We start from the raw sequence: 72,089 nt of genomic DNA, 5'->3' as shown, positions 1-72,089 counted from the left end.
CAGGGAATGTTTATGTCAGTGGGACAGAAAAGAGAGAGACAAGCTTGCTTGAGCATCTGTCGCCTCGACAGACCTGGTTTTCACCTGAGGACGGCTGCTTGCGTTGTGGCCGAAACGTCGTGAGAATTGTTTTATTTTTATTATTTTATTACTTCCCTTCTACGTGACTTTATCGGAAGAACCAAGAACAAGAGAAACATGAATGTCCAGTGATTTTGCAAGAATCCGTTGATTTCCAAGACTTGAAATACACTGGTCACACTTTTTCTGGCATAATTCCAACGGTTTTAATGTAATTTTGGGGTGCTGATTCCAAATCTGGCATCAGTTTTTGTCTATCACATCAGGTTTTTGAGATATCAAATATTACATTTTCAATAAAAACTGCAGAAGAAAAATATTAAATAAATGTGGATATCTACATACAATATTATAAACACACTATCCTAAAAATACAGCACCATATTTTAACACTAAAGCAGTCACTGACTCGCAACAACTTGCAATCATAAGTGACAGAGTTAATTTCGGGTAAAATCAATGAAAATGGGGTATGCCGATAGCATAAAAATGATAGAGCAAATCTGAGATCAGATTTTGAATCAGCACCCTGAAATTAGTCTAAAACAGCTGCAAAAGTCCAGGCCAGAAAAAAAAGTTTTTTTTGTTGACCAGTGTTATTCTCAGTCTTAACAAAAAAACTCAATTGCATTCATCGAAAACACTATCCTTAAACATGTATCCCTTTTATTGTTTGTGTTCTGGACGAGCGTGTCGAGTATGTGTTCGTAGGCTGAACTTTCACAACGTATGTATCCAACCGTGCTAATCGGAGGTGCTGAGGCAACATTGGCAATGCAGGATAACAAACAAAATGTGTTCTTCCCAGTCGGACGCTTTGCTCTGGTTGAATTTATTCACTTGGTTGCACATTACGTTTTTGTACGCGCCCGGCCAGGTCTTCACGTTGTCTTTTTGTCTGTTCGTAATACAGGGCAAGTAGACAGCATCATCTCCACTCATGCAATGTTGCTGGCTCGCCCTCGGGTTCAAATTTACAAAACAAACCGGTGCCACAGACTGCACGGAGAGAGCTGATGTTACATCACACCGCCTAAAAACATTTAACGCTGCACTTGCCAAGACGGCCCGTTTTTATACCTGGCGATCATCAAAATCAGCGCCTCCCCCCTCTCCCTCCCCGCTCTGTGCCACCGCCAATATGCCGCAGTCCCCGTGCCACAGTCGCAGCCCCTGCAGGCGGCATCCGACGTCTCCTCGCAGCGCCGTCCCGACTTCCGTGAGGCCCCTCAGTCCCTCGGCCGAGCCGGTGAACCCTGACCTCGGACTAGCGGAAGGCTGGGCGAGCGGCGTGGCAGGGGCTCTTTAAATTTTAGCTCGGCGCTCTCTCGCCGCCTTCTACCCTCCGAGTGGTGTCACGCGGGAGAGAGCGGGCGCGCGCAAACCCGAAATCCGAGCGGTTGGCGCGGGGGGGGGACGTGCGGGAGCTTGGCGAGCGCACCTGCTGACGACGAACGACCGCGTCGACATGCGGCGACCCCGCGCGGACTCTCTCTCTCTCTCTCCGTTCCAACGACCGTCTCCTACGCCAGAAAACGCCCGAGCATCGGCACGGGTCGCCGCGCCACGCCGTGTCGTGCCGCCGAGTGACTTGCCGATAGCCGGCCGGACCGACCGGAGCGCCTGTCTCGGCAGAACCTGGATTTTCACGTGTAGGAGGTGAAGGCGCTCGCTCGCTCGGAGACAGAGCGAGGGGGGAGGGCGGTCGGCCAGCCAGCCGGACGGACGGATCGCTTGAAGGGTCTGGGCGGCGCGATGGAGTTCCCTGGATCGGCGGGGAGGAGGGAGGAGAGGGGGCCGCAGACCCCCGCAGGAGAGCCGGGAGCCCACGTTAGCAGCATGGCCCTGGCGAGGTACGGACGTGGATGCGAGCTCACACATTGGGAGGGTTGCTGAACAGTCCCGATCGCTGGTCTTGTGTCGGTGTTTGATAATTAAACGAACCCTGTTGGGTTACTTCAGTAAATCTGATATACTCTATCACTAGCATATGTACTTGGGTGCAGTGCAGTGTATTACTATTTTGGCAGCTGGCAAGACTGTATGGGCAATATATTAATGACAGACTTGTAACTTGGGAATTATTATTTTGATGCTGAATTTAACTTCGCTGAAACTCAGCACCAGGGAGCCTGAACTGGCATGCCATGACCATAAAGGGGCCGCGGTGATATATGGCGGCTCCAAACTGCCACCACGATGCAGCGCAGATTCTATTGCAGCCGCCGTGGTTGAGACAAGGGGGATCACCGAGAGCGCCGCTTTGATCCCGGCGCTTCGCCGCTCACATCTGCTAAACTGCGGCTTTCGCGAGCGGGGCTCCAGTGTTACCTGCGAACCAGTCGCCCTCCCGGCGAGAGCTCCCATAAATCTGGCGGCCGTGGCAGTCGACGTTGCCCTCTGGCACTGTGTGCAGCCGCCGGCTCTCGGGAGGCGGGGTGGGGTGGGGGGGAACGGGTCTGGGCGGAGCGGGCGCGGGGCATGAGCAGCGCGATCGCTGAGTGAAGGGAGGCACGCGGTGGCCTCCAGGCGCGCCGTGGAACTGGGTCGGCCTGAGGTCTAGCAGGGATAGGGCGAGGAGGTTGAGGGCGAGGAGGGCTAGCAGGGTGAGGAGGTTGAGGAGGGCGAGAGGGGCTAGCAGGGTGAGGAGGGGGAGAAGGGCAAGGAGGGCGAGGAGGGCTAGCAGGACGAGGGGGGAGCAGGACGAGGGGGGTAACCAATGGAAATGTGGCTTCAGAGTTTATATTCCCAGTGGGAAAGGCTTCCCGAGTAAATGTGCAGGGTGGCTGTAAAGTTAGTTTACCGAGCTAGATATTGTATTTGTATATTTGCAAGAATTGTGACCACCAACGTGGATTAGTGACAATGTCAAGCCACACTTTTATTAAATGGATACAAATTTGGCTGAAGGGAGTTTTGTTTTACCTTTTTTCTTCGTTGCTGCGTAGACATGAGTTTGGCATCCACCACTGGTTTAGCACAAACGTCGCCTGCTCTTCAGTCATGCGTCTCTCCATCTTTACCCTAAATGAAAGCGTGCGTGCTTCGCGAATACAATTGCCAGACGAGTTACACGTTATGTCGCGTTATAAACCGGACCTCTGGGTTTCACCCTGTGTTGGGCCAGAGTCACTTCTTGACAAACATTGCGCGGAATTTTTCACGAAAGCCTCCACCGACATCTCGGCCACGGGGAACCATAACGTGGGCAAATCGCCAAGCCGAGGCGTTCCTTGGCCTCTTCCTCGGGAAAGCTACCGATCGGCTGAAACAACGAGACCGTTTCCTTTCTCCTTGGGGGAGTCATCATCGCCCGATTGTTATTTTATATTAAACCGTTATTGAATGTATACGGCCGTCCCCGTAGCTCCGCGATGAGTTAATCTGACCGCCCGATGGGTCCGTGATGAATTGTCCTGGCCCTCTGTGGACATTAGCAGTCGGGTGATGCAATCTTGCTCTCGGAAAGCTGTAGTCTCCACGACGATAACTCGTGGCTTAATCTTGCTCTGTGAGAGAGTTATTGACCCTCGCCGAACATTTTTTTGGTGGAATTCCACCAAGGTCTCGGTGTCGGGTGGACACGACGCTTGTAAAAGGAGACGCCTGCCAGGTCCTCACTGCACACTTGACCTGGTCACAGGTCACAGAGATGGCAGGGAGGCGGCACAGTGGTATCACCCAAGTGCCCCCCGGTTCGATTCCTGACTCGGGTTCCCTCCTGTGCGGAGTTTGTATGTTCTCACCCTGTTCTGCATGGGTTTCCTCCGGGTTTACTGGTGTCCTCTCAAATCTCGTAAAACATTCATTTCGACTGGTGTTGAACAATGCTGAAACATTACCTTCAAATTACTCGGCTGGGATTATACCAGCACCAGGACCCTCCTGCAAGAGTCTTGAGACTCAGCGAGGCCTTTCTGGGTGTATCGAGCAATTACAAAATAAGCCGTGGTGGAGCGCATTTAATCGCTCCGTCTCCACGATGCACGTCCTTTCGGGCCACACACATGTACACCAATTAGCTTCGCCACAGAGACACATTAGCTTAGCCATATATATATAAGTATGTGTGTATATGATCACGAAAAATGTCACCTCATGCAGCCTCAACAGCAATTACAATGTTGGGGATCGCGCACGCAACGAGCGTCTCATCGATGCGGCTCCGAGGCCGAGCGAGGTGGCGCATCCAGCTGTCCCCCATCAAACTTGCCGGGCGCAGCCGCGGGCGCCGTAAATCTGCCAGGCAATGCCTCGGGTTACCACGGCTACGTCTTGCGGCCGGCGCTGTGGAGTAGCAGCAGCGGGGCCCTGGGGCCCCACACCGGGTGGGCCCCACGCCGTGTGGGTGGTCACGCAGCGGGGCCCTATGGCCACGCAGCGTGGCGGCGGCAAGGCGCTACCGAGGCTACCTGGGGAGGAGGGGGGGACGCGTATCCAAACGCGAGCAGCGCGCCCGTGCCTCACCCTGCCTCCCCCGGCCCAGGCCCAGGGCCGTCCATTTGTAAACCCCATTACAGCAGCATCGCGATTCGCAAAGCAACGCCGCTTGATAAGTTTGTTGAGTCTCGGTGTGCGGTCTTACTCGTCTTCTTCTGGCCGCTCGGAGGTCGCCCACCCAAGTCTCCCTCCCTCCAGGCCTCTCTCATTCCTCCGCGTCTCCCTCCTCCTCCACTGCTCACTGTGTGCAACGACTCCCTCTCCCCTCCTTCTTGTGACCCAGCCACTCTCAGTGCCCCTCGACGGCGTTACCCTTCCACAGTATCCCATCGTGGCCCTTACGCTCCTTCCAACGAATGTGGCGGTGTTGCACGCTGCCTGCGATGCGGCTTGAGGGGCTTCCACGTCGGCTGCCCTCTCGCGATTTCCATCGGCAAGGCTGGCGTGCCCTACCCCCCTCGTCACGTACCCACCCCCCTCGGCACGTGCCCCCCAGCCCCGGGCACGTGCCCCCCTCACCATGAGCCCCCCAGACTCGTGTCGACTCTTGTCAAAAACATATCTTCATCAAAGAGTTCGACACATTCTTCAACAACACTGCTACAGATCAACAACAACAATTGTGTGTGTGTGTGTATATAAATTAGGCGACGTTTCGGGCAGTGGGCCTTCATAGCAAACAGACGGGCCAGGGATACTGAGTGAATCGCAGTTGGAAGAAATTAAGTCTGCTTAACCACACGCACCTGTGGTGAACATTAAACAAAAAAATGCTCTGATAATGATATAATTATGTGTGCATTGTCTTTGAAGCTGATTGGCCTGCACCAGAGACAGCCTGTTTCTGGCAAAACATAAGACATTTTAAAAATACTTTTTTTAAACACGCTTTAATGAAATGTACCGTACGAGGAATGGAAGAACTCCACGACTCCAGGAAGTGGCCCGAAGCTTGCCACAACGTAAGGGGCCGTGGACAATTAGACCCTAGCCGAAACATAACATACAAAAAATGTTTACAAATATATAATTAAAAATTTGTATGATACAATATAGTATTGTAATCAGTATGACATAAGTATACCAAGTTTGCAGTCTATACCACATTGGGAAGTGGGTTAAAATTTTGTTACAAGATTTGAGGATACAACAACAACAGATTGAGTTAATAAAAAGCGTGTAATAATAAAAACAAATAAAAATGCATCTCTTTGGTGCTTGCACATCTTAACACCAGTTTCATTGCCAGAAAGGGTAAAATCACAGTATCATTCCTTCACATTGGCAAAAAAAGGTCCCATGATACCAGTGACGAGTATTTGAACCGGTCCTGGGCCTTCCCTAGGTCGACTCAGCCTCAAAATGTGTACCTGGTGCGGTGTGTGTCAACATCGCCACTAGGGAGACAAAGGCGGCCGGGCGTGGTGCTCACCGCCCACCCCCCCCCCCCCCGTGTGCCGTGCCGGCCTTCACATGTAGGCCTCGGCAAGGTAAGGTATATTTTACCGGGTAAAAGGGTAAAGGTAAAGGGTAAAGGTGTCGACATGCCAAGGGGTAAGGTAAAAGGTAGGGTGAAGGTAGCTCGGAAGAATTACCCGGTAGGGTAAAGGTAGCGCGAAGTATTACCCGGTAAATACGGTACCTTGTTTACCACTAAAAGCTCCGTGGCGCAGTCCGTGGCCTCCATTTAATAAGTAATCTTTTTTTTTTTACTTGATTAAAACACGATTTTATTAAATGTACTAGTAAGGGCAGAACTCCACGACTCCAGGAAGTGGCCCCAAAGCTTTCCACAACGTAAGGTAGTGTGGCCAATTACAGCCAACGTCAGTTGAGCGTGGACAATTAGACCCAAGCCGAAACATAACACGTAAAAGAGGATGTTTAAAAATATATTTATTTTTTATGATAGAATATGGTATTGTCATCAATATATGACATAAGTATACAGTACCAAGTTTGCAGTCGATACCACATTAGGAAGTGGGTAAAAATGTAGTTACAAGATTTGAGGATACAACAACAACGACGACAACGACAACAATGACAACAACGGCAACAACAACAAGCGTGTAAAATTGGAATCATCGAGAGCATTCTATATGCATGAAGCGCTCTACCTAGCATTTACCGTTATAAACCTTTTTCATGTGTAGTACCCCAGTAATTACCCTGTAATCGGGCAATTTGTATGGGGTAAAGGTAAAAGGTAGGGTAAAAGGTAGGTTCGTTGCTTTTTACCTTTTACCTTACCTGATAAAGGGTAAAAGGTAGGGTAGAGTGATTGTATTGTGGTAAGGTAAAAGGTAGGGTAAAGATTGGCTCGTTGTTTTTACCTTTTAACTTTTACCTTACCTTGCTGAGGCCTATTCACATGTACCACTTAGGCCTCGGCAAGGTAAGGTACCTTACCTTTTACCTTACCACAATACAATCACTCTACCCTACCTTTTACCCTTCAGCAGGTAAGGTAAAAGGTAAAAAGCAATGAGCCTACCTTTTACCCTACCTTTTACACTTACCCCAAACAAATTACCCGATTACAGGGTAATTACTAGGGAACTACACATCAGCAAGGTTTATAACGGTAAATGCTAGGTAGAGCGATTTATTCATATAGAATACTCTCGATGATTCCAATTATACACGCTTTCTATTAACTCACTGTCTGTTTTTGTTGTCGTCGTATCCTCAAATCTTGTAACTAAATTTTTACCCACTTCCCAATGTGGTATCGACTGCAAACTTCGTATACTTATATCATACTGATGACAATACTATTTTCTATCATTAAACAAATATATATTTCTTAACATTCTTTTGTATATGTTATGTTTCGGCTTGGGTCTAATTGTCCACGCTCAACTGACATTGGCTGTAAATCACCACGGCCCCTTACGTTACTGCAAGCTTCGGGGCCACTTCCTGGAGTCGTGGAGTTCTGCCATTACTAGTACATTTAATAAATGCGTGTTTTTTTAAAAGTTTTTTTTATATTACTTATTAAATGGAGGCCACGGACTGCGCCACGGAGCTTTTAGCGGTAAACAAGGTACCGTATTTACCGGGTAATTCTTCCGAGCTACCTTTACCCTACCCTTTACCTTACCCCTTGGCATGTCGACACCTTTACCCTTTACCGTTACCCTTTTACCCGGTAAAAAGGTTAAATTACCTTACCTTGCCGAGGCCTAGTACTACTCGCTAACAGCACTTGCCCCAAAGCAGCCTGTTAAGAAGGCTACACGGGGACCTTTGTCTTGTGTGGCCGCCACACGCGAAGGGCCCTCGCTGCTGCTGCTGCTGCGGCGGCGATTCGCGCCGCTCCGTGCCGCCCTCCCCGGGCGAGCGCCGCCGTCTTTGTCGTTAGAGCCGCGGCCGTGACGTCACGGAGTAGACCTCGCTGCCGAGGTCACAGCCGGCGGCTCCGCACTCACACAACACACACACTGACACACACACTGACACACAACACACACACAACACACACACTGACACACACACTGACACACAACACACACAGACACACAACACACACACAACACACACACTGACACACACACTGACACACAACACACACAGACACACAACACACACACAACACACACACTGACACACAACACACACACAACACACACACTGACACACACACAATACACACAGACACACAACACACACTGACACACAACACACACACAACACAACAACAACCGCCATTCGCCACTAAGTGGCGGTGACGTCACCACGACGCTTGTGCCAGGCCATGTGCACCCTGAGGCCACGTGAAGTGTCGAACGCCCGCTGGCAGGAGGTCACGGGGCAGACCCAGGTGCCACGGGTCGACTGACCGAGATGACCGAGATGACTGAGATGACTGGCTGATGCACCACCTGTGCCCCCTACTGTGCCAACTTGCTGTGCTTTAGCCACCCGGCGCTCCGCTCGTTGTTGTGAGCGTCGCTCCTCCGCCCTCCGTTGTTGTTGGAGGGCGACTGCCTCCAACTGCCCAGTAGCGTCCTTCACGAGCCTCCTCCACTGAGGCCGATCTTGACACCGCTGGTACCAGTCATCGGCAAGTCCACTCAGCTCCACGTCCTCCTGTACCACATCACTCCATCTCTTCTCTAGCCCGTGCCGCGCCCGTTTAGCCCCCTCGATCCGGCCGAACAGAAGCTGTTTAGGCATGCGGTGGCTGGGCATGCGGGCTACATGACCCAGCCAACGCAGCCTTGCCTGCCGGAGGAGCTCACTGATGGGACTTTGCCCAGATCTTTCAAGGACTTGTGAGCTCCTCACACAATCCAGCCTGGTTAAACCCAGGATGGATCGTAGGCAGGCCAGCCTAAATGTTTCCAACCGGCGAAGATGCTCCACTAGGGGGGTCCACGTTTCGCAAGCGTAGAGAAGGGAGGGAATGACCGTGGCCGAGAAGACCTGAAGCTTCGTGCGGAGCGACAGACCAGGTAGCTTCCACACAGCGTTACGCAACCGATGAAAAGATATTGCCGCTCGACTGATTCGGAGTGAGACCTCTGCTGATAAACTGGAGCCGGTCATGAGCACACTGCCCAGGTATGGGAAACTCTCTACTCTCTCCACAACTGCCCCATCACCGATTGGGAGTTGTGGGGGTGGAGTGCCCGATGGTACAAAATACCCAGGCAGGTGCTTAGTTTTGGTGGGGCTGATGGTAAGGCCCCACCTCTTAGTGGCACACTCCAGTCTCAGCAGCAGCGTCTCCAACTCCTCTTCTGAATGAGCAGCTATTACCAAATCATCGGCATACATAACGTGGTTGACCAATAGGGAGCCATCCCTTGATCGCACCCGGGCGTCGATCAGCCTCCCATTATATCTGTACCAAATGGTAATTCCCCCGGTACAGCTATTGAAGGCTTCACGAACTACGCAGTCGAAATAGATGTTAAATACACAACACACACACTGACACACACACAACACACACACTGACACACAACACACACAGATACACACAACATACACAGACACACACAACACACACAACACACACACTGACACACAACACAGACACACACAACACACACAGACACACACACAACACACACAGACACACAACACACAGACAGACACACACACAACACACACACTGACACACAACGTGAAACAGTTGCCTAACACAACACACTACATGAATGCCTTACGAACACCGCGGCGACTCGACACGTGGATGACACGTGATCTCTGTATTGTGGCCTCAGTCACCTTGGTTGTGTGTTGGTGGCTTGGGGGGAGTGGGATGGGGGGGGGGCACGGGGACCAAGGGTTTTAATTGGGGGGCCGCCGTGCCAACAAATATGAGAATCGCCGAGTCAAAGTTATCCTTCGGTGTGTATGTGTGTTGTGTCTGTGTCAGTGTGTTTGTGTGTCTGCCCGCATGTGTATTTTGTCTTTGCGTGTTGGGAGCGGTGGTGTAGCGGTTTGTGCAAGGAACCCAGCGACACCAGTTCGATTCCCGCTGATGGCCTCAACTGGGCCCTCCCCGAGGTCCCCGGGGTCAACTCAGACGAGCTCCTGGTGCGATGTGTAAACATGGACACTTGCCCCAATAGGCTGTTGAGGCTACGTGGTGGATCTGTGTCTGAGGGCAGGTCCGCTGAGGAGGTACAGCGATGAAATCGGTGAATGTCCAATTGGCGGGTGGATTGTCGTCACATATCGGGGTCATGAGAGATGGTGACAGCTTGCTTGTTGAGGAGGCCTTCATCCAGCAGTGGAATTATCATGGCTAATGTTAGTGAATGAGTCACAGTGGTTTACAGCGCTAACCGACCTCGTATGGTACTCAGACGTGGGCAGTGTAGGGGATATCCACATTCCTATAGCCGGGGTAGAGTCTCTCCTTAATATATCCACAGTAAGGGATAATGGTGGATGCCTCCACTGTGAGGTTTACACCATCAGAATCCCCACGCAGTGTTTCGACAATAGCTGTGCGTTCTGCAGCTATCCCAGGCCTCCTTTGCACTGAAGATATGAGTCGGGTATTTTCTGCATGCCAGAGGTGACACCGTACACTCCAATTATACCACACAATGGAAGCACACAATGGAACCACATCTCAAGACCCTGTACATGACAGCCGATGCTTTCCGAGCAAAACACTTGGCAAGACCCTCCTCGAAAACAAAAAGTTACGAGACTCAGTAAGGGTCCCCGGGTAAACAATCCTAATCATAATAAAACATTCCATGAAAAAATACACAGGAATGCCAAAATCACCCTGCAGCTCAACAGGATTGAGGCTGCTTAAGGATGAGATGGGAGCCTGCTTGAGGATAACCAGGTGGTGTAGGCTTGTGCTGCAAGGTGGCCAGGAGATGGCAGTAGAGTCATAGATTCTTGAATCTATCTGTGTGGAGCTTTGACCGTCACCCGCTGTATTGATGGTGGGTTTTCTCAGGGAGCCCTGGTTTCTTCCCACACTTCAAGCACCCATTTCTTTCGAATTGGCCAAACATCCCAATTCCGCGGGACTCTCCTGACCGCCAGTCCTCAAAATCAGTGAGTATTACACTGGTCAACACACTTTTTCTGGCATAAGGTATTCCAACCGTTTTAATGTAATTTTGGGGTGCTGATTCCAAATCTGGCATCAGTTTTTGTCTATCACATCAGGTTTTTAAGATATCAAATATTGCATTTTCAATTAAAACTGCAGAAGAAAAATATTAAATAAATGTGGATATCTACATAAAATGATATTATAAACACTATCCTAAAAATACAGCACCATATTTTAACACTAAAGCAATCACTGACTCGCAACAACTTGCAATCAAGTGACAGTTAATTTCGGGTAAAATCAATGAAAATGGGGTGTGCCGATAGCATAAAAATGATAGAGCAAATCTGAGATCAGATTTGGAATCAGCACCCTGAAATTAGTCTAAAACAGCTGCAAAAGTCCAGGCCAGGCCAATTTTTTTTGTTGACCAGTGTTATAAGACCCACATCTATCCTCTATACTGTATTATAAAACAATCGTTGGGGATGCGTTTTATAATCCGGTATGTGCGTGTGCGTGCACGCGTGAGACCAGGATTTCCGTAACTTTATTGACACCGGGCACAAGTTTGGGGGGGGGGGGGGTGCGTCTAACTTTCCGGAGCGTCTTACAATCGAGAGAACACGGTCAATCACAGACTATGCCAATGGGCTGTGTACCCCATGCGGCAGGCTGATTCTGTTTCCCCCGCTTTATGTTATTATATTTACACAAGCTTGCTGGTCGTGAGCCACGGGCGCCGATGCCTTCCAAGCCTATAATTGTTTGATTCGCGGGACCCGTGACTCGGGTCTGCTCGCAGCTGTTGCATTCGCGACCCCCCGCGAGGCTCGTTAAGACGGACCCTGGACTCGAGTGGAGTAGGGGGCGGTGGGGGTGGATGGGGGGGGGGCACACCCAGGAGCCAGCTGCCTCGCTAGCCCCCCCTCTCCGATTTCACGTGTGTGCACTCTCATATTGGCGCTTTCATCTCGGCAGTCAAGAGCTGTAATAGCCTCGTTCAGGGCTCGCTTTTGTTCTTAATTAATTCCCCCCTGCAGGTGATAACGTTGGGTCTCTCGACCCAAGGCTGGATGATTACGGACCGGGCCAGTGGGGCCAGTGCCCCGGGGCCGCGGACTTCCAGGGGGCCTCCAAGCCTCAGGCCGCACGCGGTGCGTGGCCCAAGACTTCCTAAGGAAGTTCAACGCCAGGGCCCTGGGTGCTTAGAGCGTGAGCTCACCACTAGGGCCCACCAGACCCCTCAGTGCTTACAATGTGAGGGCCCCCCAGACCCCTTGGTGCTTAGAGCGTGAGCTCACCACTAGGGCCCCCCAGACCCCTCAGTGCTTACAATGTGAGGTCCCCCCAGACCCCTTGGTGCTTAGAGCGTGAGCTCACCACTAGGGCCCCCCAGACCCCTCAGTGCTTACAATGTGAGGGCCCCCCAGACCCCTTGGTGCTTAGAGCGTGATCTGACCACTAGGGCCCACCAGACCCCTCAGTGCTTACAATGTGAGGGCCCCCAGACCCCTTGGTGCTTAGAGCGTGATCTGACCACTAGGGCCCCTGGGCTCCTCGGCACCTACAGTGTGAGGGTCCCTGGGCCCCTCCGCACTTAAAGCGTGAGCCGACCACTAGGGCCCCGCAGCGCTTACAATGTGAGGTCCCTCGGTGCTTGAAGCGTGAGCTCAGCACTAGGGCCCCCAGGCCCCTCGGTGCATACATCGAACGTAACACCTGTGGGCCCCTTGGTACACACAGTGCATGCTTAAAACGAGAGCCTCTAGGAGAGTCCAGTGCTTCTGTACAACTGAGCCACTGGTTGGCACGCTACAATATGCTGTGACATTATGCAATATTCACCAACAATTCAGTTCATTCTGCATAACATGATAGTTTGAAGGGCGTCATTATGGCAAGCCGTTCGTTATTTGACTTACCGTAACTGGCTATCCCTTTATTTTAGCTAGCTGCCATTTTTGCCAGCTAGCTGCCCATACAACCAAATTAGCTGCACTAAAAATCCAGCAAGTGAGACGGAGGGCTCGTCGTTTGTTGAGTGCTTAGCCGTTGACAAATCATTTATTAAAAATACACCATGCTTTTGTGAAACATTAAAAAAATATGGCAAAATATTTTTTTATACTAACGTAAGAGACCAATCCATACTTAAAGATTAAGGACAACCCCATTCATTTTTTTCCATAGACAGTCTGTTTTTAGATCCACGGAAGTTGATAATGCTAACGTTGACATGCAAATTGTCGACAGCTCTTATGAGGTATTTTTTTTCTCCTCCCCATCGATTGGGTGTGGCCTATGTGCATAGTCTCCACCAAGTAATTTCACTGACTTATCATAAATCTTTGTTGGTTATTCAGTCAATGAAAAAAAAGTTACATTTTGAATTTAAAGCAACATAATTCTCTCTGTGCCAGGCAGGTATATAAGACATTTCTTGGTAGGAGAAGCCACAGACATATGCCTGTTTTATTGTTTGGTATGCCACAGAAATATATTCAGAGACTTTTTTCATCTTTTTTTAAAAACAACAGCCTTTTTAAAGGCTATTTTCTAACATCCTTTTTAAAGGGTTAGGGTTATTTTCTTTTACGTGCTTTTCTATTGTTTTTTTTTATCTACTCAAATCTACCTTTAGGTACAAGTAGACTATAAAATACTACCACTTGATTGTATTTTCCAACAACAGTATTTGAAGGGTGTTGTCATTATCAATATAGATGTAGTGACATCACAGATGTCACTGTGTCATGCCGGCCCGGGAGGGGCACGGCGTGCTATGTTGCGACATCGCGGGCACCACGTGGGTGTCGGTGCAGGACCGGCCCTAGAGGGGCTCGGTGAGCGCTGATCGACAGTGCTGGAGGGCACCATGCTCTGCGTGCAGTGCCGACCCCTACAGGATATTGTGTGAGAGTGCCGGCCATAGGAATGGGGTTACTAAGGGCCATGATGCTCTGGTTGACCCCGAAGGACACGTGACCGGTTAAGTCTACACAGGGCCCCCAGGTGGGGACTAGGGGTGGTCACGTGTCAGGGCCGAGATCCTGCTCGAGGGATCTTGAACGTGGTCGTGGCTAAGGGCGGAGCCTGCCACACCACGGAGGATAGAAGCCGGGTCCCCCAGAGGGACCGGCTGCTGTGGTTATCCTGAAGAATCTACGTTCTATAGTAACCAACACGTGGACCTGGACCCAAGCTGGGGTCCTGTCCGTTGTAGCTACTCCCAGTGTAGCTAGTGTAGTTAGCCTAGTGATCCACCACCATAGGTTGTTAACTGGTGAAGGGGCAGTTACCCCTTTGTGTTGGTATTAATAAATGTGTTGCCTCCAAAGATTACGTCTGCGACTCAGTTGAACTCACTACATATATTAATTCAATAATTATTTAATAAGTATTGGGATATGCTATGAATATATTCATATAAATAACATACTGGTTCTGAAATATGGACCACAAACGTTGGAATAGTGGTTCTTCCAAAAGGAAAGCCAAAAAAGAAAAGGAGGCAAGAGAGGCAGTTTTGCTTCAAAGTGTTCCACTCATTGCCAACTTCTTTCAAAACCCCTCTGATAATAATGATGACAGCAGCACTATTGTCAGCTTTGAGGAAGGAGCTAGCACGAGTTCAGTTTCCAGTAATATTGTCACTCCCCCAGAGCCATCCTTTGAAGGCGAACCCTAAACAGCTAATGGTATACAAAACATAATTTCTGCCTCAGGAGCAGTTGCGCAGCTCACAAGAACCAATTCAGCAACCAAGCCATTCCTGGTGCTAGGAGGTCACTGAACCTGCATTATGGCAAAGCACTTCCAGTGACATTGTTAAGTCAGTGCTCATTGAAAGAGGAGCAGTCCCCTTCCAAACCCGCAGTGAAAAGTACCCAGCTTCAGTCCGAGACAGTGCGCTTGGTGGACAGACTAGAAGTTTCAACAATTAACTTCTGAACTGTATATTGCCAAATGGGCAGATGGTTTCTAGACAGTGGCTACTGTACTCACCCTCAGCATGTTGTGTGTACTGTTTTGTATGCAAACTGTTCTCCAGCGAGCTCGGTGGCTTTAGTCGGGTTTAGTGTCTGGAAGCCCTCTGAAGGAATAGGGGAACACGAAGAAAGTGCAGAACACAGATCACGCTCGTTTGCCTTGCACCAGCGGACAAAGGGCAGTGCTGTAGATGCAGATCTCATGCAGCACCTTGATAGGGAATGTAAATACTGGAGGAACAGTTTGAAAAGAGTTGTAGCAGTGATTAAGTTCTTGGTTAACGAGGGCTTGCGTTTAGGGGAGATGATGAACGGTTTGGGTCAACCCATAACGCTAATTTCCTTGGCATCCTAGAATTGCGATCACAATTTGACCCATTCTTAGCTGATAGAGTATGTGCCTTGCGCAGCGCATTCACTTAACTTAGTTGGTGTTAACACCTTAGACGGCAGTTGCCCAGAGGCTGACGAGTTTCTTTTAACATGTTTCAGTCACTGTACACATTTTTCTCTTCATCCACACACAGATGGGGGAAAGTCTTTTGGAAGACAAACGTCAGACTGACATTAGAATCGCTGTCCAGTACTGGGTGGAGTGCTCGGGCAGAGTCAACCAAGGCATCGTGGAGTAATTACACCCACATTAGAGAGGCCTTCGGTGGTATGTGCAATGATGATAATGAGTTAAGAGATACTCGAATTGAGGCCGCTGGACTATGTGCTAAATTGGACACCTTAGAGATGGTGTTCATGGCACATTTCTGGGATGTCATACTTGACCGATTCCACGCGACAAGCATGCACCTACAGACAAGTGACATTGACATCTCTGTAGCAGTGCAGCTTTTGTCTTCGTTTAGGGATTTTGTGGCGGGACAGCGAGACCAGTTTGAGGCTTTTGAAAGGGCAGCCTTAAACGTGACAGGTGTCTCTCAGTCATGTAAGCACAATCTTCAGCAGAAGAAGAAACGCAAAACATTTGCAGATGTCTGACTCTGAGGGTGAGAAGTGCCCAATAAAATTGCTTGAGAAGTTGCAGGCACTTAATCTGCAGTCAGTGTTTCCCAATGTTTTCGTGGCACTTCAGATTGTTCTAACTTTGCATGTGACAGACTGCCAGGGTGAGCGGACATTTTCCCTTTTAGGCAGCATAAAAAATGAGCTGCGGAGTAGCATGGCCAAACACGTCTCAGCTCATTGTCACTTATGTCAATAGAGTCAGACCTTGTCAGACAGCTAGATGTTGACGATCTAGTCGATGATTTTGCGAGGAGGAAGGCAAGAAAGACACAAATATAGGAAAGCGGGGGGGGGGGGGGCTTGCATAAGACATGTTCCAATGTGCCCAGGGGCCTCACGGGACCATGATCCGGCCCTGTCTCGCCCCTTTGATGGTTGTGAAGCGTGCAGTCTCTGATTTTTCTCGGTGTGGTTATCTGTCCTGTTGATAGCCGTGTGGAAATTCCACGTTCATATAATGGGGGTGAGTATGTCCATATGGCGGCCACTGTTCACCATCCACAAAGCGGTACGTAGCTTATTGACTCCGGCTGGGGTGGGTGGGTGGTGGGGATAGTCGAAGTTGATCGCGAATTGAAGTTCGAATTCGCCGCTTGATTGATCAATTCCGAGACGTACGGACGATCGTGAGCAAAGTAAATTCTCATGACGTTCGAGAAGGGCCAGAGAGCCGAATGGTGCCACAAGCAGAGTCTACGTCTAAATGTATATAGAAAAACAACTTTTACATTTAGAGCTAGAGCTCTGTTTTCTTTCACTTTGATTCAGGAAAAGTCAGTGTAAAGTTCTGCTTTACCCTAATGTTAATTGTAGCAAGTAATTCGCCTCCCACGGAGTGTGACGGAATAAGTGCCATAGAATAGCTTGGTGTTGACATGAGAGATGTGTGCCAGAAATTTGGGGCACTACTTGAGGATATATTGGTACAAGGCAGAGGAAAGGGAAACAAATGACGAACTGTGCAGTGGACAACCTACGGGCTATCTGCCCCATGGACCGTGATGATGATGGAGTGTGACACTGAAGCCGATAGCTCGTCGCCGATTTCCGCAGTGTGCGTGTGTGTCCGTATATCTGGGCAGCACAGATGGTGCATCTACCAGTCATCTCAGTCCGTCAACCCACGGCACTTGGGTCTGCCCCGTGGCTTCCTGCCAGCGAGCCTTCGACGCTTTACGTGGCCCCAAAGTGCACCTAGGCTGCCACAATCGCCGTGGTGACATCGCCACAGCTTAGTGGCGAACGGCGATCATTGTACACTCTATCTGGTGTTGTCCGTTCGCACGTGTGGGGATGTTATCAGGTGACCAGCACGATACGCGTGCGGGAGGAGGCGGCGGGGTGTGGGGGGGGGGACCACGTGGCTTCAAGCGAAGGACGCTCGCTCGATCTCGCGCGGAGAGGGCATCTTGACGCTTGAGACCTCGCCTCCAGCAATGCCGCGATGTGATGCGGGTTTTAGCGAACGCTAATTATTGATTCTTCGAAGACGTTAATGAACGAGGGCTCCCCCAGCGCGTCGTCGTTGTAACGGCGCTCGGAGGGCTCTGAGTGACGGCGCCGTCACCGGGGCCGTTGTCACGCGCGGCCGATTAAAACGCGCGCCGCGATGACCCGAATCAATTAGCGTCTTTATTTTTATTTAACTTCCCCCCCACCCCCGCCGTGCTGACCGGCTAATTAAGCTTGATTTTATTTTATTTTTTGGTCGTTTAAATAACGCGGGCCAATTAAGCCGATAAAGAATATCATACTCTTATACAGTAATCATCATAATGATAGCGTGACAACGACGCGGACACGGCACTGACCGCGTGCGTGGAGCTCGCCGAAGCACGGCTGCGTTGGCGACACTGCAAGGGCGCGAGGAGCCCATGACCTCGTGCGCAAGAGCGCAATCCATCACGCCGTGCCACCAATGTCATTGTCAAAACACTCATTTAAATACAATTTATTGAGGTGGCTGAGTGGGTGCGGGTGCGGGTCATCACAGCAATGTCTATCTCAAGGGGGTTCATAATGGCCGTGTCTCTTTGTTCCTATGTGGGGTTCATAATGACCGTGTATCTGTCTCCCGGAGGGTTACTAATGGCATTGTCTGTTTGTCTCAGGGGGGGGGGGGTTCACAATGGCCACGCCTCTTGTTCTAGGATTCACAGTGGCCGTGTCTCTTTGTTTATGGGAGATTAGAATGGCCGCCTCTGTCTCGGGGAATTCATAATGGCCATGCCAGAGCACCGAGCCGGCACCGTTAAGATCCTGGGTTTTAATCTGCGGTTCAGCCGTCTGTGATTTCGATGGGTTGTTTTCAAGTGTGGCGGGTTGATGGTCTCAGCCAGACATTTACGACTTCACAAATACATCCGTCATCCCATGTGTTTGTTTACTTACTGCGGCATTTGTCAACACGGGGGGTGACGGAATGTTCGGGTTGATTGGCAAGTGATGGGCAACTCTGTATCAGGGCGGGTGAGAAGGTTCAACGCGAGTGACCTCAGACGTAGTTCTGTGAAGTACTCTTCCGGGGGCCGTTCACTAACACGTGGTGATGTCATATGGAAATTATATTTCCATGTTTTTTTATTGTTTTTTCCTTTGACATAAGCACAGTTGGAATAAATAAATAACGACAAGAACTACGTATTGATCTGCCAAACATCCAAACATCCCTACGCGCCCCCCCCCCCTCCCGTAAGTAACGGAGTCTTGAGATCCAGCTGCATTCGATAACAGACGACATAGAGTAAAACGCTGTAGTCTGCGCTCTTTAACAGAGGAGGAACAGCAAAACGACTCCCTCTAGTAGCCCTCGCTCTCATCGTGGCGAGCAGAGCTTGACATTGGCACTTAGCTCCAGAACATATTTCTGCCATCATACGCATGTTGAGGCGCAGAGCTGAAATCAGTCAATTGGGTCCAAAACCCCAGAGTTGGCAGAATAGTGGCCCAGGTGAGGGTGGCCCAGGTGAGGGTGGGTGAGGTGAGGGTGGGTGAGGTGAGTGTGGCCCAAGTGAGGGTGGCCCGGTGAGGGTGGGTGAGGTGAGGGTGGGTGAGGTGAGTGTGGCCCGGGTGAGCGTGGCCCAGGTGAGGGTGGGTGAGGTGCGGGTGGCCCAGGTGAGGGAGGGTGAGGTGAGGGTGGCCCAGGTGACAGTGGCCCAGGTGAGGGTGGCCCAGGTGAGGGTGGCCCGGGTGAGGGTGGCCCAGGTGAGGGTGGCCCAGGTGAGGGTGGCCCAGGTGAGGGTGGCCCAGGTGAGGGTGGCCCGGGTGAGGGTGGCCCAGGTGAGGGTGGCCCAGGTGAGGGTGGCCCAGGTGAGGGTGGCCCAGGTGAGGGTGGGTGAGGTGAGGGTGGCCCAGGTGAGGGTGGCCCAGGTGAGGGTGGGTGAGGTGAGGGTGGCCTAGGTGACAGTGGCCCAGGTGAGGGTGGGTTAGGTGAGGGTGGCCCAGGTGAAGGTGGCCCGGGTGAGGGTGGCCCAGGTGAGGGTGGCCGAGGTGAGGGTGGCCCAGGTGAGGGTGGCCCGGGTGAGAGTGACCTAGGTGAGGGTGGCCCAGGTGAGGGTGGCCCAGGTGAGGGTGGGTGAGGTGAGGGTGGCCCAGGTGAGGGTGGCCCAGGTGAGGGTGGGTGAGGTGAGGGTGGCCCAGGTGACAGTGGCCCAGGTGAGCGTGGCCCAGGTGAGTGTGGCCTAGGTGAGGGTGGGTGAGGTGAGGTGAGTGTGGCCCAAGTGAGAGTGGCCCAGGTGAGCGTGGCCCGGGTGAGCGTGGCCCAGGTGAGGGTGGCCCAGGTGAGCGTGGCCCAGGTGAGAGTGGCCCAGGTGAGGGTGGCCCAGGTGAGGGTGGCCCAGGTGACAGTGGCCCAGATGAGGGTGGCCCAGGTGAGGGTGGGTGAGGTGAGGGTGGGTGAGGTGAGTGTGGCCCAAGTGAGAGTGGCCCAGGTGAGCGTGGCCTGGGTGAGCGTGGCCCAGGTGAGGGTGGCCCAGGTGAGCGTGGCTCAGGTGAGGGTGGGTGAGGTGAGGGTGGCCCAGGTGACAGTGGCCCAGGTGAGGGTGGCCCAGGTGAGTGTGGCCCGGGTGAGGGTGGCCCAGGTGAGCGTGGCCCAGGTGAGGGTGGCCCGGGTGAGGGTGGCCCAGGTGAGGGTGGGTGAGGTGAGGGTGGCCTAGGTGACAGTGGCCCATGTGAGGGTGGGTGAGGTGAGGGTGGCCCTGGTGAGGGTGGCCCAGGTGACAGTGGTCCAGGTGAGGGTGGCCCAGGTGAGGGTGGCCCGGGTGAGGGTGGCCCAGGTGAGCGTGGCCCAGGTGAGGGTGGCCCAGGTGAGGGTGGCCCGGGTGAGGGTGGCCCAGGTGGGGGTGGCCCGGGTGAGGTTGGCCCAGGTGAGGGTGGCCTGGGTGAGAGTGACCTAGGTGAGGGTGGTCCAGGTGAGGGTGGCCGAGGTGAGGGTGGCCCAGGTGAGGGTGGCCGAGGTGAGGGTGGCCCAGGTGAGGGTGGCCCGGGTGAGAGTGACCTAGGTGAGGGTGGCCCAGGTGAGGGTGGCCGAGGTGAGGGTGGCCCAGGTGAGGGTGGCCCGGGTGAGAGTGACCTAGGTGAGGGTGGCCCAGGTGAGGGTGGTCCAGCTGAGGGTGGGTGAGGTGAGGGTGGCCCAGGTGAGGGTGGCCCAGGTGACAGTGGCCCAGGTGAGGGTGGCCCAGGTGAGGGTGGCCCAGGTGAGGGTGGGTGAGGTGAGGGTGGCCCAGGTGAGGGTGGCCCAGGTGAGCGTGGCCCAGGTGAGGGTGGGTGAGGTGAGGGTGGCCCAGGTGAGGGTGGCCCAGGTGAGCGTGGCCCAGGTGACAGTGGCCCAGGTGAGGGTGGCCCAGGTGAGGGTGGCCCAGGTGAGGGTGGGTGAGGTGAGGGTGGCCCAGGTGAGGGTGGCGCAGGTGAGCGTGGCCCAGGTGACAGTGGCCCAGGTGAGGGTGGCCCAGGTGAGCGTGGCCCAGGTGACAGTGGCCCAGGTGAGGGTGGCCCAGGTGAGGGTGGCCCAGGTGAGGGTGGCCCAGGTGAGGGTGGCCCGGGTCAGGGTGGCCCAGGTGACAGTGGCCCAGGTGAGGGTGGCCCAGGTGAGCGTGGCCCAGGTGAGGGTGGCCCGGGTGAGGGTGGCCCAGGTGAGGGTGGCCTAGGTGAGGGTGGCCCGGGTGACAGTGGTCCAGGTGAGGGTGGCCCGGGTGACAGTGGCCCAGGTGAAGGTGGCTCAGGTGAGGGTGGCCCAGGTGAGGGTGGGTGAGGTGAGGGTCGGTGAGGTGAGGCGTTCCGTCGCCTGTAAGCGCATTGAGGTTGGTGTTCCATTGCGGGGCCTGGGACGTGGCTTGGTCGCATTACGACCATGTGTGTGTCGTGTGACCGCCTCACCGTGTGTGTGTGTGACCACCTCACTCGATTTCTTGGACGGGGTCTCGCCCTGCCGCGATTACGTGACGCACTAAAATAACTGCGCCGCAGTCTGAATGCGGATGATGGCTGCCGTCAGCGGCGACCTGTCTCACGCGGTCCTGGAGCCTCCTCCTCCCTCCGCCGCCTCCCCCAACCTTCACCAACCCGCATTGACCAGCATGGTGAAGTATGCTCAAACACGCTCCCCAGCAGACACGGGGTGGGGATGCCTTCACTCGTGTTGTCCTTCCCCCCCCGCACTCCCCGATTGGCACGGTTCACTACGTGCAGGGCGTTAAAAGTTCAACACGCACACATAGAGCAGTGGGGGGAGGTGTTTTCTGTAGAAATCAGTACTGGGGAGACAAAGGCGACCGTGCCGGCAGCTTCACTTCCTCCCTCGTGCTCCCGTGAGAGCCGCCGTCGTAGACTCTCGCCAACAGCCCTTGCCCCAGCAGTCTGTGTGAGGCTACACGGCGGCGGGGATGTGGGAACTTTGTCTTCTTTATGTCAGTGTGCAGCTATGAATCACGGTGCCTTGCACTGTGATCGAGAGCCGCACGGGCGCGTTGTGTGCGGAGCGCTGCTTTGTTAGAACGGCAAAAGCATAGCAGGGGCCGAGGTGGCAACTCCACAACGCCACTGCCGGCGCCTGCCACACAACAAAGACACCGTCGTGTAAAGCCGCTTGGTACCAAGAAGAAGGAGGCGAGACGTATTCCATCTCGGCAGCCGCGTCCTGCAGCGCTCCAGACGGCCCCTGTTTGTACGAATGGCACGTTCATTCGCGCGCCACCCTTTCATGCAGACTCTATTCCCGTGCCAAGTGCTACAGTGAGGGAAAAAAGTATTTGATCCCCTGCTGATTTTGTACGTTTGCCCACTGGCAAAGAAATGATCAGTCTATAATTTGAATGGTAGGTTTATTTGAACAGTGAGAGACAGAATAACAACAACAAAATCCAGAAAAACGCATGTCAAAAATGTTATAAATTGATTTGCATTTTAATGAGGGAAATAAGTATTTGACCCCCTCTCAATCAGAAAGATTTCTGGCTCCCAGGAGCACACACTTAATGAGAGTGCTCCTAATCTCAGCGTGTTACCTGTATAAAAGACACCTGTTCACAGAAGTAATCAATCAATCAGATTCCAAACTCTCCACCATGGCCAAGACCAAAGAGCTCTCCAAGGATGTCAGGGACAAGATTGTAGACCTACACAAGGCTGGAATGGGCTACAAGACCATCGCCAAGCAGCTTGGTGAGAAGGTGACAACAGTTGGTGCGATTATTCGCAAATGGAAGAAACACAAAATAACTGTTAATCTCCCTCGGCCTGGGGCTCCATGCAATATCTCACCTCGTGGAGTTGCAATGATCATGAGAACGGTGAGGAATCAGCCCAGAACTACACGGGAGGATCTTGTCAATGATCTCAAGGCAGCTGGGACCATAGTCACCAAGAAAACAGTTGGAAACACACTACGCCGTGAAGGACTGAAATCCTGCAGTGCCCGCAAGGTCCCCCTGCTCAAGAAAGCATATATACATGCCCGTCTGAAGTTTGCCAATAAACATCTGAATGATTCAGAGGACAACTGGGTGAAAGTGTTGTGGTCAGATGAGACCAAAATGGAGCTCTTTGGCATCAACTCAACTCGCCGTGTTTGGAGGAGGAGGAATGCTGCCTATGACCCCAAGAACACCATCCCCACCGTCAAACATGGAGGTGGAAACATTATGCTTTGGGGGTGTTTTTCTGCTAAGGGGACAGGACAACTTCACCGCATCAAAGGGACGATGGACCGGGCCATGTACCATCAAATCTTAGGTGAGAACCTCCTTCCCTCAGCCAGGGCATTGAAAATGGGTCGTGGATGGGTATTCCAGCACGACAATGACCCAAAACACACGGCCAAGGCAACAAAGGAGTGGCTCAAGAAGAAGCATATTAAGGTCCTGGAGTGGCCTAGCCAGTCTCCAGACCTTAATCTCATAGAAAATCTGTGGAGGAAGCTGAAGGTTCGAGTTGCCAAACGTCAGCCTCGAAACCTTAATGACTTGGAGAAAATCTGCAAAGAGAAGTGGGACAAAATCCCTCCTGAGATGTGTGCAAAGCTGGTGGCCAACTACAAGAAACGTCTGACCTCTGTGATTGCCAACAAGGGTTTTGCCACAAGTACTAAGTCATGTTTTGCAGAGGGGTCAAATATTTATTTCCCTCATTAAAATGCAAATCAATTTCTAACATTTTTGACATGCGTTTTTCTGGATTTTGTTGTTGTTATTCTGTATCTCACTGTTCAAATAAACCTACCATTAAAATTATTGACTGATCATTTATTTGTCAGTGGGCAGACGTACAAAATCAGCAGGGGATCAAATACTTTTTTCCCTCACTGTACCTGGTATGGTCCACAGAAGTGGCGCATGACTTCAACGCGACCACTTTGCAGACTCGGTGAACGGATAGCGCTGGGTGCTTGCCCCCCCCCCCATCATTGGACGAGATGGGAGGAAACGCGAGTGTTTTGCTACAGAAGGCAACTCGGGGTTTGGCAATGGCACGCGTGAAGGATGATGCAGCTCCTGTGCTATTCGTCTCTGTCACGACAGCGTGTGTGTGTGTACGTGCATAACACCCAGCAGATCGACACAACCTCACCCCAGTTATGTAAGCATCATCGATGGGGAGACAAATGCGGCCGGGGCGGCCGAGCGTGGCGTTCGCCACACCTACACACCACCCTTAAACCCCCCTCCCCCACGTGCTCGCTGCCAACTTTAATAGGTGCTCGCTAACAACACTTGCGCCAACTCTCCATGTGGGTGGGCCTAGGATTATTTTACTTTTTTGTGTGGTGCGAGTGAGCGTGAGCCTATGTCTGTATACTCGTGCGTGTGAGTGTGTTTGTGGGTGAGTGTCTGTGTTCGTCGCGCGTGTGAATATTAGTGGGACTGCGCGCGTGTGTGTTTGAGTGCGTGGATGGGTAAGTGCCTGTGAGTGTATGAGTGTGTCCGAGTGTGCGGGTGGATGGGTGGGTGCGCGTGTTGGGGAGTTGAGTGGCTGGGGACGATGTGTTACATGTGCGGTGTGAAATGCCACGCGCTCGAGTCTTGCGAATCTCTTTCACCCCCTGTCACGAACACGTGTCACGCGCAATGGCTCAATTCGCACTCTCGGCGAAATGTCTTTTCCCCTCGGTTTTTTTAAAAGAAAGCGGCGTGACATGTTTCCCCCGATGTGGGTGAAAGGGGACCCCGAGTAGAAATCAGTGGCACGCAAGGAGGCAGCGCATTTACAGAAACAAAGATGCAAATGAAACACAGCAAGGATTTGGTGTCAGCGTCAACGAGAGCGCTCGCTCCGGTGGCTGGTTCGCTGGTTGGGCAGTCGGCGAGGTGGTGAGGGCTCGCACTAGTGGCTGTGTCATTGGATGGTTAGGTGTAGAGCTGGTGCCAGTGGCTGGTTTTGCTATTCGGTGTATGTTAGGGACAGTGCTTGGTTGGCTATCTGGTGAAGATTTTGATCAGTGAGAGGATTTGTATTGGCCGTGAGAGGATTTGTATTGGCCGCTGGTTAGTTGGTTAGGGGTGGGGCTGTTACTCGTGGCAGGTTGGCTATTTGGCTAGGGTTCGGCTCGTTTTGTCATGGCTAGTTTATTTGGGATAGGGTTAGTGGCTGGTGGCTAGTTGGTTCGGGATCGTGGCTGTTGGCTGGTGGGTTAGGGTATGGCCTAGTGGCTAGTGATAGTGACTAGTGGGCTAGGGCTCTGGTAGTGATAGTGGTTGGTGGGCTAGGGCTCTGGTAGTGATAGTGGTTGGTGGGCTAGGGCTCTAGTAGTGATAGTGGTGGGTGGCTAGTGGGGTAGGGCTCTGGTAGTGATAGTGGCTAGTGGGCTAAGGCTCTGGTAGTGATAGTGGTTGGTGGGCTAGGGCTCTGGTAGTGATAGTGGTTGGTGGGCTAGGGCTCTAGTAGTGATAGTGGTGGGTGGCTAGTGGGGTAGGGCTCTGGTAGTGATAGTGGCTAGTGGGCTAAGGCTCTGGTAGTGATAGTGGTTGGTGGGCTAGGGCTCTGGCGAGTGATAGTGGTTGGTGACTGGTGGGCTAGGGCTCTGGTAGTGATAGTGGTTAGTGGGCTAGGGCTCTGGTAGTGATAGTGGTTGGTGGGCTAGGGTTCTGGTAGTGATAGTGGTTGGTGACTGGTGGGCTAGGGCTCTGGTAGTGATAGTGGTTGGTGACTGGTGGGCTAGGGCTCTGGCGAGTGATAGTGGTTGGTGACTGGTGGGCTAGGGCTCTGGTAGTGATAGTGGTTAGTGGGCTAGGACTCTGGGAGTGATAGTGGTTGGTGGGCTAGGGCTCTGGTAGTGATAGTGGTTAGTGGCTAGTGGGCTAGGGCTCTGGTCAGGGGCGGTTTCTTCATTAGGGCGATTGGGCGACGCACCACCAATGTCATTCAACCACAGAGTCACGCTAGCCGTCACTGTCAGCCTCTGGATATAGTCCAATCAGCGTCATGTCACGTTCTGTGGAGTACCGCCTCTTTTTGGGCGATTTCACTCCGGCTGAGAATCGCCCCGAGTGGTCCCATAGACTTACATTCAAAGATGTTTTTTTTCTAACGGGGGGCGCTGCAATGCATTCTCTATGGCTTCCGGGAGGGCTCGCACTAACGTGCTTACGTCATCATACGTAAGCACGTTTCATCCAACAATATAATTTGTCGCCACCTAGTGGAATCTTTAATAAAAGAAACTTGAGTGGATTGTATTAATAGTGAGTAGAGAAACAAACAAGATGAATTGTAAGAGTCACTTTATTTTTCATTAATTTTAAAGAAGTGAAGTTGCCTTTACATGCTTAAGCTGTTAATTTATCCATTGCATGGGTGGACCTTATCCTTATCAATCATCCAGACATTTGCCCCCCCTGAGAGATTTTGCAGGAGCCGCCACTGGCTCTGGTAGTGATAGTGGTTGGTGGCTGGTGGGCTAGGGCTCTGGTAGTGATAGTGGTTCGTGACTGGTGGGCTAGGGCTCTGGTAGTGATAGTGGTTGGTGACTGGTGGGCTAGGGCTCTGGTAGTGATAGTGGTTAGTGGGCTAGGGCTCTGGTAGTGATAGTGGTTGGTGGGCTAGGGCTCTGGTAGTGATAGTGGTTGGTGGCTAGTGGGCTAGGGCTCTGGTAGTGATAGTGGTTGGTGGGCTAGGGCTCTGGCGAGTGATAGTGGTTGGTGGGCTAGGGCTCTGGTAGTGATAGTGGTTAGTGGGCTAGGGCTCTGGTAGTGATAGTGGTTGGTGGGCTAGGGTTCTGGTAGTGATAGTGGTTAGTGGGCTAGGGCTCTGGTAGTGATAGTGGTTGGTGGCTGGTGGGCTAGAGCTCTGGCGAGTGATAGTGGTTGGTGGCTGGTGGGCTAGGGCTCTGGTAGTGATAGTGGTTGGTGGGCTAGGGCTCTGGTAGTGATAGTGATTGGTGGGCTAGGGCTCTGGTAGTGATAGTGGTTGGTGGGCTAGGGCTCTGGCGAGTGATAGTGGTTGGTGACTGGTGGGCTAGGGCTCTGGTAGTGATAGTGGTTGGTGACTGGTGGCCTAGGGCTCTGGTAGTGATAGTGGTTGGTGACTGGTGGGCTAGGGCTCTGGTAGTGATAGTGGTTGGTGACTGGTGGGCTAGGGCTCTGGTAGTGATAGTGGTTGGTGGGCTAGGGCTCTGGTAGTGATAGTGGTTGGTGGCTGGTGGGCTAGGGCTCTGGTAGTGATAGTGGTTGGTGGCTAGTGGCTAGGGCTCTGGTAGTGATAGTGGTTGGTGGCTGGTGGGCTAGGGCTCTGGTAGTGATAGTGGTGGTGGGCTAGGGCTCTGGTAGTGATAGTGGTTGGTGGGCTAGGGCTCTGGTAGTGATAGTGGTTAGTGACTAGTGGGCTAGGGCTCTGGTAGTGATAGTGGTTGGTGGCTGGTGGGCTAGGGCTCTGGTAGTGATAGTGATTGGTGGGCTAGGGCTCTGGTTGTGATAGTGGTTGGGGGCTAGTGGGCTAGGGCACTGGTAGTGATAGTGATTGGTGGGCTAGGGCTCTGGTAGTGATAGTGGTTGGTGGCTGGTGGGCTAGGGCTCTGGTAGTGATAGTGATTGGTGGGCTAGGGCTCTGGTAGTGATAGTGGTTGGGGGCTGGTGGGCTAGGGCTCTGGTAGTGATAGTGGTTGGGGGCTAGTGGGCTAGGGCTCTGGTAGTGATAGTGGTTGGTGGGCTAGGGCTCTGGTAGTGATAGTGGTTGGTGACTGGTGGGCTAGGGCTCTGGTAGTGATAGTGGTTGGTGACTGGTGGGCTAGGGCTCTGGCGAGTGATAGTGGTTGGTGACTGGTGGGCTAGGGCTCTGGTAGTGATAGTGGTTGGTGATTGGTGGGCTAGGGCTCTGGGTAGTGAGAGTGGACGAGGGTTCGGGCTGGTGTTTGGCTGGGCTCGTCGGTGCTGATGATTGGCTGCTCGCTCTCAGGCCCCAGCAGCAGCGCCCCCTGCCTTGGGGCTGCGGGAGGGGCACTGGCCGCGCTCGTCACTAGAGGGCAGCGCGGAGCCACGAGAGGGCAGCGTGGAGCCACGACAGGGCAGCGTGGAGCCCTGCGGGAGACTGCCGCATGATGCTGACTTCATTTCGTACTGAACACGGGACGATGAGGATGTTTACAGATGGAGTCATTGGTTCATATCAGATTATAAAGGTTCGCGAACCGGGTATGAAAAAGCCACGCTATAATACGGTGTCATATTTCAGTTTAACCCGTAGGCTTTCGCTACCAATATCCATAATATAGTTTTTTTTGGGTTAGATTGCGTAAATATAAATGTACCGTTAAACCCGCCACCACCCGACACAGCCAATTAGTAAGGTTTGTCACGCAAACAGAACGTGCATGTGCACGTTCTGTTTACGTGTCGGGTTTAACGACATTATTTATATTTACGCGATCTAACTCAAAAACCCGATATTATGGGTGTATTTCACCTGTTCGTGTGATCACCCCCCCTCCCAGCCACTAGAGGCCGCTACATTCACCACAATGTAAAACAAATACTCGACTGTCGTCGATTATACTTAATCGATGCGTCATCACAACGCAACAAAGGACAGTCAGCGTCCTCTCTCTGAACAGGAAGATCCCACGCGGTGCGCAAGCCATTCAATCTACTCACCAGTCGACTAACAACATTCACTCCGCATTGGACATCAATATAATTGCGTCAAAGCATGAATTAAATTAAATGTAATATCTCTTAACGCCAGCCCCCTGATATCTCTGCCACATCGCGACTGTATATGAAGTACTGCATTGCAGCGGAACGGGATTTAGTGTTGTCCTTGCCCCGCATCCCTCCGATAAGCACGGTTGGCTACGTACGGCGCGGAAGAAGTTCAGCATGCAGTGCAGGTGCGTGGAACTTGCCAACTTTCGTCGCTTTTTATGGTGGTAGATGCGTTCCAAAAAATGGGCCGCACGCGCAAAGCGAGACCGCACGGAACGAGTGCGTGCCTAACTTGTACTGGGGCGCATACGACTGCAGAGGCACGCACATGCCCACCTAAGCCTCATACGAGCGAATTCGCACCGGGTGCTGTGCGTATCGAATGTTGGCTACAAATAGGTTAGCCCCATATACGGGAAGTCGCACAAACCGAACTCAAACCTGTCAACCCCTCATCAGTGCCCCTACCTTGTTGCAGACAAATTCAGACCTTATTGGTCACCCCGTGCCCCTTATCAATCTCAACGTGCATCCTGCAAAGTCCCATCATCGCGAGGGAGAAACTCAAATAGACGGGTCTGTGTTGTTGCCCGTATTGAAACTGCTGTATGCCTCTGGACTTAAAAACTCAATTTCCCTGTACAAGAATACGGGGTAAACCGTATGGGTTGGCAGCTATCCGAACCCGCATGAAGCGAGGCACACGTGTCATTATTTTAAACGCTAAGTTTTATTGAACAGCCTCCTTGACGCGCCTTATTATGGCACCGCCTGAAGAGAGCAGACAGCTCCATGAACTGCCGGATGAAGCTCGCTATCCCCACGCTGTGTCCATCACGGAGGTCGCTTGACCATACTTCACGCTGCTGCGGTGCGGGTTGGTGGAAGTTCGCCTGGGAGGGCTCAGGACCGGTTCGGATGTCACTCGCCACTTCACGTCAGCCGTGGCCGGGAATCGAACTCGGGTCGCCGTGATTAGGGCAGGGCGGTAAACCAAGTTTCCAGTTGAGTCCACTGCGCCACTCTGCTCCCCAATAGTTAGTAGTAAGACCTCTCTGTGACTTCATGCGTATACTCTCACGACCAATATGAACCTCTGGTGCATATGAACCTCTGATTCATACGAACTTCTTGATTCATATGAACCTCGATTTAAAGCTTTCGTGACTGCAGGGATTCATCTTCTTGGTTCTTTCGGTAAAGTCACGTAGAAGGGAAGTAATACAATAATAAAAATAAAACATAATAAAATGAAATAATTCTCACGACGTTTCGGCTACAACGCAAGCAGCCGTCTTCAGGTTGATTGCGTTGTAGCCGAAACGTCGTGAGAATTATTTCATTTTATTATGTTTTATTTTTATTATTTTATTACTTCCCTTCTACGTGACTTTACCGAAAGAACCAAGAAGATCATATGAACCTCTGATTCATACGAACTTCTTGATTCATATGAACCTCTGATTCATACGAACTTCTTGATTCATATGAACCTCGGATGCATATGAACCAGACGAGCAGTAGCTGTCGTCTCGATTTGTATGAATGTTGGAGCGAACATCGGAGCAGCGTCCCTTGCCGTGTGAACACTGCGCCACCGTGTCAACTCTGCCTCTACCCCAGCAGGGGTTCCCATTGCCCTCTCTGCTCGAGGGCTCAGCTGAGATATATTTACATGTTGCTGGTAACCCGTCTGTGTACGTACACAACGGTACACGCCGATGGCGTTGATGTTTACGTCGGTCAAACCTAGCTCGCACAATGGACCACGTGTCTGGCGTTCTGTCTTGAGTAGAATGGGAACGGGATGGTGACACGACGTTGGCAAGTGGCGTTGTGAAGTAGGCCCATTGCCCGAAACGTCGCCAATGTTTTTTTTACATACATAAATATATGGTGTTCTCTTTTAGGCCACGGTGTTATCGACGAATGTGCTGAGATTTTGAGAAGAATGAGTTGGAGTGACTGGTGGGACAAAACAATCGATTAAACGTGCCTGTTGGTGGCGTTGCGTTTCGATTTAAAAATCGATGATTCTTGTTATTTTATTTGTATCGGCTGCTTGGAGTCGTCTCTCGTTTGCGTCGCCCCGCTCGTCAACAGCACCACGTGGCATTAGCACCTCATTGCTCACGCCGTAAATCATCGATTATCACCCACTATTGATCACCCCGCATCGCAATATATCTGTAAAGGGTGTTTAACCAATCGATGCATCGGTAACATGCTCTGCATGGATGAAACGATTCACTCTCATCGACGGTTCGATGGATTCCCAAGATTCTGGGTCGGGATTCGGTTCAATATTTGATGGGGTTTTTTTTTTACACAGAGTGCATATAGCGTACAACGGATGTAGCGGTCACTGTGGTTAGAGGGGGTCACGTGAACCTCTATGTTTCGCATACATCTCAAGGCGCTGTGTAGACTCTGGGCCCATGTGTTCTAGGGGGGGTGGGGGGTGGTGAGGGTGGAGTTAGTCAGCCACGGCCGGAGGTAGAGACGAAAACAAGAGCTTCATAGCTCATCGGATTCCTCCAGTCTCAATCAAGATTTTGAAGGTCTTGAGCCTCGACTGGAACAGGGGCAGCAGTCCATCGATCTCTATGTGAGCCTATGGGCCTCTGTGTGAGTCTGGGTCCTCTATGTAAGTCCATTGGTCTCTGGGCGATTCTGTGGGTCGCTTTGTGAGTATTTGGGTGTCTGAGTCGATACAATACGATGCAATGTTGATTTATCTGGCGCGAACTCAGGGCGCTGTACAGACCACAGCGGTCATGTTCATTTCATAGGGAAGAGGCAAAGTCGATCGTAGGCAAGAGCAGATGGCTGGATTTGCGCAGGGAGTCGACAGCACGGAGGGCTGGTGGGGAGGGATGCCAGACTATGCGGGACAGACGCACAGACGTAGCGATACAGAGACACACACTCACAACATGGGACCTTTTGACTTAAAACTTTCGTGACTGCAGGAATTCAAATAAAAAAAAACACCCATGTGGGTTTTTTGCTTTTCTTTTTTCTTTTCTATCTACGTGACTTTACCCAAAGAACCAAGAATATGAACATGGGACCTCTATATACACACACTTACGTAGATTACACATATACAAAACAAGACAAAGATCCCCCGTATAGCCTTAACAGACTGTACGGGCAAGTACTGTTAGAGAACACCTATGAAGGCCGGCACGGCACACGACGGGATGGGTGGCCAACACCACGCCCGGCCGCCTTTGTCTCCCTAGTCGCGATGTTTACACATCGCACCAGGTACTAATTTGAGGCTGAGTCGACCTAGGCGAGGTCCAGGACCGGTTCAGATAATCGTCACTGGTGTTGGCCGTGAGCAGGAATCGAACCCGGGTGGCCGGGTTCGTAGCGCAGCGCGCTAACCACTACACTACCGCTCCCCATATACATACACCTACACACGTAGATTACACATATACATGCACATAGATCCCACGCACTGACACAATGACCAAGATCTCCCCGTATAGGAGTGGTGTAGTGACGACATTGTCAGCTCAGAGGGTGCGGCAATTGGTCAGGTGGGGCCCCAATATTTGATTTGTCTCGCACGGTGGCACCTCGGCTATTATATAGCGTGGTTCCTCTTGACTAATCACGTCATTTGACGTTGCAGGGGCGCTCCGTCTTCGCAAAATATAGCCACTAAAGCTCTGTAGTAGTACCTCTTTGCAATATAATTTACGTGTATCTTGTGAAATGAATATCCCGGAAACGGAGTGCTATGTCCAATGTTCTTTTCACCAAGTTACTGCTGCCATTCAAAGCAAATTACGTTTAGTTACATAACGGTTTTTTACAGGTAAAAATAAACTATTACTTCCAAAACTAAATATCTAAATAGCTACGTTAGAGTTACACACTAGCAATAATAGCCAAAACAAATGAGCCTATCCTTTAGGAATACATTATTTCACAATTATCACAGCATGGCTCCTACAAACCCTTTCGACAGAAATGCTCGTCTCGAACATTTAACTGTAACATGCCAATGCTTCTTTTGAATAATCAACGGAACTATATATATATGAAAAACTATATATTGTTAACACATCACAAGGATGGCTCATATTTGATTAAGTCACAGCTCCAAATCTTCTTTCTTTTGCGTTGACAAACTTGGAGAGAAACTTTCTCCAAACTGTCGGCCTCAACTCTTTCCCTCTTGGTGATTCTCAAGAGGGGCCCCAACTCGTAGCTTTTGGCCACCAGGGAGGGCCAGCCAAGGCTGCCCCCTGCTCCCACACTCGTCACGCTCCTGCCGTATAGCCTCGACAGACTCTTGGGGCAAGTGCTGTTCGCGGGGGCCGTTGAAGGTCAGCACGTGACACGTGAGGGGGGTGGGTAGCCAGCACCACGCCCGATCGCCTTTGTCTCCCCAGCGAGAATGTTTACGCACCAGGTACTCGTTTTAAGGCTGAGTGGACCTAGGAGAGGCACAGACCGGTTGTCACCGATGTTGTCCGTGAGTGTGAATCGGCTTCGATTAGCGCAGTGCGCTAACCGCTGCGCCGCTGCTCCCCTGTGCAGCTTTCCCCGCCCTTGGCCACCGCCGCCGCTTGCCGCAGCTGAACATGAGCCGCGATCACTCACCCCGGCGAATTGAGAATCTCTGCCCTTGGACCAAGCTCAGACTTCGCTATCGGCGAGGCACTTTCTTGGCTGCGAATCAGCAACGATAAACGCTCGGGACGGGGAGAGCGAGCAGGGAGATGGAAGAGGTGAAGGAGGTGGCAGATCGCCCGAAATCCGAGGAGCAGCGACCCCCGTGTTGAGTCCACGGGGGCCCTGCTCGCTGCGTAGCCGCGAGACCCCGAACCGTCGACGGCGTGGAGACCGCGTGGCCAAGGGCCCTTGAGTCTCGTGACCGATAGAGCCACCCTCCTTCACGTCTCGGGGCGCTTTACTCGCGATGAGCGACTTACGCTTCAAGACATTAAAAAAGGGCGCTCCCAGTGGCAGCTGTCTGTGTGCGGCACAAGGTGATTCTTCGGCGCCCGGCCTGCAAGTGAACGTTAGTCCGCCAGTAGGTGATGGGGGGGAGGGGATGATCGCTGCTGTGTAAACCCATAGTCTTTCGAATTTGTTACATTTTGGCCGTGACGATGGCACAAAAATGGCCTCCTCTTGCGAATGACATCAAGTGTTTTGTTTACGGTGAACACGCACGTCGGCGATAACCAGGGCGGCCGCAAGGGGTTCTGACCGCAAAACTCCGCAAACGAGCTGCGAACGCGCTGCTGCTGGGGCCGCGAGAGAGCCGAGGCGGCGCTTGTCGGGCGCGAACGGCGGTGTCGCCTTCCCCATGTGCGCGCCTCGTCACACCCTCCTCCATCACTCGCGCAAAGTGGCCCGACTGACAGAATCACGAGCGGCGCGGACGCTCCCGTGCCAGCAGCGCCGTGCTGGCACCAAGTCTTAGGGTCGCACCCAGCCGGCCGGCCAGTCACCCAGCCCTGTTGTTTGTGTTGTTATTCAAGCGTGAATTGAGACGTTGTGTGGAATGACTGTGTGCGTTGTGGATCCGGTGCGGATCGGGTGGTTTCTGTTGTGTTGTATTATTCATGTGTCACCCAGTTGTTTCAGGGTCACTGGGAGACTGAAGTTCAGGGTCAGTGGGTGACTGGAGTTCAGGGTCACTGGGAGACTGGAGTTCAGGGTCACTGGGTGACTGGAGTTCAGGGTCACTGGGAGACTGGAGTTCAGGGTCAGGGGGAGACTGGAGTTCAGGGTCAGGGGGAGACTGGAGTTCAGGGTCACTGGGTGACTGGAGTTCAGGGTCAGGGGGAGACTGGAGTTCAGGGTCACTGGGAGACTGGAGTTCAGAGTCACTGGGTGACTGGAGTTTAGGGTCAGGGAGAGACTGGAGTTCAGGGTCAGTGGGAGACTGGAGTTCAGGGTCACTGGGTGACTGGAGTTCAGGGTCAGTGGGAGACTGGAGTTCAGGGTCAGTGGGAGACTGGAGTTCAGGGTCACTGGGTGACTGGAGTTCAGGGTCACTGGGTGACTGGAGTTCAGGGTCAGGGGGAGACTGGAGTTCAGGGTCAGGGGGAGACTGGAGTTCAGGGTCAGGGGGAGACTGGAGTTCAGGGTCACTGGGAGACTGGAGTTCAGGGTCAGTGGGAGACTGGAGTTCAGGGTCAGGGGGAGACTGGCGTTCAGGGTCAGGGGGAGACTGGAGTTCAGGGTCAGTGAGAGACTGGAGTTCAGGGTCAGGGGGAGACTGGAGTTCAGGGTCAGGGGGAGACTGGAGTTCAGGGTCAGGGGGAGACTGGAGTTCAGGGTCAGTGGGAGACTGGAGTTCAGGGTCACTGGGTGACTGGAGTTCAGAGTCACTGGGAGACTGGAGTTCAGGGTCAGGGGGAGACTGGAGTTCAGGGTCAGGGGGAGACTGGAGTTCAGGGTCACTGGGTGACTGGAGTTCAGGGTCAGGGGGAGACTGGAGTTCAGGGTCACTGGGAGACTGGAGTTCAGGGTCACTGGGTGACTGGAGCTTAGGGTCAGGGAGAGACTGGAGTTCAGGGTCAGTGGGAGACTGGAGTTCAGGGTCACTGGGTGACTGGAGTTCAGGGTCAGTGGGATACTGGAGTTCAGGGTCAGTGGGAGACTGGAGTTCAGGGTCACTGGGTGACTGGAGTTCAGGGTCACTGGGTGACTGGAGTTCAGGGTCAGGGGGAGACTGGAGTTCAGGGTCAGGGGAAGACTGGAGTTCAGGGTCAGGGGGAGACTGGAGTTCAGGGTCACTGGGAGACTGGAGTTCAGGGTCAGTGGGAGACTGGAGTTCAGGGTCAGGGGGAGACTGGCGTTCAGGGTCAGGGGGAGACTGGAGTTCAGGGTCAGTGAGAGACTGGAGTTCAGGGTCAGGGGGAGACTGGAGTTCAGGGTCAGGGGGAGACTGGAGTTCAGGGTCAGGGGGAGACTGGAGTTCAGGGTCAGTGGGAGACTGGAGTTCAGGGTCAGGGGGAGACTGGAGTTCAGGGTCAGTGGGAGACTGGAGTTCAGGGTCAGGGGGAGACTGGCGTTCAGGGTCAGGGGGAGACTGGAGTTCAGGGTCAGTGGGAGACTGGAGTTCAGGGTCAGGGGGAGACTGGAGTTCAGGGTCAGTGGGAGACTGGAGTTCAGGGTCAGTGGGAGACTGGAGTTCAGGGTCACTGGGTGACTGGAGTTCAGGGTCAGGGGGAGACTGGAGTTCAGGGTCACTGGGTGACTGGAGTTCAGGGTCACTTGGTGACTGGAGTTCAGGGTCACTGGGTGACTGGAGTTCAGGGTCACTGGGTGACTGGAGTTCAGGGTCAGGGGGAGACTGTAGTTCAGGGTCAGGGGGAGACAGGAGTTCAGGGTCAGGGGGAGACTGGAGTTCAGGGTCAGTGGGAGACTGGAGTTCAGGGTCAGGGGGAGACTGGAGTTCAGGGTCAGTGGGAGACTGGAGTTCAGGGTCAGTGGGAGACTGGAGTTCAGGGTCACTGGGTGACTGGAGTTCAGGGTCAGGGCGAGACTGGAGTTCAGGGTCACTGGGTGACTGGAGTTCAGGGTCACTTGGTGACTGGAGTTCAGGGTCAGTGGGAGACTGGAGTTCAGGGTCACTGGGTGACTGGAGTTCAGGGTCACTGGGTGACTGGAGTTCAGGGTCAGTGGGAGACTGGAGTTCAGGGTCACTGGGTGACTGGAGTTCAGGGTCAGTGGGAGACTGGAGTTCAGGGTCAGGGGGAGATTGGAGTTCAGGGTCAGTGGGTGACTGGAATTCAGGGTCACTGTTAGATTGGAGTGTGCTCCTAATCTCAGCTCGTTACCTGTATGAAAGACACCTGGGAGCCAGAAATCTTTCTGATTGAGAGGGGATCAAATACTTATTTCCCTCATTAAAATGCAAATCAATTTATAACATTTTTGACATGCGTTTTTCTGGATTTTTTTGTTGTTATTCTGTCTCTCACTGTTCAAATAAACCTACCATTAAAATTATAGACTGATCATTTCTTTGTCAGTGGGCAAACGTACAAAATCAGCAGGGGATCAAATACTTTTTTCCCTCACTGTATTGCCAGTGGACGCAGCAGCCATTGTGAGAGGTATCCTGGATGTGGTGTACCGGTGCATGTTTATGGTCACCGAAACGGACAGATGTGGGTGGCATTAAGCCTTGGTTATAGTTATGGTGGTTAAATACAGAATTATGACAGTGATGGCTTAGCGTGGTTGGAGTGATGGTTGACCATGGTGGCATAATAATAATAATAATATTGGTACCTAAAAGCCTTTGTCAATCCACATCTGGATGAAGGCCTTTGCACGCAGTGTCGGTCATGGGGGTTGTTTGACCATACTTCACCATACTGATCAGTGGCCTGGAATCGAACTTGCATCGCCGGGCCCAGAGCGTGGCGTGCTAACTGCTGCGCCGCCACTCCAGCCTCGCACTCTGCGTAACCCACGCAGCCGCGGGGTACCGGTGAGACCCCACGTTCTGGCATATTTGTCATTCCGTCACTAACGTTGAGCTCACCTTTTATTTGAACCCAGTCGTGTGTATGTAAATATCTACACACACGCGGTATTCAAAACCAGACTGCTCTCACCTGCTCATAAATACACGCGCGTATGTCTGCGTGCTTGTACGCACCATTAAACTAAAGCACCGCGGGGAGGAGATGTTTTCTCCATCATCGTTAAAGAATGTTCCTTGTGCCCCCCACCAACCCCCCCCCCCTCCCCGTCCTCAATCCCTGCCTAGTGTTATTGGGAAGCAGAGCCCTCAAATCCACGGGGGATCTGTGGCTCCAGGAGCCCGACGGACACCACCTCCTCGCCCCCGAGCCACGCCGCGCTAATTTATGTACAAACAGATGGCTGCCTCCGCAAGCAAGCGCGTTTTAAATTAGATGACCCTCCAGTGGGCAGCGCCACGTGGTCCACTTGGGGGGGGTGGCGGCAGAGAGTGCGGGGGGGGGGGCAAAGTTGGGTCACCTCCAGGAGATTTCATTAACCAGGAGGGAGGAGGAAGAGGAGGGCGGCCAGAGGAAAAAAAATAGAAGCTGGGGCTCAAAGCGTCGCGGTGGTGGCACAAGGAGGAGAGAGACGCGGCGTGAGTGGGGAGCAGCAGCAGCAGCAGCGGCAGCATCGTGGCACCCTCGATCGGTGTCCGCGGGACGCCGCGTTTAGCACCATCGCTTTCCGCTTTCCCTGTGCCGGGCTGTGCCTGGCTTAGCCGGGCCTGGTCGAGTTAAGCCGTGTTTAGGAGGGCAGCTGTGCCCTCGGTAAGGGGACACTCCCCACCACCGGCGGCACCTCCCCGTGCGTCTCGGTCTCGCGCCGTGCCACGTGAGTGACGGGTGGTGACGACCGCGCGTGCGGTGACAGGACGCGTCGCGGTGACGGCAGCCACCGTCCCGACGTCTCCTCCTCGTCGACGAGCTAATCCTTCAGGTATGACGGCAGTGGGCTCACGTGTCCGGGAGATGGGGCTTTCTCGAGTGGCAGTGTTTAAACGATTTGTTTAGCTAAGTCGAGCCGCTGTTGATACAATGTGTACGTGTGGAGTCCGAACTGCCCCGCGCGTTGAACGAGCGGCGGCTTCGAGCGCAGTTCGTTGATGGCAAGTTTTGTTGTGCTTGACGGCTGGACACGTGGCCGCGAATTTGACGTCGACGTTCCCTTTGTGAAATTATTTCCGCAAATGTTTTTTTGCGTCGAATGTTGGTAAAGAATTGACGTCAAGGCGTGGAATGTTACAAATCACTGCCCCGTGGTGCGTTTGCTGCGTTTTCTTGCTGTCAGTGACGCGCGATGGCGTCGTTTGTCATCGGACGCTTGCCTCGAGATTTTTGCATTTCCTCTTCATTCGTGGACCGTCGGGGCCAAGAGTTCTGCGTTTTTTAGTGGATCGTTTTGTAGCGGTGGCTTTGTGGAAGTGCTGTGTTGCATATTTGGTGGCGTCGTTGGAGATTCCGGTGTGGCAGGATTCGGGAAAAGGCGTCACTGCGAGTTTCCTGAAGCGGTGTTGAGACTCGGCGAGACGATCTTGCTCAGAAGCTTCATTGTTATTGTCCATCTTGCCAAGAGCGCTCCACCCTGCCCTCGCCTCGACCTCTTCATCCCATCGTTTTGAATCCAAGCAGCCTCCCACCAGCTGTCGTCGGTACCCGTATACTGATTGGTAGAATGAGTATCGCTGACAAACGCGGTCAACGCGCATTCCGCGCCTCCGATTAGCACGGGTATCTACAGAGGGGTGCGAAAGAAGTTCAACATACGTGCTTGAATTTAATGAAACGATAGTTGAACAAGAAAAAAAAACTAAATTTTGTTTGGTTTGATGACTGCAGTTGAAGTAACGATACTCATCCTGAAGCTCCATTTGTTCAACTCCAGTTCAAGCAACATTTAGCAATTAAGACGTTGCTTCTTCAACGTAACCGGTTTGTTCAAGCACAAAATGATTTGTGCACGTTTGTCCACGTGACATATTGCTTTGTTTGCCTGTGTCGGGTGGTGGAGGGGGCACAGCACAAGTTGGCATCATACTCGCACACGACCTAACCCATATGAACCATCGTTACCCATTACGAATCACGGTGGTCATGAAAACCGACGTACCACACATGCAACCGGTATGACAATCATCAGGCTTGTGCAGCAGCTTGTAACTGCTTAAATTGCATCGGTAATGTAATGCACGGCCCCTCTGTCAATCCACTGCTGGACGAAGGCCTCCCCACACCGTGTAGGCCATGGGACTCGTTTCACCCGACCTCACCACGCTGATCGGTGCGGGTTGGGAAAGGAATTGGGGTGGGGGGGGGACCCAGGACCGGCTCAGGTCTCGCTCGCCCACTCGCACGTCGCGTTCGAGCCGAGGTGACTCGTGCAACCTCGCAGAACCTCCCGCGGGGGGCCACCAGGACTGACGGTCGAGGACCCCATCCTCGTTATCCAACGGCACGTCACGGCGTGCGGGATGTTTGTCTGCGACGCGCGCACGCGGCCGCTTACGCCGAGCCGTATCCGTCGGCCCCGTGGTGCGCCGTCTGGAGTTTCGCCAGGACCTCCCGCAGCTGCGTCCGTCCATTACACCCCTCCCGCGCGCCCACCTGCGGTCACGATCACCCCGGGGGCCGCAGAGAAACTCAGCGGCGTCCGTTCGCCCCGATAGCGCCCCCCCCCCCACCGCCGGCCACCGCGAGGTGCCTCGTGGTAGCTCTCGCCGGGCCGCTTGGTCGCCCCGAACCGAGACGCTCGCGGAGCCCGGAGGACGCCGCCGCGTCGCGCACGGAGCGCGAGGAGAGTCGCGCTCGACCGAGGGCGGCGCGCCCTCGGCTGGTGCCATCTCCCCCCCCCCCCCCGGCAGCGCCCGTGGCCCTCGCGCGCGCGCGCCTTACGTAACGTCGCGGCCTGCTGAGACAAGATATTAATATCTTTGGGGCTGCCCTTGGGCAGGTGGGGGTTGTGGGAAATTGACGTAAAACTTTTTTTTAATGGCACTTGGTAGAACAGAAAAACTGCGTAAAAAAATATGTAGGAGTAAAATATAATTTTTTTAATAAAATTAATAACTTGATAACATTTTTTTTAAGATTTCAAAAATACAAAGAAGCCACGAGGGTTAGGTTCTTGAAAACGCTCGTGAATGCAGGACCCTTGTTCAACGGGGAAAATGGGGTTACATTCCTGGTACGAGTGAACGTTGGGTGGAAATGGTAAATGTTTAATAACAATGACTACAATAAATAATAAACTATGAAGAACAATGTGTTTTTAATTACCTTTGATGATGATGTTAATGATCTGACGACGACGGATGCGGTGGTGATGGTGAGGAATTCAGGAGGATGACCCCTCGGGAGGGGCAGGTGTTTGATAACAACGCCATCACAGTTGTCATCATTTTAGCACCCTCAGTAGCGAGAGCCGCAACACTTTGCCCGATTGCATTCGCGTTCTTTCAAATGGACCTCGCAGTCGACTCGTTTACACCAAAGTGTCGACCTACCGCCGACGCACCCTCACCGGCATCTCACCCATCGACCCGCTTTTACCCTTTCACTCAAACGCATCACCTTCTCCCGCATTGTTTTCAGCGGACGCACTTTCCCCCCTCGTCGAACGCTTGGCAACCCACGATCAAGGGGGCAATTAAACACATTCCTGCGGAGGGAGCTGGTAGGAATGTTGTGTTGCTCGGTCAATGGCCAGGGTCAACGGCGGCGTGGTGCATTCCGCAAATATGCCCGACTGTGAGGGCGGGCACAAGCCGGCGTGAGTAGGTTAAACGTTGAGTTTTATAAGGGCACCACGGGGTGACCAGCCCCTCCCCACCCAGCCCCACCCTCCCCACCCAGCCCCTCCTCACCCTCCCTCCCCACCCAGCCCCTCCTTCCCCACCCAGCCCCTCCCTGCACGACGGACGGACACAATAATCCCCTGTGGGCTGGTGTAACCAGAAGGTTCCTACCAGTATGTACAACATTAAGTAAACGTGCACGACAGCGAGTACAGAGCGGGACGACTGCGAGACTTGATGACGAAGCGGGCAGCCGAGGGGTCGTGCCTCATCTTCGCCGACAGCTTCACAGGCAGCAACGTTCTGCGCGCTCCTCCCCGGCGTCGGTGATCTGGCGCTGCGCACACTCGCGGATACTGGGGGCTCTGGCGGTGACAAATATGGATTTTTTTTTTTACAAATATAAAAAATTGGTACACATTTTATCATGTGCTAAACTCGCGAACCCGGAACTCGCGGATAGCGAGGGTTCACTGTACAACATTATACAAGTTTGATAACAGAATAATAAACAAAAACATACCTATATAAAGAATACAAAAAGTGCAAAAATGAATGTGGCTGCTTTGAAATGTCGATCCGGGCTGCAGTTGAGGTGAGGGCGTTCCGCGACTCGTCACGGAACTCGTCACGGAACGCCGGACAATGGGCCCAGGGCGCTCTATCGTGATGGTGCAGCTCACGGGAGCGAGTGTGCGTCTTGGATTGAGCGAGGTGGCGGGAGCTTGGGAAACGTGGGGAGAGCCACGCAGCGGGAGAAGAGTCTATGGGAGGGAGTTCCAAAGCCACCGGCGACAGAGCGCTCTCACGCTCGTACCGCTGGTAAGAATTAGCACGACCTGCTTGGTCAAGCATGGGTAAATAACATCCAGTAGTGGGTGGTCAAAGGGCTGCGATTATAAATAAACGTACGGCACTATTCACAGATACAACGGCGAGCAGATCGTGACCATGCCGGGTCTCGCTAGAGCTTGGAAGCTAAGCCGGTTGGAGCCCGGTCCGTGTCCGGACGGGATCCTGCCTGTGTCGCGTTGGGGCTGCGAGTCCGGCTAATGAGATGCAAATATAGCAGTGGATTCTTGAATCTGTGCGAATGTTTTTTTTTCATTGTCACCACCCTCGTATGCGTGATGCTCTCTCATTCCTGGAATCAGGCAACCATCCCAAAGTGGCAGGATCCTCCTGAAAACCCGTCTTGTGGCTTTCTGGCTCAATCAGGGAATTATTCCAAATCAGTTAATGTGCAGTTCCTGAGCGGATTGTTACATCGCAGGCTCGTGAGAGTTGGTGGTGACTTGGGAAGGGCTTCATTCAGCAGTGGATTGACCACGGAAAGTGATCTTTTTCAACGGTTTTACTTAACTTGATTTCTGTGTCGTAGTCAAATCTTGTAATCAAAAATTTGTCTACTTCATGTTGTCCAATCAATTCCAAATGTTGCACACATACTCAGATCCGGTGATAATGCATGCCTCTATCAAAATCAATTAATTCGCTACTTTAAAGCAATTGACATTTTGTATGGACGCTTTATTATTTATACATATGTGTGTGTGGGTCAAAAACGCCACGGTCCCTAAACTCTCGAATCGCTTCGCCAAAGAAGCAGGCGCCACGTGTAGTCTCAGGCGCCCTTGACGTACTTCTCGACTGTGAGTTAAACGAAGTTTAAAAAAAACACTTTTTTAACGGAGTTTATTTTTTCTAACAACAGACTCCATGCTGGGGATACACACCACCCGCCTCCATGCTGGGGACACACACCACCCATCTCCATGGTGGGGACACACACTACCCATCTCCATGGTGGGGACACACACAACCCATCTCCATGGTGGGGACACACACCACCCGCCTCCATGCTGGGGACACACACCACCCATCTCCATGGTGGGGACACACACCACCCATCTCCATGGTGGGGACACACACAACCCATCTCCATGGTGGGGACACACACCACCAGCCTCCATGCTGGGGACACACACCACCCATCTCCATGGTGGGGACACACACCACCCGCCTCCATGCTGGGGACACACACCACCCATCTCCATGGTGGGGACACACACTACCCATCTCCATGGTGGGGACACACACAACCCATCTCCATGGTGGGGACACACACCACCCGCCTCCATGCTGGGGACACACACCACCCATCTCCATGGTGGGGACACACACCACCCATCTCCATGGTGGGGACACACACAACCCATCTCCATGGTGGGGACACACACCACCCGCCTCCATGCTGGGGACACACACCACCCATCTCCATGGTGGGGACACACACCACCCGTCTCCATGCTGGGGACACACACAACCCATCTCCATGCTGGGGACACACACAACCCATCTCCATGGTGGGGACACACACCACCCGTCTCCATGCTGGGGACACACACACCACCCATTTCCATGCTGGGGACACACACCACCCATCTCCATGCTGGGGACACACACCACCCATCTCCATGCTGGGGACACACACAACCCATCTCCATGCTGGGGATACACACCACCCATCTCCATGCTGGGGACACACACCACCCATCTCCATGCTGGGGACACACACCACCCATATCCATGCTGGGGACACACACCACCCATCTCCATGCTGGGGACACACACAACCCATCTCCATGCTGGGGACACACACCACCCATCTCCATGCTGGGGACACACACCACCCATCTCCATGCTGGGGACACACACCACCCGTCTCCATGGTGGGGACACACACCACCCGCCTCCATGCTGGGGACACACACCACCCGTCTCCATGGTGGGGACACACACCACCCATCTCCATGGTGGGGACACATACCACCCGCCTCCATGCTGGGGACACACACCACCCGTCTCCATGCTGGGGACACACACAACCCATCTCCATGGTGGGGACACACACCACCCGTCTCCATGCTGGGGACACACACAACCCATCTCCATGCTGGGGACACACACAACCCATCTCCATGGTGGGGACACACACCACCCGTCTCCATGCTGGGGACACACACAACCCATCTCCATGCTGGGGACACACACAACCCATCTCCATGGTGGGGACACACACCACCCGTCTCCATGCTGGGGACACACACACCACCCGTCTCCATGCAGGGGACACACACCACCCATCTCCATGCTGGGGACACACACAACCCATCTCCATGCTGGGGACACACACCACCCGCCCATCTTGAAGTATTAAAGATCTCCATGCCAGGTGCGGCCATAATGAACCAAACACCACCAACATTAATCTGCTCATCAATTATCGCCGTCAGGTGCCCTTGCCAACCGGGAGCCGGTCTCGCAATACCCGCACAGCGCCGCCATCGTCACCAACTTCGCCTCCCCCTCCGAGCGCGAGTGGTAACCGAACCCCGGGGTCGGACGGACGGAAGCGCAGGCGACACAACGATTAACTCCCAAGACGGGGGGGAGGGGAGGCTAACGATGCTCAGCAGGAATTCGGACACGTGCCTCGACACCGCCACCACAATGGACCGGCGCTGCCCCCCTCCACCCCCCTCCCCGCCCCGAGCGTGAATTGGGCCCCCCCTCCTCCTCCCACCTGCCCCGCATTTCCATTCCTGCCTCGCCGCTTTGCGCAGCTGTTGTTTCTCCTCGTGATTGGTCCTCTTATCTCTCCGTGGTCGCGTGGAGGGAGAGCGGCTCCCGCGTGGCCTCTGCCGATCGAGTTGACTCGCCGTAGCTCCTCTGCGTGCGAGTTTGGTTATTTCTGAATGAAATGCGGCGGCGGTGCGAGAATTTATTTTGCAGAGTGGCGCTAAGAATTATTATTCACGCGGTGTGCAGCGTTCGGAGATGTTCTTTACTTTTAGGACTTCAATATCGCCCTCCGCCAGATCTCCTATCTCGCGTTGAACTTGGAACACATTTAATTTCAACTGCGGGGACTCGGTGATTTCCATGAATCTTGATTTGAAGCTTTCGTGACTGCAGGAATTCATACTACGTGACTTTACCGAAAGAACCAAAGAGTATGTATGTTGTACTTCTTTTGCACCGTACGTAGCCAACCGTGCTAATCGGACGTTCGGGAAATTACAGATGTGATGATTTGCAAAAAAATGCAAGTCAGACACATTTGTGAATCGAATGAACATACATTGCTATGTCTGTGCAGTTGTGCGGAGCGGTCGTGCAGAAGTCATCGCGCTGCGCTGCCAACCCGGCGAACCGAGTTCGATCCCCACTCACAGCCAACGCCAGTGATGATTAACTGAACCCGTCCTGGGCCTTCCTTAGGTCGACTCAGCTTGAAATTAGTACCTGTTGCGTTGTGCAAACCTTGCCACTTGGGACACAAAGGTGGCCGGGCGTGGTGCCGACCACACCAACCACTTGTGCACCATGCCTCCGATTATCACGGTGGGCTGCGCACGGTGCGAAAGAACTTCAACATACATGCATTCCAGCCTTAATAGGTGCTCACTAACAGCACTCGCTGCTCGAGTCTAAGAGGCTACACGGGGGATGATGACTCTCACTCACTGGACTATCCATTTTCAACGTTGACGATTGTCTCATCTCCAGACAGGTGGCCGCCGCCGCACAATGAGATTAGCGATCCACCCACTGCGTCCACTCAACCCACATAACTCTCGACAAAAGCTCCCACCCGGGCAACGAACTTCCTCGGGTTATATAAAAAAAATCTTTATCCCAGGAAGCACTGCCATCTTAATGTCGAGCATCCAGCGAGCCGCCCCCTTCTCAAACCGCGAAGGCTAGCGACAGCCTCATAGTTAAAAAAAAACATTGCCGGGTGATTTAGAATCCGTCGAATCTGTTGAGGACCCTAATCTGCGGGTGGTTACCTAATACCAACATCGGCCCTGTTTGCTGGCGCAGGGATTGAAGGGCCACGCGGACTAAGCTGGTGCTGCGGCAGCTGTAAGTCTCGAGCCAAAAGGCGGCACCTGATACGGTCAAGGCAGAGCCACGAGAGGAGCCCCAAAGCCCTCGGAGCTCGGCGGGGCCCGGCACGGCAGGTGCGGCCTTCCAGACGCGGACCCCGCGGGGCCCGTGACCGTCTACACTGATTTAATCGCGGCGTTCCGCGGCAGTGAGGGCGCTGTTTTAACGCGTGCCGGTGATGGCATCGCAGTTTTTTTTTCAGTTTTTCATTTATTTGGTATAGCCCTGTGAGCCATTCGGCTCTTGAATCGGGTGCAACCGCAACAAACTAAAACATGAAGTGAAAACATGAACAAGAAAACATCTTAAAGTGACTATGTGACTATGTGCAAACAGAAAATCCAGGAAAAGACAGCAAAATATTCCAGAAAAAGCACCGTACACCAACGCTGTGTGCAGTGGCGCTGATTGCACCAGTGTGTTGATCAGACGCAGTGGATGCTAAAGGAAACAGAGACAAACGGCTAAATATGTTGGTTGGGTACATTCCCAGAGGTGACAGCTGGATGGAGGAGGCTGAGCAAGGCAGGATGTGGGGACGGAGGACAAGAGGCAGGAGTAAGTGCTGCTTGCCGTCCCAAAGGAAGTGGTGGGTGATGGGTGAGCATTGAAAGCTCAAGATTGGATGGGATGGAGGGAGTTTGAGCCAGGGATCTGCTGCTGCCATTGGGCTGAGGACTGTGAAGGGAGGTGACATTTGTGTTGTTGAGCAGCAGCGATGGCGTTTTATTTTGGCGGCGGTGACGGCATCGCATCGCCAATGGAGCCCCCCACCTCCCCCCGGCGGTGTTTGTGAGCGGTGGCCCTCGGAAGCGAGCCCCGTGGCAGCACCTTGTTGTTGTTGTTTTTTATTTGAGATTTCGCGATCTTTGTCGTCGTGGTCGTTGTTGGGAGATGCACCGGTTGTACGTGAACACCCTGCCATGGAGGGGGGCGGGGGCGTGACCCGTTCCCTTACTCTGACTTGTTACCGTGACCACTTTGCCTCGAATGTGCCCGACCTCGTCAGAGCTTTGTAAGCAAGCGAGGGTTGACACCTGGTCGTGATCGTGCTTGGAAGGGCAACTCCCACGCATCGCGAGCGTCATAGTTCACGATGTTATGCGGTGGGCAGTTTAGCAAACTCAAAAGTTGTACTGCACATCTGTGCTCCCACGAGAGCCACCACGTCGCATCCTTTCCAAGCTTACCAATTGACCTCCGTTCAAATACAGTGCGTCAGCGACACGTGGTATCTGAACTGTGACCAGGTTTTCACCTCCTGCCCCCCCCCCTCACTTTCACCGACCCGCCCTGACCAGCTTGGTGAAGTATGGTCAAGTAGCCCCCGCGACCCGTACGGCACGTGGAAGCCTTCGCCCAGCAGTGTGGATTGACAACGGGCCCTACGTGTCCATTGATCGTACTTGGCGCTCGTTGTGCAAATATCGTTCGGCCGTTCGCCGCGTGCGCGGAATGGAGCGTCGCGTCTTGCAGCACCTAGCGCGCGGGGGGGGTGGGGGGGTGAAGCTAAGCAACGAGCCCTGGCAGCGCGGGGGTGACCGTCGCCCCGGGTCAGGGCACGGTCAGGGTCCCGACTCCGCCGCTCCTCGTCCCCCCGCGGTCGCCGTCGCGGCTCTTGGCGCGCGAGTCGGCGCGGAGAGGCGGGGAAACGCGAGCCGCCGCCGCCGCCGCCACCGCCCTGGAGAGGAATCAGATGCAGAGCGAGACGAAGGCGCTCTCTCCTACCATCAAATTAGCAACAGCTAATCCCGGTGCTCGGCCCACGATCATCGCTGGGGACGCTGGTTCTGAGTGGTCCCCCCGTTCACCCCCGCCCCGCACCCCCTCACCGTGACTCAGTCGCCTAAATGTGTGTGCCCCACACACGTGCCGGGAACTGGGTGCTGAAGGTACCAATTGTTTCCTCATTAATAACGATTTGAATAAAAGCACAGGTGCCAGATTTTGCTGTTTTGTATTCGAACGCGAGTGCCATTTGTTCAAACACCAGTGCGTTGGAATGAATACACCGGGATGATTTTTCCAGCCAAGAGTCACCCGTTAGCCTCTCTCGCGGTCTGCGACGCGAGCGCATGGCCCTGGATGTGCTGCAGAGTATGGGTCGAGCGATTCGAGGTTTGAGTCAAAAACGTGCTGCGGTAGGTGGTGGACTCTGTCCGATCGCGGTTACAAGCAGGACGCGAAAATGGCGAGTTACGAACCTCGTTCTTTAAAGTGGGGGGGGGGTGGGGGGGCCTTGATCGCTTCTCTGTTAATGTCGAGGTTGTTGAGCCGTGTGCTGGCGGCAGTGGTGATGTTGTGGATGTTGCGGGTGATGTGGTTGTGGTTGTCTGCGATGTTGCCCGCGAGTAGACATAGCGAGCAGTGCCGGCCTCCGTGGTCCTTGGTTTGTCTCTGGGTTCCGCAGCCCAGATATTCGGAGTTTGCGTGTCTCTCTTTCCCCGTGGTCACGTGGATTTCTCTCTTGTGCCTCCGGTTTTTTTCCCTCCACATTTAGAAACATGCGTTCATAGTATTTGGCAGCTATAAATGTCCACGTGACAAGCCGCTTCGTTGAGCTATCATTTGTGGCCAGGTGGCTTCTGAAAAAGAGCTATACAGCTCAGTGGGCCTTAACTGGTTAATGACAAAATTGTTTAGTCTTAGTTTAAACGTTACTCATCGTTAGTGTCACGCTCGTTCACCCAGGAGAGCCACGCAAAGTAACGTGTCGGTATTTCTTATTTGTTCCGCATGGGGATGTTTGGCCCATACCGGTTACATCTCTGTGGGTGTTTAGCTATGGGAGGAAACCGGAGAACCCGGAGCAAACCCACGCAGAACTGAGGGAGAACAAACACACTCAAACTTAGTTCCGTTAAATCGGGGACATTTCATCCATATATTAGTTGAGTTCTTTCTCCCACGTGTGCGTGGAAACCCAGCGAGTGTCGTTGTGATGCCAGCTCGACGTCGTTTATGGGACTGTGTAATGGTTCTCGAATTGCCCACGACTGATGTGGTGGAATCACAAAGGTCCCAACGTGCAAGTAACATTAAAATGCTTGGTGAATCTCTCTTCAACGGAAATGAATGCTCTCTTGTTGACCAGAAGCCAACTGAGCCATTTTGTTCCAATTTAAAAACGGTGACGTTAATGGAAAATGTACGTCCCGATTTGTAGATTTGTTTCTAATCTTTTCATATTTTGCTCTGCCTCCCGACCCTGTTCATTAACACCACCCAACCCTAACCTTTCCCCTAATCCACACGACTCAAATCCTCCATCCTAAATTAACACCCGTCCCCTGGCACGACCGCTCCCACGGACCCCATCATCATCATCATCCCACGTAACCGCAACCTACCACAACTCTAAACCCTTAACCACCCCATAACCACAACCCATCCCACTCCTCCTTCGCCCTACGTCCCTGGCGCCTTGCAGGATTAACAAGTTCCCTTGCTCCGCCGGTGCCGGCCCGGTCTCCTTGACCCCGTCGTTCGGGCCCAGCGGGCCCTTGGCCCTGCAGCTCTTCCTTGTGCAGGCCCAGCTCGCGGCCCAGCGCACGCTCCAGGCCTCCGTGTTCCCCGCGGCCGCCGTGCCGGGTGCCGCTCCCGCCCTCCTGGCCGTCATCAACCAGTTGCTGTTCACGGCTATCGGCATGTCAGGCCACCCCGCGCGGCCCACCGCCGCCCCGTTCTGCGGCCTCTTCCAGCAGGGCCCCGACGGCCCGCGCAGCCCGCACGTGGCCCACACGGGAGGCCCCGGGTTCCCGTTCGTGGGCAACGAAGCGGCCACGGTGACGCCGCAGTTCCCGCGCGACGCCGGCAGCCGCTCGGCACTGGCTGGCGGCGGCGGCGGTGGCGGCAGCGCGCCCGGCACGTGGAACTCCCAGCACCAGGCTCAAAGCCGCTTCCACCCGGCGGGGAACTCAGCGGTGCTGCCCGCATCCTCCGCGGCGGCAGCCGGCGGGAGAATGACGACGACGATGATGATGGCGCTAAATTCGTCTTCGTCCGGGCGCAGCTCCGGGCAGCAGCAGAACCCGCCGCATTTCAGCAGGGAACCGATCTCGCAAAGATCAAAGTTGCAGCCGACGCCACCATCGCACAACGGGCAGCAACAGCAGCATCAGGGCCCGACCTGGGCCAGGTCTGGCCAGCGGCACGGCATGTCGGAGGAGCGCGCATCCAACATCCTGGCCACCTTCGGCCTCTCGTCGGAGGACCTTGGGCACCTGGCAGCCTACCCCGACGAGGAGCTCACGCCGCACAACCTGCCCCGGATCCTGCAGGAAATCCAATCGCGCAAGCGAGACAACGGGTTCGCCACCACCACCATCGCCAACCACAACGACGAACGTACGAGGAGGATCGGCGAGGGTCGGAGCGGATCGCTGGTGCCGTACCGTGTGGACGTCCCCGACGGAGACGGACTCGGCCACGTCCTGTATGCAGGCACCTCGTCGTTCTCCTGCAAGGAGCTGCTGGAGGTGTACAACCCGGAGGAGCCCACGAGCGACGGCTACGAGGATGCCCGCGAGTGGGCCCTGCCCGGCTCCTGCGAGTTTGCGCCGCCGAGCGAAACCGACTCGGTCAAGAGCTGCGGCTCGGGCTCCGGCTCCGCCACGGGTTCCGGCTCGGGCTGCGCGAGCCGCATGGGCCGCAGCGACGCGGTGCGGCCCCCGGCAGGGGCGAGGGGGCCCGCGGCGCTCGGCTGGGAGAGGCTGGGCCGCACGGAGCCCACCGCGGAGGAGGCGGAGGACTTCCTGGGCCTCCCGGCCGCCGCCTTCCCCCGCACGTGCGCCGTCTGCGGCGTGCGGCTGCTGTGCGACAAGGTGCGGGATCCGCGCTGCGTGTCTCCACCCCCCCCCCTGCTCCCCCCCCTGCTCCCCCCCCCCCTGCTCCCCCCCCCTGCTCTCCCCCCCTGCTCCCCCCCCCTGCTCCCCCCCCCGCTCCCCCCCCGCTCCCCCCCCCCGCTCCCCCCCCCCGCTCCCCCCCCCCCCGCTCCCCCCCCCCGCTCCCCCCCCCGCTCCCCCCCTCTCCCGCTCGCTACGACCTCAATAGGTGCTCGCTAACCACACTTGCCCTAACCGTGTGTGTAGGCTACGTGGGGGATCGTTGTCTTGTGTGTGTGTGTGCCCACGGCAGGGTTGGCGGCAGCACATCACTGGCAAGAAGCACAAGAGCAAGTGCCGTGTGTTCGCCTTGCGGTGAGTCCCGGAGCAGCCACCACCACCACCATCCACCACAATCGCCACCACTGCAACCACGACCACCACTGCTAACACGACCACCACCACCACTGCCACCACCACCATCACCATCCACTACAATCACCACCATCATCGTCACCACAGCCACCACCACCGTCACCATCCATTACAATGACCAACATCGTCACCACCGCCGACGCCGCCACCACCATCACCATCCACTACAATCACCACCATCGTCACCACTGCCACCGCCGCCACCGCCACCACCGCCGCCACCGCCACCACCGCCGCCACTGCCGCCACCATCCATTACAATCACGATCATCGTCACCAAAGACAAAGATCCCCCGTATAGCCTTAACAGACTGTAGGGGCAAGTGCTTTTAGCGAGCACCTATGAAGGCTGGAACGGTACACAAGCGGGTGGGTGGCCAGCACCACGCCAGACCGCCTTTGTCTCCCCAGTGGCGATGTTTACACACCGCACTGGGTATTCATTTCAGGCTGAGTCGACCTAGGGGAGGCCCAGGACCGGTTCAGATAATCTTCACTGGTGTTGGCCGTGAGCGGGAATCGAACTCGGGTCGCTGGGTTCATAGCGCAGCGCGCTAACCACTACACGACCGCTCCCCACCCATCGTCACCACCACCATTGTCACCACCACCAGTGCGGCCATCACCGGTGTTAATTTCTCTGTTGTGACAAAGCACATGTGCAGACAGGAGGAGGGCATGTTCCTGGGACAAGCATCGGTCTTGTTGTTCCTACCTCCTTTTTTTAAGCAGGAGTTGAGATGAACCCGTTGAGACGCATGAAAACAGCATTACGTATTTCACAAGGGAGGGAGACCTGGGTTACAGCAAGAACTGAGTGCAAAGTGCCTGTGAAGCATTTAAGTTGAACGAACGTTCACCCGGGGGTCGGCGACCTTTTTTTGCCAGTGTCAAAAGTGATGAATATTAAGAATATGTTTAAACCTTTCTGGCAATAAAACAGGTGTGAAGATACCTTGCAAAAGGTGTGTTTGTGTTTGAAACATCTTAACACCTATTTTATTGTCAGAAAGGGTTAAACCTATTCTTCAACATGATTTAAAACAATATTTTTTTATTAATTTTTGATGCTTTTGTAGTTGTAATTTCGAGACACTACACAGGCAAAAAGGTCCCATAGATGTAACTGCTCGATCTGAGCTGTAAGTGTTGTCTTTGTATTGTTTGCCTCTTGGCGTTCTGTGGAGCATCTGAACACCTGTTTTATTGCCAGAAAGGGTCAAACCTTTTTTAAAATACAGATTTCGGGAAACCGAGAGGGTGGTGACCAATGGTTGGAACCTTGCAGAAGAAAGGAAGAGATGTTGACCACGGTGACATGCCGCTGCCCTTGATGCTCGTTGTGTTGCTCCTGGTTCCAGATTCCCTACCTGGAGGCCGGCAGCAGACAGCTTGCACAGGTCGGTCTCCATTCGTACGTCCGTGCAGTCACGTGTGTGTGTGTGCCTCCGTGCGTCTTGTGTTCATGCCTCTCCGTCCTTCTCTCCCCTCTGTCTGTACCGTCTATCCGTGTGTCCCTCTATCTGTCCATCGGTCGGTGCGTCTGTGCGTACGTGCGCACACGCGCCGTTTCTTTTAACACGGGCGGAACATTACGAATCATTTCCCGTCGCACGGTGGCGGGTAGCGTTGGAGCTGCAACGCGGCGTAAATGTTTTTGCGACGGCGGTTGGGGGCCGTGGCGACCCAGCCGCGTGACGGACATAATTTTTTTGCTGGTAGCGTGCCAAGCTTTGCCAACTGGCCCTGCGGGACTCTTTAACAGGTGTGTCTGCTCCCGGCAGGTCCCCGCCGCAGTTTGGGTTGCCAGGCAACGGTCCCAGCCCGTCTGGTGAGGCCGCGATTCACCGGTGCTGCGAACGCTCGGGGCAGGGCCGCGTGCGCTCTGCGAGTTTCACTGCCCAAGATGTTATGGCCTTCCTGTGTGTGTGTGTGCGCGCGTTTTGTTGTGGTGGGTTATTCTCGTCCCGCGCGATACAAACGACGCGTGAAGACGCGCGCTCGTGCGCGGCAGCCTTAATGTCAGAAAGATTAATTTGCGAATGTTTTACATCATTGAACCGGTTGGGGACCGATGGCGCAGCGGTTCCCGGCCACGGTGGGCGCATTGATATCCGAATCGGTCCTGAGACCCAAACTTCACCAACCCGCCCTGACCAACGCGGTGAAGTATGGTCAAACAACCCCCACGACCAATGCGGCATGATGAGGCGTTCATCGAGCACTGGATTGACAAACGGATGTAAGCTATTTTTTTGTTGTCTGATTGTGAGCGTAATTCTGCGTTGCCTTCTGCAGTTGACGGGCCCAGCGGCGCCTCACCGGCGTTTGGTGGCTTTGCCGCGCTCCCCAGCCTCCCCCCCGGCGCTCCCCCCACACCGGCACAGCAGGTGCGGCACCTCGCGCACACGTGCACACGCGCACTCACGCACACATGCACTCGCGACCTGGTGCGGCGGTTGTTTTCCCCGTCCGTAAGCTGTGACCCGGTTACACAAATAAACTTGCACGTGAAAGAGCTGCCGCTCACAGTGACAAATGAACCCCTTGCGCTGCTCCCCTCCGTGCAGAGGAGGCCGGAGGCGTAAGCCGTCGCTTGTGCGGGCAGCGCAACTGCACCGGGGCCTACGGGCTGGAGGCAAACTCTGAAGAGGAAGTGAAATTGGATCGGGGATGGCGGGGCGGGGGGGACGGGGACCCATTTAATTCCTAGCACCGAGGTGCGTGACAACCAACCACGCTGTGCCACCACCGGCAGGTGACCCCCCGACCCCCCCGATCGCGATGCCGCCGCTCACCTATGCTCTGCACGAGACACGCCCCACGCCCCCATTAGCGAGGCGACCCCCGGGTCGTTACATAATCGGCACGCGGACATATTTGGGCAGTGGTCGGTGAGCGCGTGACGGTCGCGGGGATCCGATGGCGGGTGCCGCTGCCGTCGAGTTGCGGTGCCAAGTCCTCGTGGGCGTTTAAAACGTGTTGTTTTTTTTAACTGCATCCATAACCTCGTTCCACATTTTATTGTTCATAAGGAGTTGTAAGGATCTCTACAGATCTCTACGGGTGTGTACGGATGTGTGACGCTTCACTCTCTGGGAGATGTGTGTGGTCTTCACGCACGGACCCGTTACCACGATTGGACTCGGCGTGCGTGCGCACATTCGTGTGGAGAATGGCCGGCTGTTGACGTGACTCCTGCCCCCTCCCCGTGACCCCTGACCCCGTGGCCTCACACGTGCCCTTTCTGTTTTGACGCTGTCGACCGCTGGGAGAAAATGTCCCTGGCGTTCAATCTCCGGGAAACTTGAAGCCGTTTCGTGGAGGATTCCCTAGGAGGCCTCTGAAGGGTACAGCGGAAGAGTTTGGCGGTCTTTATACAAAACGTGGGCGCAAGAGTCACGCTCACCACCACTGCCACCACGACTTCTCTTCCTCCACGTCTTGACTTAAAGCTGTCGTGACTGCAGGAATTAATATTCTTTGGGTCTTTCGGTAAAGCCACGTAGATAGACGTTTCGATCGCAACACAAGCAATCGTCATCAGGTGATTTTAGGCTGTCGGAAATTGGGCTGTTGCTCTGATTGATAACAACCTTGTCACTGTCTAACTTTTTAATATGTGGATCTGGCTTCTTCTTGGACAGGAGGTTGAACTTGCAAATCAGGTTATCTTTGCATTTAGCTGACATTGAGGCGGCTCAGAGAGAATAAGATTGCTCCGATTTGAACGAGACAATTTAGACAAGACTCTCTTGCAATCACACTTAACATTGACAGAACAAATGTCTACATCTGATTGGGACCACGTAGATAACATGACAGCTTCTTCAGCCACCTCAATGTCAGCTAAACGCAAAGATAACCTGATTTGCAAGTTCAGCCCAATTTCCGACAGGCTAAAATCACCTGATGACGATTGCTTGTGTTGCGATCGAAACGTCTGTCTACATGGCTTTACCGAAAGACCCAAAGAATATTCCTCCACGTCATCTGTTTAATTTAGAATCAGCTCAAGGACACTGGAATTACACTGAGAAACAGAAATAGGAAAACGTGAATGAGAGAACATCTGCAAGTTGATAGAATCATATTGCCTGTGAAGAAAATTAAGTGGAGTTGGGCAGGGACGATGGCCCGTGGTCGAGACTAACGCCGGAGTGGCAGCCGAAGGATGGAGTGCGTTTGAGAGGACGTCCACCGCCGATGCGGGGCCGGTGAGATCCGCTCGTGCGCACAGTGGCCACGGTCGCATCGCAAGGTCGTGATCGATGGCGGCAACTTGGGGAGGCCCTTCATCCAGTGGTTGATTTATCACGGCCGATGATAAATATCTCAACGCTGTCAGCATTCGGGCAGCTGGCCAGCATGTCCTCTCTTGGGAGCTGCTATCAATTGAAATAAAAGGACCCGCAAGCGACATTAGAAGCCTCCCCCTGACATCCCGCGAGGGCCTACCTTAACCTAGACCAATGAGCAGCCCCGTTGCGTGCCTCTGTGCCTCGCGAGCACTCTGGGCCCCGTCGGGGGGGAACGCACTAAATTTACACGGCGCGTTTAATTTCATCCGTCATTGGTGATCCATTAACTCGCCGACGCTTGAGAACCCGCTTTAATCCTCGCGCCTTTGAACCACCCGGGCTCCACGCGTACGCCACGTCAGCACGGACGTCGCATCGTTGCCACATCGCCCCGGAGCCAATGGGACACTGAGACGCCTCTCGCGTGACTTTAATATTTTGGCGCGGGCGCCGTTGGCAAACATATAAATAAGTGGCAGTCGGGACACCGCGACTCTTCTCTTTGTGCCGCGTCGCTCACAATTCTTTGATGTCGGCTCCGACTCGAGCGCTCGGCTCGGCGCTTCTCCGCAGCTGCCGAACGTCCACGTCGCGTTTCACGATCGCACGGCGCCCGGCACGCGGCCGCGAGAACGGCGAACGCACCGTGAATCACGTACCGCAGTGAACTTTGTGGGTTTATGTGCATCCACATTGCGGTGAACTACTGTGAACTGTGGTCTCTATGTGAGAGTCAATGGTTGTCTATGTGGGGCTGTGGGTCACCAAATTAGTCTGTCGGTCTCTTTGTGAGTCTAATGGTCTCAATGTGAGGCCGTGGGTATCTGCGAATCTCATGGTCTCCATATGAGTTCGTGGGTCTCTATCTGAGTCAAATGGTCTCAATGTGAGGCTGTGGGTCTCTATGTGAGAGTGTGCGACTATGTGCAGCCACATTGCGGTGGACTACGGTGAACTGTATACGAGTCTAGTGGTCTCTATTTGAGTCAATGGTTGTTCACCATTGTAACCTCCTTGGCCAGTAGCAAAATATGATAATGGGTTTTTTACCCTTTTATCTGGCAACAAAACTGACACCTAATTGGTAAAAAACCAATGATCATATTTTGTTACTGGCAAAAGGAGGTTCCAATGGTGTAAATGCTTACCCCGAGCTCTCATACTCTGATGGTGCATTGTCTTTGAGTTGTGCGCCTTTTGGCGTCATCTGGTCCAACACCATGTGAGACTACGGCTCTAAGAAAAGCTGTCTCGGGTGTGGACCAATCAATTTCAAGGACAGTGCATACATTATCAGAGTTGTGTTTTTTGTTTGCATTCCGACCGCAGGTATTGTGGTCAATGCAAACATGACTCCTTGTTAAAAAAAGGTGTTAGTTTTGTTGCCAGATAAAAGGGTAATTTTTTTTTATCAGTGGTTGTTTTGTGAGGCTGTGGGTCTCCAAATGATTCTGGGTCTCCGTGCGAGTCTAATGGTCTCAACGTGAGTCTGTGGGTCTCTGTGTGAGTCTCTGAGTCACTGCAGTGTGAGATCGCCACATGGGAGGCGTACGCCAAGGCCTTTGGCCTGCTGACTCACCAGACCAATGCTGTGCAGCATTTGTCTGAGCGAGCAAATGCTGAACGGGTCTCAACCTCCTGGGCGTCGTCTCACGCGCGCGTGTTAAACGCCCGTCCATGCAGCCCGTTACGCCGGGATGGTTGTCATGCCGTTGCATGATAATGTAGATGGAAGCTCTTCTCTTCGAGTGACGACATCACGTGTATCCCTCTATCTGAGACCGAAACAGGAGGATGTCTTCACAACTCTGGCTGTCGCCTGATGAGGCTAGTTGCAATTATCGGCGAAACGTCATGGGTTTACTGTCCAACACACCGGTGTGCTGAACTAGTCACGAATTGGCACGTTTTGTTAACGTGACAAACCTTATTAAGTGGCTGTGTCGGGTGGTGGCGGGTTTAACGACGCATTTATAATCACGCAATCTAACCAGAAAACCTCTATTATAGAGATGGAAGCTGAATTTCCCGAGAAGATTGGAAGTATTTTTGATCGGCGGCTAATTGTTTGACGCGTGCCTTGCCACGCGCGGTGCTTTTTACTGAGGGCGGGGCGGGGGGGGCGCAGAGGGGAATGCAGAAGTGGGGTTCACGTGCAATTTGCAATTTTTGTTCCGATTCTTTTTTCCCCCCTCCAACCGCGAGTCCAGTAGGTCATCCATTTGTGAAATGAAAAACACGCTCAAAATAGACGGCTGCCCGTCTGGGGACTTGACTTGTTGATAACACAGGGCGATGGGCCATCGGCGTTTAAAGGGCGCGCGCGCGCATGCACGTGACGCTCGCTGGCTGGCTGGCTCGCTGGTTCGCTCGCTCGCTCTCGTGGACCTTTGAAATCTCAGAGGCCTTCTTCTCGTGCGCGCGATCATTGAGCGGACTTTTGCCCCGTGCCGCGGGAGCGTGGGCGTTAGGGTTCAGCGCGGTGGTGATGGTGGTGTTGTTTTCGTTATAATAATAGTGATGATTATTATTATTACGAAGCTTGTTTACCCAGGAAAGCCTCGCTGAGTCTCAAGACACACGAGGGGGTTTGGTGTTGCTGTGGGTAATCGGAACCGAGTAAGTTGCAGGGAATATTTCAGCATTGCGACGTTTGAACCAATACCGGTTACATTTTGTCTGTGTGTTTTTTTTTGCTGTCGGAAGAAAGTGGAGAATCCTGAGAATTCCCATTACAGAACAGGGGGAGAACATAAAAGCTCCGTACAGAAAGGCACCCGAGTCAGGGAAACAAATTCGGGATCCTTGTCGCTGCCGCCCTCCCGAAGAGGTGACGTGCACTCCACGCTCTGTCTCTCCGCACGGTTAGCGAGCCCAGGTAGCGGTATTCTATGTATGTATGTTGGACTTATTTCGCGCCAGACATAGCCAACCATGCTTATCGGAGGTGCGGGGGAAGGACAACAATCTAAACAAACAAAAAAGCAAGGGTCGATGTGGGGTGCAGTTGGTCCTCACTTGGAACCGACTGGTGAGAGGCCGCCCAGCCGCTCGTGAGCAGCGGGTGCCAGGTGGATTCTTGCATCGCAGGATCGTTGAAAGAGGTGGCGGTGGCAGCTTCGGGAGATGCCTTCATCCAGCAGTGGATGGACCGTGGCTGATAGCGATGAACACGGGACCCTGTGGAGGAAAGGTCTACCGTTTCACGGGAAACCTGGGGAATGAAAGTGAAAACGCAGCGCACGGCGTCGGAACATCCTGCGGGAAATTAGCACGCATGCCTCCTCCACAGGAGCCTCCCCCCCTGGCTAACGGAACGCGGTTGTTCCTCTCTCCGCCTCGCCCCGGCCGGTACGGTCGTTCCCGTGGCGCACGGCTACTGGCCGTGCGTACTCCTGCGTGCCGACGCGGCGGGGGGCGGCGGGGGGTGGTAAAGCCGCCGATCCCCATCGTGATATCCCTCCACGTCTTGTGATGCCTTTGCCGCGGTGCTTCTGTACGCGTCCCGCTTTGACGCTGCTGCCGCTGCGACGCCGTTGAGACGTCCACTGCTCTATTCTTTGCCCGACGCCCGTTTGTCGCGTTTGAGAAATAGAAAACCTAAAAAAAGAATTCGCAAACGCTTAATCTGACAAAAGGTTGGATTCGTGACTAGTTTCTTTGGGGGTTAAATTGGCGTGTAGGTATAATGGCAATGTTTAACTCTAGCCCTCCACCACCCAGCGACAGAGCTAATCGAATTGAGTTGTTACGGCGTGGGGGCGAACGTGCCGATTGATTGTTTCATCGGCAACACCACAGGAGGAGGAGGAGGAACGTTCAAAAGCCCAAGAAAGATTTTGGACATTGATTGTACCAAGTCGTGTCGCTGGAGATTACGTCCAACATCATCGACAGCGGCTCGGCTCTCCTCGCATGGCGTCTCAATGGTGACCGCATCTCAAGATGCTGGAACTTAAACAAAACATTAAGAAAACGTCATGTTTTGTTTAAGACCAGCCACCGGTTTAGTATCACGTCGGTGCTGGGGCATTAGAGGGTTGTCAATTAATACAAATTCGGCCACCCTAAACAAACCCCACGTAATTTCGTTTATACTCTCGTTCAGCTCGTGCGTAATCACCGAGCCACGCGGCAGTGTCCTTGTTGGCCATGTGCAGCTCACACAATGTGCAACATTGTGCGTACACTGGCACAGCTGCCGATTGCATTGTCACCAAGACCCCATCAGTGGATGTTAATCCGTACGTTAACTCTCACGTTCATACACTGCATTCTGTGCATTGTGAGCGCTGTGTCTGTGAGAGCTGCCACGAGATTGCTCCGCCGGGGCGGTGGGGGCGTGGGGCAGCTGTACACCGCACTCCTGTCGCTCCGCGCGCTTCTCCCCGACGCCGCCCTCGGCCCGCGTCGCGGTTCCACGTTCCACGTCGCCCGACGTCTTGCATCGCCGGCCCGACGGCGGAGGGGGAAAAGCCGGCCGGCCGGCACGATGCGACGCCGCTGACTCGTAGCTCTTCACCCCTGCTGATAGTTGGCCGCGACAGACTCACAAATATGCGACGTGAGGAAAGCCCATGCAGCCGCGACCTTTCCTCATTGCACGCGGCCTTCAGAGCGGCCCGGCACGTTGCGCCCTCGTGGCGTGGTTTTTTTCACGCACGAGTCGCGCCAGAATAGTTTGCTATTGGCCATAATTTACGAGCCGCGATATGGAAATAATTGCAGAGGAGTTAGAGAGATGGGGAGGGGTGGAGAGGGAAGGGTGAGAGAGACGGAATTAGAAAAATAATTTAATTATTCCGTATCAAGGCTAATAAATTACACCGGAGGAAAAAAATATTCTTGAGCCGCCACGAAATAGCTCAGCTCGCAGTGCATTCAATGGCTCTGGGATGGATCGCTAAATATAAAACGTAATGTGACCCAGCGCAGAGGGCATTTACATGAGCTACATGGAGGTGAAAATGAAACAATGACAGCGAACAGAAAACACGTCACGCCGGCGCTGTGGGAGCCGGTGCGGGGCGCTGACGTCTCCTCGTTGGCGGAGCCTCGGGTCCCGGGGCGCTCGCTCGATCCGCTCGCTTGCGGCGGTCCCGGCCGGTCGCCATTCAGCGGCTGCGACCGGAGCTAAAATCCCGCAGTTTTTTTATTAACAATTTGAGTAACGTGATCCCCAATTTACGTCTGCTGAGCCAGCCTGAATTGGGCGGTGTGCGGAGAGCGGCGCGCCAGTGACGCATCTCTCCTCGCGGACTGCAGCACGGCAACCGATGCACATCTGCGCACGATTGGAGCTACGCGCTACACCGTTACGAGGCTTCCAGTTTTTGCTTGAAAATTTTGTTGGATATAGTGTTCCCCAAATGTTATCCAGATTGTGCTATTGGCATCACCTCACGAGACGATGAATCCGTTCTCAAAGCTCTACTTGATTCGATGAACATCTCTCGCTGTGTCACGGGCATCACCAGTGGCGATCCTGGGCCTCCCCTATGTAGACTCAGCCTCAAATGAGTTCCTGATGTGGTGTGTAAACATCGCCGCTTGGGAGACAAAGGTGACCGGGCGTGATGCTGGCCACCCGCCCCCTCGTGTGCCGTGCCGGCCTTTGTAAGTGCTCGCTAACAGCACTTGCCACAACAGTCTGTTAATGCTATATGGGGGGTCTTGGTTGCTCGGTTGATGGTTGGGGTTAAGCCAGGAGCATTAAACCTCTCTCAAGTGGGCTTCTTGGTGGTGGTGGTGGTATTGGGACGATCACCACTTGACCACGATTCGTGTCGCCCATGTGACGTCTCCAAACAACTTCTCAGAGCTGAGAGTTTGTGACGTCTCCGCCGACGTGAAAGGAGTTCTAGAGTCATTCACAACCAGCTCGTTCATCATCCTCATCATTACCACCAAGAATCATTGTCTGTCCACTGCTGGCTGAAAGCCTGATTCTTGGGTACATAAAAGGGATAGAAAGTTCAGATGGAAAGGCAACCATCACCACGTTCGTCCTCGCTCGTGCAAAGCCACCCGGTTCCTTATCGCGCCGCGTATTTCATCCCTATCATTATCCCCGTGTCGCCGGGCCACGCGTGCCGCTGACGCGTGACAGCTGTGCCCCGCAGCCGCCGTGGGACGCCGCTAAGAGGCTGCCACCCATACGTCGCATTCCGCCACCGGCGAGCGGCCCCCGCGCCGCGATCCGAATTAGCCAGGCCGCGCTCGGCGCAAGCGGCAGAAACCGCCGGCGGCCGGGAGCATTCCCGTGCCTCGCGCCGCGGGCCCCATTGCGTTAAATAAGTATTGGGTCGTGTCCACTAATGAAGAGTGAGTTATGGCGCGGTCGTTACGTCGAAATTGGGGCGAGGGTTAAAGAGAGAGACGGAGAGAGTGAGCGCTGCGTGTGCGTGCGCGTGGAGGGTGCGCGTGGCGCTGGCCCGGGATGCGAGCGGCCAGTGGTGTAGCGTGGACGATGTGGGCCCAAGGTGCGAGGAAGGAAACGGGGCCCTCCCACCGGCGCCAGGGCCCGTGAGCCCCGGCGCAGTCGCACCGCCTGCACGCTGGATGGCTACGCCGTTGCGAGTGGCTGAATCTCGGGAGACCAGGATCAGGGGACTAGGCTCTTGGCCAAAGCCACTTTCCTCACCCTCCTATCACCCCCACCCCTGCCCCACCCCGTGCCCCTGGCCCCCTTGGTGCTGCAGTTGTCTGCAGTTTGGCAGGGACCCGTGCCGTTTGACGACTCTGTTTGTACAGTGCTAGCGGCGGCGTGGCCATCGAGCGAGCACCGGGGCCACGCCGACTGCACTGCGCCCCTGGTTTTTACCCAGGAGGTCCTATGAATAGACGCACGTGCCCCCCCCTCCCCCAGGGGGCTCTCACCTGGGTTAAATAAAGGAAACCGATCGGTCCGTCATCGCCGCGTTCGCTCGGCCAGAGTGCTTTCCCCACTCGAACGAGCGCGTGGCAACGCTCGCCTCCCGTTCACACCCCAGAGCCAGCGGTAGAAATTCCACGTTCCTGTGGTGGGGGCCAACCGCCGTTGATTGTCCACAAAGTGGTACTGATTTTATACACCTCAGGGAGATGCAATGAAATCAGCTTATTGGCTTCGGGGGAGGCCTTCATGCAGCAGTGGATAGATCATATTTCCTGATGATAATACGATGGCAAATTCGCAACCTGTCAATCCACCAATGCGGGTGCACTGTGGAAGTTGGGGGGGGACCCTACCAGCGAATGGCTCCTTGTGGTTTCTGGATAACCACAGCTGCTGGCTGCTACGGCTCCGTGCTGAGCTGACTGCGCGCGCTGCCATGCGACTACAGGTCCCACCGTCGGCACAATCGGCGCCAGCGGTGTCCCTTCATTTGACCCGGAGGTGGAAATCCTGGCCAGTGGCGACTCGTGGAACGATGCCTCGGTGAAAGTGGGGGAATAACGCAGATTCAAAAATACCACAAACTTTTGCCAAGTGATTTCTGTGTGGGTCTCGTAGCCGTGTTGGGGGGGGGTGTCGGGACCCCCACAACACCCACGGCACCTGCCGCTGCCTTGCGCGGGGGGCCACGGGGGCCTCCAGCCCAGGGCCGTCGGTTTTTAGCGGACGGACGAGGCGGCCCGCACGGCGCTCGTGGCGGCTCGTCCCACGCGCCGCCCCCCTGCAGCCGTAAATCTGCCTTTGGTCACGTGACCACAGAGCTTACCTTCTCCAGGGGTGACCTCCTGCGCCAGATTTTGCGTTTCGTGGCCAAACGCTGCGGGTTCTTCTGCGAAAATGTCTCCGCTTTATTTATAATGTCGTTAATTTTTCATTTCGACGCCGCAGAAGCTGAATCATCGGCTCTACAGTGTCACCATCACGATTCAATACGAGCCACATCCACGCGGCACCTCGCGGACACCGCATCTCAAGACGCTGTGCAGAAATAGCGGGATGTGGGCTTCCCAGGGAAGAGAGGCTTGTTTATCTGTTGCGTAAGCAAAGGAGACTCAGGTCTTGAGCCTATACTTGAACAAGGGGCAGGGAGCCAACAGCACGGACGCCTGGGGTAGCAGAAGCAGAAGCGCGACCTCCCACTGAGCGGCGGGGGGGGGGGAATGACTGGGGACTTCGACTCGAATCCTTGGTTAATGAAGCGGAGTGTACGTGGAGTGGAGTATAGTTGGGGTGTGTTGGTTGTTGGTGTTGGTGGGGAGCATTAGCGTAGCGGGTTAGCATGCGGCGCTATGAACCCAGTGACCCGAGTCGGATTACCACTCACGTCCACCAACACCAGTGACAATCCTGGGCCTCCCCACGTGGACTCGGCTTCAAATGAGTAGCTGGTGCGGTGTGTAAACGTCACCGCTTGGTAGCCAAAGGCAGCCGCGTGTGGTGCTGGCCACCCACCCCCTCGTGTGCCGTACCGGCCTTCAAAGGTGCTCGCTAACAGCACTTGCCCCAACAGTCTGTGAAGGCTATACAGGGGATGTGTGTTGCTCGGTTTATGATTGTAGTTATGCCAGGGGCATGTAACCTCCCTGGAGTGCGCTTCATGGTGGTGGTGGTGGTATTGGGACGATCACCGCTCGACCACAATTCGTGGCGCCCATGAGACATTTCCAAATAAACTCCCAGAGCTGGGGAGTTTGGTGTGACAATGGGGTGGGTGGCTCTCATTCTGTGAGTGCACGGAGCGACTGAATCTAGAGTCATTAACAAATGGCTCGTTCATCATCCTCATCATTACCTTCAAGAATTATTGTTCGTCCACTGCTGGCTGAAAGCCTGACCACACCATCACCATCCCTCACGTGTCCCGCATTGCCACAATCCGCCCCGATCCTGCTCCTGAACTGATCTCATCTCCACCGAGGTCATCTTCTTGACCGCCTGTTCTCTCCTTTGGCTGCAATTCCACCGCCAGTCTCGCTCATTGGCCATCGTTCGGGCTATCGAGGTGACCTCCCTGAGCCCTCTTGATTTCCTTGACTGTCAGCGTGCCGCCCTTAACTGGCGAGCATTGGCTCAGTTTTTTTCTCTCGTGCACGCACTCCCCCCCGTCTCTCTTTCGTCTCTCCGTGTCATTCCAATCACGCGCCTCTCCGCGCTTCTTCTCCTCCACGCTTTTTCTCTGCGCCTCTCCACGCACACCGTGAGCCTCCGTCCGTTTTCTGCGTCTCTCCGAGCGTCTTTACGCATCCGGTCGCTCGGGTCGGCGGCCGGAGCTCTCGCGAGCGGAGCGCGCCGATTGCCATAACCGGGCAGGGAGGGGGCCGCCCGCCCGCCCGCCGCTCCACCGCGTGTGCTTTATTTATACATTGCCTTTGAAGCGGCCGTGCGTGCGGTCCCAGAGATGGCAGAGCGGTGCGATCGTGCAGCCAGGGGTCGTAAATGTCCACTTAATCCCCCGTGGCGTGGCCGCCAGCGTGCGCGCAATAATAATAAATCATTAGCATTCACGAGCCTCTCCTTGATCAATCCACTGCTGGATGAAGCCCTCCCCGTGCCGTCGTTTGTTTTGCCATACTTCACCGCCACGGCGCCCATATTTGGTAAAGGTGAGGGAAGGGCTACCGAGGATCGGTTCAGATGTCACTTGCCACCAATGTTAGCCTTGGCCGGGAATTGAACTCTGCTCTCTAAGTTTTGGAGGTGGGGGGCACTGTGGTGGCTACGGAACACGTGGCCTGTGATCCAGCACTGTGTGGGGGCAGCAGCGAGAGTTGGTGGATCATGCACAGATGCTGTGAAACTCCCTTCCCGTGGGCATCGAGGAGGTTCCGTACCCCGGCTCGCCAGGAGAAGCCAGTGCAGCAAGTGGACTCATTCATAGTGTTGCCCTTTTGCACGTGTGGGATTTCAAAATACATATGTAAATAAATAACTAAAAAGAGTCCTTGGATTCAGTGTGGCGTTTGTGGATAAATATGTAAAAAAATGACTTTTGTATCGTGTTGCGTCGATTTTGGGAGCTCGTCCTTTTAAAAAATAACCGGACAAACTGAACAAACTTCAGCCAGGCGATTTGTGAACCCGCTTCGAGCTTGACAGCTGCCGCTGCCTTCCACGCAGGACGGGGCCGGCCGGCCGGACAGCGCTGGCCGCGTGGTTCACTTCCACAACCTTCCGCCCGTGGCCTTCACTGAGGCCGACATCATCCGGCTGGGCCTGCCCTTCGGCAAGGTCACCAACTACATTCTCATGAGGTCCAAAAACCAGGTGAGGGCGCGGGTCGTGGGGGGGGGGGGCGCGTGGGTCAGGGGGGCGATGATAGCCCCGCGCTATGAGAATGGCGCGGGTACCAAAACACGCGATTTGGTCTGAGCGTGCTGGCGTCCTTTACAAACACGCGGCTACAAACGGAGCGGCTCGCTCCCCGTCAGACTCTCCGCTGCCGCACGGCGATGGTTTACCCTTTTCCACGTTCTCAAGTTTGCAAAATATTTGCATTGTGGATTGGTTTAGTCGGTCAACGTGATCAGGTGTGTGACCTTCTTAACCGGCCTGGAATATAGTTGGCTGTTACTACAAATGTCATGGCTTTTCATTCCATTTAAAGAGCCACCGGGGGCAGTTTGTTCTATCTGCCCACTGACTTTTGACCGTTCCATTTCTGCCCGGTTTGCTACTTTAGTGTTTGTCTCATTGTGCCCCATACGCCCTGCACAGCGTAACCCAATGCGCCGAGTGGCCAATCGCCAATGGCCAAACCTTTATGGGAATCCTCGAAATGCCTGGCCGAACGGTGAATGAAATGTCTCAGCTTGCGCCGTCATTTGACCAGCACATGGTTAAGAGACGCGTGACACGTTAAGGCCGACCTGGGTTATGACATGAAGACATTTTCATTACACGCAGTATATATGTAAAAAAAAGATGTTCATCTAACAAATAGAGACCAAGTTAAACAAACATCGTAATTACGTAACGTCGTCCGACCGAGTTGCGACCTTCCTTGCGACTCGCGTGCGTGGTGGTGTGGGCGACGCTGTCTGTGCAGCCGCGTCACCGTTATGATTCATGCCGAGAAATCTGCTGCTCAGCCCATATTTGAAATAATCACGCTCTCTCTCTCTCGCTCACTCTGCCTTTTGGCTGCATCCCCAGTTCCTTAAGCAGAAGCGGCATCACAGCCCCTCACCCCTCCACCCCCCCCTCCCCCGAACTCCTCACATACGCGCACCGACATGTGGACACATAGACACTGCCAGGAGCAAACGCTTTTGATCGATAAGGCGGCAGCTGAGTGAAAGTACAAACTTTCGCTGCTGTCAAAAAAGTGTGGCTTCTGATAGCATCTCAAGGTCGTTTGTCCGGGAATACAAACGGCAAAGCAACGGCGGCCGCCACGCACCACCGCACGGCATCTTCATCACGTGCGTCGCGGCGCACGGGACATTCCATTTACATTTTTTTCCCCCTTCCTTTTTTGCTTGCTTGCGCGAGCTCAAAACAATCAACACGTGCCCCAGCGGGCAGCGTTGCATGGGGCGAGGCAATGTCAAATGTGCCTTTGTTACCGGTGCGTTCAAATCGCCACGCTGCAGGTGAAAACGCTCGCCTCTTCGCTTTTTCCTTCACGCTGCTCCGCTCACTTGCCCGTTCGCTCGCTCACCCGCTCGCTCACCCGCTCATGCACTCACCTGCTCACTCACCGCTCATCCACTCGCTCACCCGTTCACTCGCTCACCCGCTCATTCACCACACTGCAGGTCAGCTCATTTCTCTTTCCACTTCTTCCCTCGCACCGCTCCACTTTTGCATTTCCCTCCATCCCATCATCGTTTCTTTGCTCCCAAGCTCTTACAACAATAACCCTGCTCAATTGTGTGCATGTATGTTCTTCTTTCGCACGTACTTAGCCAACCGTGGCAATCGGAGGTGAGATCAGCACGCGATTCGTGACTCGCGTTACACCCTCGCATAGTACTACATCACCGCTCCTATTCGTCGCTGGCCGCTTGGCGTTTTGAGCCTATGTGTCCGCAAAGCGCGGTCGAAATACACCGGTAGCCGGAAACGGCGCGGCGTGCGCGCTCTGCTCCCGGCGGCTCGCAGGCTTTCCTGGAGATGGCGAGGCCCGAGGCGGCGCGGGCGCTGGTGAGGACGTACGCGGCGCAACCACCACTCCTGCAGGAGCAGCCCGTCGCCGTGCAGATGTCCAGCTCTTACCAGCGCCTCGTGCTCAAGGTGCCCTTCCCTCCCGTCGCGGTGGGGTCCCGGAACCCAGGGTCCCTCGTGGTGACCCCCCCACGTCCCGCCCCCCTCCCCCACGCCCCCCTTTTGCCAACACCATCGCGGCGATCCTCCGGCCCGGAAGGTCGTGCCCGGCCCCGGCGACGCAGCTGCTGATGTCGGCCAAATGTGACATTTGGTGGGGTCTGGGGTCGTCAGGTTCGCGTGCTGACGGAGGAGGTTGGCCGACCCGGAGATCCGGGTCGCGGCGCAGACTCGCAGGGGTCGGCCACTTAGCGTATCGCTGTCCTGCGTGAGCGGACGTGATGAGTTTCAGCCGGAACGGTCGGGAACGACGCTGTGTCAGGATTAACGTCGGCACCTCCATCTCGCCTTACTTGCCATATAATTATAGGGGCATAGTCGAAGTGATTTCCTGCTCAAATGAGCAGAATATGGTGGAAATTCCATATTCACCATTGCAGGGGCGAGTCTATCAACAGGACAACCACTGATGACTTCCCTACAAAGTGGTGCCTATTTTATCGTCCCCAGAGGGATGATGAGGGGCTGACTGTAACCCCAACCAGGATGTGAACTTGCAACCTTCCGATTGTGAGCCACTCGCTCTACCACTGAGTCACCTGCCGGTTATACGGTGCAGTAACATAGGGTTAGTATGGATAGCCACACCTTGCACACTAGTGGTAGTGCCTTACGCTGGTAATCCAAGGCAGCCCTAGGAACGATCCTGAGAATATTGCTTGAGAACTGAGTGCCCGGTGTACGTTGTGCGGTGTCTTCCCGCTGCCCTCTAACCCATGCCCATATCCCGTGCCCTCTGCCCCGTGCCCCATGCCCCTTGTCCCGTGCCCCATGCCCCTTGTCCCGTGCCCCATGCCCCGTGCCCCATGCCCCGTGCCCCGTGCCCCGTGCCGCGTGCGCGTGCGATATCTTCCGCCGGTAGAAACCGGGACGCCCTGTGGACGAGGTGCTGATGGAGGAGACGGGGCACTCGGCCAGAGCTCGCCCCGGCACCGCCCAGTACGGCCACCCTCCTCCACACTGGCACTCACCAGCACCACGACACTCATCATCATCGACATCGCCATTGCCATCATCTATCCACTGCTGAATGAAGGATCCTCTCCAAGCTATCATCATCTCTCGCGGTCCTACGATTCAAACAAATCATCGAGCACCCACGCACACGAGCCGATTCCTCACTCATCCTCCGTGGTGGGGTTTTCCAACAGCACTCCAATCGGCTCTTTGTCAGCCTCTCTCTTCCATCATTTTTCCACCTTTAATGACTGCTCTGGTTTAGGTAAAGGCGCAGCCCTGCAATTGCTCGCTCGCGGCACTGCTCAAGGAAGGGCCACCAATACAGGGACCTGGAGAGACCCCCCCTCTAGTGGGGGCCCAGTTCACCAGATGCACTGAAAACAACGATGTGGCTATGGAGGTGGGCGAGAGCAGGTCCGAGTGCTTTTGAAAAACCACAACCGACTGCTACAGTCGCGATGCTGGTCGCTGCTGGTTCCTGCTGGTTGCTGCTGGTCGCTTTTGGTCGCTGTTGGTCGCTGCTGGTCACTTATCATTCCTGCTGGTCGCTTTTGGTCACTGTTGATCGCTGCTGAACGCTGCTGGGTGCCGAGTTGCCTGCTGATGCCAGTGCCCGCTGTTGTATCGCCGCAGGAGCCGTGTGCGGTCGCGCAGCCCCCTGTCCCGCGACCGTGAGTCTCCCACGGCCAACGCGGTGCGCTCGTTTAGCCCGGTGCCGTGGAAACGGAGCCGGTCGCCCTGGCGCCGTGAGAGCCTCTCCAGCTCGTCTCCTGGACCCTCCACCCCCTCTCCTCGCCGCCAACCCCAGAGTCCACTGGAGAACCCCTCGCAGGGCAGGACCAGGCCGACGAGCCCGCGCGAGCACGAGGCCACGATGGATGCCGGCGAGACGATGATGAGGGAGAGCGAGACCAAGGGGGAGAGCGAGACGACGACGAGGGAGAACGGGGCGAGGCCGAGCCCTGCGCCGAGCGAGCTGGAGGATCTCGCACAAGGAGCGTGGCGACGCGACCCCACCGAGCGGCGGGGGGATGGAGCGGGCGAGACGCGGGGGGGCGCGAGCATGGGCGGCGGCGCCGGCGGCGGCGCGACAGAGGAGCCGAGCAGGCTCCACGCGCTCCGTGATCGCGATGAGGAGCAGGACTTCTTCCTGGGCGACGTCGGGTTCGTCACCGTGGACGAGGTTGGAGCCGAAGAGGAGATGGGGGAGGAGGAGAAGGGCTCCGTTCACCTCGTCGTCGGCGAGGGATCGGGCGGCGGGGAGGAGGCGGCGGCGGCCGACGAGGTCGCCGCCGCCGCCGCGGCGTCTGTGGCGGCGAGGCTCGTGGATGAGCGGGCACCCCCGGGCGGTGGCGATCGACCATCGGGTGACGAGGTCGCAAGTCTCCCGGACGTCGCCCCCCGCGGAGGCGACGCGGCGGACACGGAGGAGACGGCGCCCGCGCCGGTCCCGGCCGCCAACGGGGATGGCCGCTCGGAGGGGACGGCCGACGCGGACGCGGAAGCCCCGGCCCCCCCCCGAGTGCCTCGCGGCACGCGGGACGAACCCGCGTCCTTCCCGCGAAGCCGCAGGTCGGAATCCGACGGCGACGTACAGAACGCCGAGGGACCACGGCCCGGGGTGGTGATGGAGGGGGACGAGGGGGCAGGCAGCGGTGACGACCGTCGCGACGGGTGGCCCAGAGTTGTGAAGCCCGCAGGCCAACCCCTCGCTCCAGGTGCGTGGCAACTCCTGATCCATAAGCGCACACGGCATTGTCCGGATCTGGGGTCGTGACTTTATTTAAGACTCGATCAATATTTGCGTGGTACGTTCGTACCGTCTTGACCCTGGCCTTCACGAGTAATTTGCACAGTTCCTCATTCTTCAATTAAGAGACGCGTGTGCGCACATGCCGGGGAGGGACGTCCATCGCGGAGATGAAGCGACGAGATCGGCTCTTGTGTGCGACGGCTTGGGGGGGGGGGGGCGGCTTGGATAGAACGTGACCGCCTCGAACAATGTGCGTGGTGTAGATTTTTTAAATCGCTGCATCCAATCGTTGCGCGCCCGGGAGGCAATTGAGTCAGCGATGCCACAAATCATCTCCATCTCGCGTCTTCCATCGTCTCGAGTCGCATCCCTCTCGTGTTTTACGGCACCGAGCTGCTCCCTCCGGTGGGGGCGGCGGCATCTGCCACGCGTCCGGGGGGCTGTCGGCCGCAGCGGCGTGCGTTGATCTAAATAGAAATCTTTAAGCTATCGAGGGGCACGCGTGGCGATAAAATCTTCCGCGGGGGGGGCAGGGGTGGTTTTGGTGATGATTTATAAATGTTGTTTCTGACGGGTTGCGTCGCTCCCGCTGCCCGCTGTGGAGGTGTCTTGGAGTCACGCGCCGGCTCCTCCCTCTTGGCAAACGAGACTCCTACACAATACAAACATCACTTTCGCCATACTTCACCACTCTGCCAGGCGCTTAATACGGTTTTTATTTCTTTATCCGTATCTGTTTTTTTTGTGTCGGGCGACGCGTGCTAGTAGTTTTTACGTCACAATTCTTGTCGTCAACCCCTCCACCACCCGACGAGATTGTCCGGTTAAACACAGACATTATCATTGTTGTTGTTGTTCGTACCGTGACGATGCTTTGATCAAACTCCGATAGAGCTGCAGCTGCTCACCGGCGGCTTCGGACTTCCCCCCACCGAGTTCAACACCAACGTGCGACGTTTTAAATCTGGTCAGGTGGTGGAGGGTTAATGACAAGACACTGGCATAAAGCCCCCGCCACGTGTGACCTAACCCAAAGACAAATGTGGGAACCCCGTGGTGCTGGCTACGAAAGGCACGTTTTTAACGATTATTTTATCTCTCTCATCCGCGGCTCGATGCTGCCCCCTGCTGGTCGCGTTCGACCGGGTTCCATACACCAGCTGCCCTTGAATTGCTTCCCGTTCGTAGCAACGTCAACGTTAACAGCCTCCTTGTCAATCCACTTCTGGATTATTACCTCCCATCGGGGTTGCTGGACCGTACGTCACCCAAGCTGGTGAGTGCGGCGGGTTGTTGAAGCGCCGATTCGGATGTCACTTGCCGTGGCCTGGAACGTTAACTCGGTTTGCCAGGTTTGTGGCGCAGTGCGCTAACCGCAGTTCCGCCGCTCCCCCCTCTGCCGTTTTAAATAACAATCTTAGGTGTGATTTTTGTGACAGGCTTACAAGGCCCCTAGAAATGCCTGTATGTTTTTATTATCTGGCAAATCATGTCGAGTCGGTGAATTCTAAACACAACGCATCCAAAAGACCCATGAATCTACTCAACACGACGATGATGATGATGTTGATGGTGACCAGCGGTGG

General features: G+C 54.5%; 1 long non-coding RNA gene across 1 annotated transcript; it reads left to right on the top strand.

Annotated features, from left to right (window-relative positions):
* Nucleotides 1-52,604: 52,604 nt before the first annotated feature.
* On the top strand, nucleotides 52,605-65,657 carry LOC144934920 (uncharacterized). The gene is made up of 4 exons (XR_013637226.1): nucleotides 52,605-52,627; nucleotides 53,012-53,058; nucleotides 53,526-53,617; nucleotides 65,583-65,657. It is a non-coding gene; the product is annotated as an uncharacterized LOC144934920 (long non-coding RNA).
* Nucleotides 65,658-72,089: the final 6,432 nt, after the last annotated feature.

Source organism: Lampetra fluviatilis, chromosome 12 (assembly GCF_964198595.1).
Source record: "Lampetra fluviatilis chromosome 12, kcLamFluv1.1, whole genome shotgun sequence".
NCBI classification, from domain to species: Eukaryota; Metazoa; Chordata; class Hyperoartia; order Petromyzontiformes; family Petromyzontidae; genus Lampetra; species Lampetra fluviatilis.
Note: the sequence above shows the minus strand (reverse complement) of the source record. Positions and strands in the feature narration are given on the sequence as shown.